This window comes from Lissotriton vulgaris, chromosome 2_1 (genome assembly GCF_964263255.1).
Source record: "Lissotriton vulgaris chromosome 2_1, aLisVul1.2, whole genome shotgun sequence".
Lineage (NCBI taxonomy): Eukaryota > Metazoa > Chordata > Amphibia > Caudata > Salamandridae > Lissotriton > Lissotriton vulgaris.
The window spans coordinates 740,294,757-740,366,845 of NC_141687.1; positions in this window are offsets into that span (position 1 = coordinate 740,294,757).

Sequence of the window (72,089 nt, forward strand, 5' to 3'; positions counted from 1 at the left end):
TTTTCTTTTTAATCAAGCACATTCCAGGTGGGAAGACTTCCCATGCAGATTTTCTATCTGGGTCTCCTCCTGAAAGAATTCAGAGTAATCTAGAGGAAGAGAAGGTGGACCGGTTGATAGGGTGGTAGTGTTGGAGGGAGCTGTTGGTAGGCGGAATGGCAGGAGTGTTCTGAATGTGATGAACGTCTAAAAGAAATGAAAGAGCTTATTTTTAAAGGTTGGCCTGAGGAGCGAAATGTAAGTAATGGTCTTCAGTACTTTCACAAAGTCAAGGATGAGTTGGATGATGCCATCCTGAAGGGAAATCTATTAGCTCCCCACTGGAGCTGAGATTAAGACTTATTCCTCTTGCCAATCAAGGACATCTTAGGATGACTGGCATGAAAAAATGTCTGTGGCTGTACTATTGGTGGCCAGAAATGGACACTGAAATGGAGATGCATGTGGGCAGATGTGTAAATTGTCAACAAGAGGAACAAAACTGTGAGGGTGCATAACATTCCCCTTTACCCAGTGAGATTTTCCAAATGGCCTCGGCTGGAATTGGGAATGGATTTTGTTGGTCCCATGTATAATCTCAATGCTGAGAGAAATGAAAGAGCTTATTTTTAAAGGTTGGCCTGAGGAGCGAAATGTAAGTAATGGTCTTCAGTACTTTCACAAAGTCAAGGATGAGTTAACCATCGAGGATGATGCCATCCTGAGGGGAAATCTATTAGCTCCCCACTGGAGCTGAGATGAGTGGAGAAGTGTGGCTCACTGGTTAGAGCAGGCAGACCCTGAAGCAGAGGTCAGACCCGGGACCAGGGTTCAATTCCCGACGCGGCAGGGTCTTGAGCTCAAATGTCCATGGACTTGATAATTCTCGCTTCGGTGCCTGACCTAATCATGGGTTCACACTTTGCAACTCTGGGCATTAAGCTTGCTTAATCTCCACAACGGCCCCCGCGGCGGGATGCCTGGCTCTCACCTTGGGGATGCCCTGTAGGGGCTATCTCACAGGGAAAAGCCAGGACGGGTTCCCAAGGCAAGTGCGGAGATACCCCTTCGGGGGTCGATTCTGGCGCTATATAAGAAACATAATAATATTAATAATAAAGAGGAGGTATGTACTGATATTAGTAGATTATTACTCACAATGGGTGGAGTGCATACTTTGGAGTGACCCAGCTACATCTACAGTAATAGGAATGTTGAGAGACAAGGTTCATCGAGAGGGAGTCTTTAAGGTTCTGGTTACAGACAATGGAGTCCAGTTCAAATCACATGCAATTCAATCATTTTTTAAGTCATTTGAAGGTAAGCACTTATTGGTGGCTGTAAATAGTCCACATGGCAACAGAATGGTTGAGAGGGTGAACAGAATGCTAAAGGAGAATATTCACCACAGGTGAGGATGTAGCTTAAGCCGTGCAAGAGAGATTATGGGGTTATCACTATACTCCACACTCTCTCACAGAGGATTCTCCTTTTATGCTACTGAAGGGCAGGTATGAATCATGCAATCCTAGTTTGGTGTTGGAAAACACGCAAAGCAAGGACATAATGCCTGATTTAAGATATGTGGGAGGTAATGTGGAAAGTGCACAGCTGAAAACCAAACTTAGCTATAACAACAATTAAAGGATGAGAAATGTACATTTTTAAGTGGAAGATGTGGTTAAGGTAAAAAGACCATTGGGTACCAAGAAGAGCAATGCAGCACAGGTGGAAAATTGAATGGGGTGAGCAAAAGAAGTGTGGCTCAAGTTGACCATCAGGATCATGTGAGTGTATTGAGTGATGATATGGAGGGTTTCCAAACAAAGGGGTGATGGTTAGTTGAGCAGAATGTTCCCAAACATGTGGGGAAGGTTTGGTCAGAGGAAGGCTGTTTGGGAGAAAAGGTGGCATCTCTGGGGAAGCAATAGTAAGGGTGTGAAAAAGCCATCCTTTGTTTAATGCAGTGGAATGTTCCATCTCCTCAAGAAAAAGTAGATGACAAGTGTGATGCCTACCTATTTGATAGATTATGTATTGGAGTGAGATGTTGGTGCTATAGTTCCATCTATGTCTCCATTTATATGCTATATGTGGTCTCTGTGGTTGTGTAGTAGGTTTTGGGGTTTTGTCTTGTTGTTTAATTGGTTTGCAGATTTTTTGTTCATACATTGTTGTGTGCACTGCAATTGGTCCATTTTGTGGTCATAGTGTTGTCTGTTTGGGTTATCAATCATGTTCGCAAAAGGGGAAGATGTGTTGTCATTACTATGGTGTGCAATGCTAATAATGGAATGTGGGGAGGTGTTAGAAAGGGGATTTCTGGTTGGCTGTAGCTCGTGCCAAAGCCAGGCAGAAACCACCAATCTAGTCAGGGTAAGAGAGAAACACACTCTGATGATAACCCCTGCTCACCCCCTTGGTAGCTTGGCACGAGCAGACAGGCTTATCCCCAAGGCAATGTGTGAAGTATTTTCACTAACACGCACAGTAATACAGTGAAACACCACAAATTGACACCACACAGGTATTTATAAAAATATAAATATCTTTATCTAGTTTAGGCAAGATCAAAACGACATAAAATGCACATACATGAATTACTCCTTCTTCGTAATGCTCTCTATTAGTTTCTAACGTCAATAAACTTGTGGGTTATCTTGGAGGCTGAAGTTCACTTTAGGAATGCTCTTTGTTGTCAACACAGTTCACGTTTCAATGGAAGGAAATGCAGTAATCCTCAGTACTGCTTTTGAAAGTGTGGTCAAAATGTCACTTCCTAGTTCTTTTAGGGAATAGATCAACATCCCTGCAGCAGTAACAAGACTATGGACTCAGTTTACAAGCGGGAAAAACACTGTCACAATGTATTTCCCAATCCAAAATGCCCCCGCTGAACTTGGACTTAAATGTGTTGCACGGGTGAGAAAGAACATGGTCCTTCACTGACGAAAATATGCCCGCTGCCCTTCGTAGTACCGAAGGCTACACTTAACTGGTTGCATCACAAGATGTCCCCTATGCCCTCAGTAGCAAAATGCTACATTACTGGACCAGCACGTTATCTGGCAAAGTTGGGCGTTAATAATGTCCTAACCGAACTTGAAATCAACCCTTCTTACCTGCGCCAGGCAGGCAGACTTCCCAGTCTTTCTAAGCACCCTTGCATGCAGTTGCCCTCTATGCACACTCCGATTTACCTTTCTGCATGTGGTGGGGGCTCGCCAGTCCACGCTGATCCTCCGACGGGGCAGCTCTCTTCTTGACGGCACTCCTGGCTTCCAGTCTGGCTCCTTCTTCAATACGGAACGTGAGGGAGCCCCGGTTGCTAGGCGACGCCTATGCTGTCCTTCTTCCTGATGCGGCGTCACAGGGATAAGCCTCCTGGCTGCTAGGCAACTCGCGACACTGGGGCCAAACCCAGCGCGGCCTACCCTTGACGAAGGAGGGTGAAGGAGCAGAATGCCTACGAAGCTTCCCGGGCTAGCGGCGGTGATATTTCTTTGCACAGAGTTTCCTCTCAGTACGGGGCTGACGGCGGTGATATCGGCCCCTTGTGGTGACTGCCTTAGGTAGTGCACATACATTCAATCTCGAGCGCCTGGGCAGCTCTTCAGGTGATACGCGTTGGGGGCACAGGAGGCCCCATGCTGAACCCCACTGTGTGCCGACAAGCACACCAGTCCAAACCACACGGCTGGCAGGGCAAAGGTCACGAGGCCACCCTCAATGTGCAGTTTTTAAAAAACAAGGGAACCCTTACGGTAATCAAGGACATGGGGTAGTAGTTTGAACAAGCAACAATGGTCCTTAACATATTACAATGCTTATAGACAAAATTGAATTATAGACAACGATCTGTACTATAAGAAAGCATGTGTCCAGCCGGACACTAATTTAATCAATGTAGTAGCAAACATAAAATAAGGTGAACAATTATACAGTGGGATACAGTCCTGTATCCAGTACACATAACACATAAGAAACAAAACATAGGGTAGGAATTTTCAGGCAATTGGGAAGAAAGGGAGGCGCTAGTACCAGTTTAAAGTTTGTCGAGCTGACCTCATGTAGTATACACAATTAAAGTAACAAAATGGGAATGGTTGTGTCAATACATTAACTGTCGACGGAGTTTCAATCCTACAAACAATAAGGGATCATCATCAGGACTAACAATGAATTGCCTGAATGTGCAAGCCTAATGATGGCTTGGGGGCAAGTGTCTTAGAGTAGAAGACACGGGGACTGAGAAGACGTCTGGCGAGCAGTGTTCCTGCGTCTGGGATTATCAATCAATCCACAGCAGGATGTGGAGTTATGGTGGATGAGGCTGGTCTTGCGTAGTCACACCAATGGGGCACCAGGCGGGTTGGCAATAATTAAATTGTAGCAAACAGATATGTGGTCTGGATAGTAGCGGGGCGAATCCCATCAGTCACGGGTATTTTCGCCTAGTAATATAGGTGTCCAGTATGGGCCATCCTACAACCCTGCCTGGCTCGATGGCGCCATTGACAGTTAATGTAGTGACACAACCATTCCCATTTTGTTACTTTAATTGTGTATACTACATGAGGTCAGCTAGACAAACTTTAAACTGGTACTAGCGCCTCCCTTTCTTCCCAATTGCCTGGAAATTCCTACCCTATGTTTTGTTTCCTATGTCTTATGTGTACTGGATACAGGACTGTATCCCACTGTATAATTGTTCACCTTATTTTATGTATGCTTCTACATTCATTAAATTAGTGTCCGGCTGGACACATGCTTCTTTATAGTACAGATCGTTGTCTATAATTCAATTTTGTCTTTAATCATTGTAATATATTAAGGACCATTGTTGCTTGATTATACCCTCAATGTGCAGTCACACGCGCTCACTGCCAGAAAGATGGTTTCCTCTGTAAACTTTTGTGTCCCTGAGTTTTAACAGGAGGCCAGCTCTCTTCTGGCCCTTGGAAACTCTCAGGACACAGCACACAGCAAAGTCATTGGTTTTCAAGCAAGAGGGGGACACAGTACACAGCAAAGTCCCTTGCCCTCACCCTTAGTAGATTCAGCAAACTGCAGGTAGGCCCCAGAACACACAGCAAGGGCAGTCTTCCTTTTCCAGTCTCTTCAGTTGATCTCCTTGGGTAGAGGTTCCCCTTGATTACAGAAGTAGTCTAGTTTGCAGCGGTTTCAGGTCTTACTCTTATACCCCAAAAGTCTTTGTTCTTCATGTGTGAGGGGGTCTAGGATCCAGTCCCAACCAGTTCTGAGTGCCCTCTGCAGGGCAGGTCTTCTTCCTTTGTGAGTGTGGGCCAGGGCTATTAGACGCACCGCAGGAGGTGAAGCCAGCATAGTGTAAGGCAGGCAAAGTCCTATTCAGGCCCAGGTGCAACTTCTCCCACCACTCTGAGTGTAGATAGATTATTCAGCTTAGGGCTGACCACCCAGCCTCCTGCAGCCACCCCCAGCCCCTGTCACTCACAAACCAGACAGTCAATACACAAACAGGCAGAGGCACACAGAAAGTTTGAATCGAAAAATAGCCACTTTCTAAAAGTGATATTTTCAAACACAGAATTTAAAAACCATCTTTCTTAAAGATGTGTTATCAAATTCTGAGTTCAGGGATACCAGATTTCTGCTTCCATCTTGCTCCTATGGGTAGATATGCAGGTAAAGATGGGACACAGCATTCCCCATTCTATCCTATGGACAAGATGGCCGTTCAATAGTGAAAAACAAAATTGGCCGTATTTCACTATCAGGACAGGTCACCCACACTAGAACATGTCCTACCTTTCACATACACTGCACCCTGCCCAGGAGGGATACCTTGGGCCTACCATAGGGGTATCCAATGTGTAAGAAAAGGGAAGGTTCAGGCCTGGTCAGTGTGGACACTGGCCAGGACAACATAGCAGTACATAGACTGCGCATAGGCACTGCGGTGGCAGGCCTGAGACATCATTTTAGGGCTAATCATGAGGGTGGCACAATCAGTGCTGCAGGCCCACTAGTAGCATTTGAATTACCAGCCCTTGCTTACTCAGTGCCCTTTACTAGGGACTTTACAGGTAAAACAAATATGCCAATCATGGATAACCAATCACAGTACTAATTTACAGGGAGAGCATATGCACTTTAGCACTGATCATCAGTGGTAAAGGGCTCAGATTCCTATTGCCAACAACCACAGGTCAGGAAAAACAAGGGGGAAAGAAGCAAAAAGTTTAGGGATAACCCCACAAAAAGGGGGACATTTCCAACAGGAGGTGTAATATTAGTGTAGCATTTCATGGCAGTCAGTCGGTGACTGACGCTAGGAACTGTTGGTGGGGATTGTAGTTGTGCTGTCTGTCAACAGAACAGTAAATATGCTTTGCCAATATATTACCCTCTGCTTTGTATATGCCGCTCAGAAGAACGCATCACAGTTATAGTACCTAGTGTATGCCGCTCAGAAGAACGCATCACAGTTATAGTACCTTGTGTATCTTAATTTGTCAAACAGAGCAGCAATAAAATCTAATGGGTGTGCAGTCAAAGTCTGTTGCAATTCTGTAGTGATGCCTCATGATTCTCTTATGTTGGGGCATCAGTGTCTAGGTGCAGGCAAAACATAATTTAAGGGTGAAACTGTAATCCCTGGCTGACCTCAGGATCGGGTTCTGGCCATAGAACCAAGACCTACAACATACGATAGCAGTAAGGCACCAACAGACCAGAAGTAGTTATAAGGCTTAATTGGATAACAATAATGCTCCTGTTAAAGCACTCCAAATATCATGAACTACTGAGAAATGGGTTCTAAACACCTTATCAACCCACATATACTTACACCGTCGTCCGCATGAATGCCGGTCCTGGCACTCCCCAACGGAGGGCACCGTTCTAAGTAATGGCCGACAATGCCACTCGAGCTTTGTCTGTCTGTCAATGGTTGTGACCGGTAAGTACCTGGTCTAACCATCCCCCGCAAGAATTCCGGTCCCGACAATCGCCAACGAGGGGTACAGTGATACTTAGTAGCTTGTAATGCCACTCTAGTGCAAGGTTCCTAACTCTTGGGGTGAAGCAAGTGAACTTTGCTCCCCAACAATGTCTGGCTGTGGGAACTATGTAGTCACGTGGTTATCAGCATTCAAGAACTACACTGGAGGCTTCCTCTTAAGTCTGCCGTCAAAGTTTGCGGTATTGGAAGCCCTCAGGTGGTCTTGCCCTTCTGACGGGACGTGCAGGAACAGCCGCTCGACTCGCGCTATAATCCCGTAAAGTCTGACAAATGGAAGTACGCTGCCCCAGCACAAGCAACAACTAAGTCCCCATCGTACTCCCGCACAGTACAGGTCGCGTAGAAGCAGCCGCTCTAATCGCGTGAATAACCCGCACTACAGCACGCTCAGACGAGATGTAGAAAGGAACGCTGTTCCTTACCTCACGGTGATGCCCAGAAATGTCGGCTCCGGTACTGCAATATCCAACGCAGTTTCAGGCGGCCGCCATCATTTTATTCCCTTCCGAGCTTGCGCAAGCACAGCGCACGGCGTCTCGGGATTTGTAGTTCTTCCGCTACCGCTTCTGGGGATTGTAGTTCGGGTTTCGACCGCTATCGCTGTACTGGTTGTTTGTCGTCCCGCTTGCTGCTCCGTACTCCTACGACCCTTGACAGAAACAATAGAAGTACACATGACTACCCTCGGATGCTATTACACAAATCAAGATTCGCCTCCCAACATGAACATGGCAAAAAAGCACAATTAAAAAACACACAACAGTGGAGACCCACCAGCGCAAATGGCAGTAACATCCTGTGAGGGGGGTAGTGCCTGGATTACATCAATGACTTCTGAGCCAGCATCAACCCCTACCTGCCAACAGCTGTGGGAAATGACCTGAAGAAACAGAGGAAGGACAAGTCTGGCTTGGGATCACTCTGCAATCTAAACCAGTAGATAAACAAGTAACTAAATGCCCAAATGCAAAAGGAACAATCAGAGGAAATATAAGTAATTGTATAAAACAGACATGTTTTTAATACACATAATAAAAATCATATAGAGAACTGAGAGCGATCAGACTATATGACCAAACAATTAAAAAGATACACATATATTTAATACATTGTCATAACATATATTGTAATTTAAAAACCAAAAGACACCAAAAGTTACTAAAAGGGTGTCCAACACAGGGGTGACAAAAAGGTACTCGACGCGAGTTTCGGCGAAAACGCCTTCTTCTTGAGCCACAAGTAACAATCTGAAATTATACATAAGGAATAAATAAGGTACAGTTCTTAAGTGGCATACAATCACAAGTCAAATACAGTACTAGTTGATTTGTGGCTGCGTTTTCCTTTGTAGATTGCCACAATTATCGAAACGGCACCTATACCGAAATATATGCCCGAGGAGTAGCTCTCAATTTAAGACACCTCGGAACCATCTACTTTACAGAAGGTAATGGTTATTAACCCTTTCCAAAGTCAGCTTGCTAACCCTTAGTAAGTTCGGCGAGAATTTGCAGCTCTTTTACCATTCTAATGTGGGCGTTTTTCTATTCACAGCTGCATAGCCCGTAAGATACTTATACACAGCCTCACCTGTCTACACGCTTCATAAGTTCCCTTTTGATATCAACGCACATTTTGGGCGAATTTTCTACTTTACCCAGGTATATAGCCAGCCATCTGGTCTTATACACAATTACTTATGTTTTGAAGACTACTAGACTAGCCACTCGACAAATATATGTACAATTTTTTCAGGTAGCAATTTTTAAAGCATATCAGTTGACCGCCAAGACGCTTAGAACCTATACCTAGAAGTTGCCACCATCGAGACGCTTTGGAATCAAAGTTTCAGGTAACAGTGCATATGCCATCTGCCATATTACGACTACGATTAATGTATTACGAGTACACTGTTTATTCTTAAAGACCTGTTGGGGGTATCTCTGTATCTCTTTATCTCACAGCAAATAGCTGGAATACGGCCAGCCAGCATTGTTTGTCTGCCATTCCTAGCCCTGTGCTTTTTCTATCTAAGTGGAACTCTTACCCATCTGCAGGTAATTTTACAGACTATGAATCACATAGCTCCGTAATTACTCAGCATGTCAGGCATCTTATATACGATACTCGTCCTAAACATGTACCCGTCTGGTCTTTTTAGGTAAAGTGTATGCCCAATTATCAAACGTTACACGATCTCCTTATCACGAGACGACATTAGAGTTCACCTTCTTTGTGGGATATTATTCCCTAAGGTAATTTGGTTACTCGTATTATTTGGATCATGGCATTATAACAGGACGATTGCACGAGAGGAAAATGGTGACAATCTTTCCCACCTTTCTTTCAGACTTTCTGGTTTTTTTCGTTGCACACTTGGCAACCTTCCTGTCTCATGGACGCCTGAGTCCCAATAAGGACGCAATTCACTTTTCTAGCAGGTAGAATTGAATACAACGTTATTTTAACCCTCATCGAGCCCTGCATGCCCAGCATTGTCATGATATCGATAACATATCTTAATATCATAATGATCCTTAATCATGCAATAAAGATCACCTGTTGTTTGCATCTACCCTATACCACGTGCTCATTTGATCTCTACTAATTTTTGCACTACGAATATTACAAATAGTTATGACATATTTGTCCCCCATGCCCAGATACATCGTTGACCTGCAATTCATACAAAGATATCAACCCTGTGTTTTTTCCTGTCTCCCTATGTAAGTTGACATCAATACATACATTGGGGTTGTGATTGAATGTTTAATTTTGCATGAATAGAGTACGATGTCGATGATAAAACCGAGAATCTGGAGTTCCAACATATGTGCTAAGTACTACACAATCTCGTTCTTAAATATGTTTATCTTATGACATGAGAGAAACAAAGTAACAAATCTTAGACCCAGGAGCACTAGGCAATATATAATATGTACTATGTACTGTAATAATATGTGTTAGTTACTGTTTATGTTAATAATTATTTTAATGTATTTGACTTGTGATTTTATGCCACTTAAGAACTGTACCTTATTTATTCCTTATGTATAATTTCAGATTGTTACTTGTGGCTCCTAAAGAAGGCGTTTTCGCCGAAACGCGCGTCGAGTGCCTTTTTGTCACCCCTGTGTTGGACACCCTTTTAGTAACTTTTGGTGTCTTTTGGTTTTTAAATTACAATATATGTTATGACAATGTATTAAATATATGTATATCTTTTTAATTGTTTGGTCATATAGTCTGATCGCTCTCAGTTCTCTATATGATTTTTATTATGTGTATTAAAAACATGTCTGTTTTATACAATTACTTATATTTCCTCTGATTGTTCCTTTTGCATTTGGGTCTAGTTACTTGTTTATCTACTGGTTTAGATTGCCTAGGATTTTTTTGCATACACTTTGTCTACCCTGCCTTAGGAGTCTGCTGTAGCCACTACCCAGGGGGTCCTTGTTGTTCTCATATTGGGATCACTCTGGCCAGGGATTGTCAACCTGCTTTAGTGGCAGGGTGTGATCGGCAGCAACAATAAGGTCAGACAGCACTTGATTTTTTAGAAAGGGTCATAGAAGTGACGCAGTGAAATCTATAAGATTTCACTGCACCACTCCTGGGACACAAATGCGTCAATTTCATATGCCTGCCTCACAGCAGGCGCAAGACTGACGTAGGCCCTTTCACATGGGGCTTTGCCCATGTGAAAGGACACATTGCTGGAGATGCGTCAATTTTGTGGCACACTCCAGCAATGCGTCACTTTTGCGCCATACAGATACGTCAGAAATACTGACGTATCTGTAACTCCTTGTGCCACGATGCGTCATACTGTAAATATGACGCATCATTGGAGTTGCAAGGAGGGTGCAATGAAAAGTGACACATTGCTGTTTTCACGCAGGGATGCGTCACTTTTCATAAATGAGGCCCTCCATCTTCTGACTGCTATGCTCTGTCCCTTTTTACTAGCAACAGTCATCTCATAACAGTGAATTCTCTAACCAGGTCATGAAAAGAAAAAAGGTGATGGATGAAGTACTTAACGTAATCACAGTCCTGGTAATTACTTATTGGAGCATCCAATTGATTTTGTTAATTTCATTGTACCATTAAAGAAAGTGATTAACGTTATATAAATCATTCTTGGCCCGCCCAAAAAGGGATTATTCATACCATCTATCCAGCAACCAGGGCAATCAAACGGATGTGTTTGCATTGATGGACTTCCTCAGTGTGGTACAGCGTCTGTCTTATGGCAACAGGAGGTACTGGTTCACATCTGGGTTTCCATATTGCGATAAGGGTGTTACATTTAGAAAAACAAAAGTGACGTAAAGAATGCTTGAATTATTATCAGACAAGAATGGACATGGGTGTGGGGCAGCTTCAGTTGTGCCCATGCATTACTATGCGCATTTTGTGCAGCCTTGTACTGGCAAAACCAGGCACTGGACATTTACCAGGGAGGCTGGAAGGGTGGAGGGGCGGTTTTGTGATGGGTACTGGCTTTGAACTCAGTGGGGGCTGAATTTAAAGCAGGCCTGCTGCTGGACCAGTGTCCAACACCACTCACTTTCAGTCTCACAGGGCGTAGAGGGAGTTGGCCAAATTATGCGCTGCAGTGTTGTTCCACGACAGCGACAACGTAATTCAACATGCAAATAAAAGACAGACAACAGCGCTCTGTGTTCACAAAGGGTCATGTGACTCAGCCGAAGAATTCACAAGGTGTGCCGTGCACACACTGACATAATTGCATCACAAGACTCCTTCCACTGTTGACTTGTTCGACATGACATGACCGCACAATACAATTCTGCCACCCAGTATCACATTCACAGGGCGTCCAGCGCCCTGCTATGCTGCGCAGTGCGCACATTAACGAGGTTAGTTCCGAAGCATTTGTTTTGAAATTTGAATGACAATGTGCAAGCTTAGAGTCTATAGAGGGGAGGTTTAATGGTCATGATCAATGTGTTTTTGTTACTATAGAGTTAATATGCAGCGTATAATTGTAAGGTGCTTCTGCATGACGCTTGAGGTCAGAAAAGCAAATGGCTTTCATTTACCTCTTAATTCAAGTTAATTGAGTGAATGCAAGAATATTTTTTTCCACAAAAGTTGACAAATCCATTAGCATATCTATGAACGGCTTTACTGTTCCTACATTGTTAGGATCTATCTTAGCTGATGTTGGATTTTTGTAGGTTTGACCCCAAACGTTTTACCTTCTTCATCCAGTTTTTTTCTGACCTGTTTTTGGGCACTTTACCACTGATGGCACTTTACCACTGCTGATCATACTAAAGTGCAAGTGCTTTTCATGTAAATTGCGATTGTTTATTCATGATTCATGATTCAAGATTGGCATATTTGATTTACTGGTAAGACTCTATTAAAGCCCACTGCGTGTGCCCAGCGCCTGGCATTAAAATGCTACTAGTGGACCTGCAGCACTGATTGTGACACCCACATGAGTAGCCCTATAACCATGTCTCAGACCTGCCACTGCCGCGTCTGTGTGTGCAGCTTGCTTTAAAACTGCCATGTTGACCTGGCAAGTGTACCCACTTACAGGCCCACATCTTACCATTTACTACATGTAAGGCACCCCTAAGGTAGGCCCAAGGTAGCCACATAGTCAGGGTGCAGTGTATGTGTAAGGTAGGACATGTGTGGTGTGTTTTACATGTCCAGATAGTGAAATACTGCTAATTTCGTTTTTCACATTTGCAAGGACTATCTCTCCAATAGGTTGTCATTGAACTGCCTTGTAACCTTTTACAAGTGTAACTTCCAATTGGGAAACAATAGAGAATTTTAGTGTTTTGCTCCCTGACCACACAATTTAAAAGTACATCTTTTAGTGAAGTTGGTTTTTAAATTGTGTGTTTGAAAATGCCACTTTTAGAAAGTGGACATTTTCTTGCTTTAACATTCTGTGCCTCTGCCTGTGGAATCCAAGTCTGGTTTAGACTGACAGTTGGGCTGTTTGTGCATTCACTCTAGACAGTCACACAAAGGGAGCTGAGGTGTGCCCTGCATATCCTGATGGGTCTTCCTCAGCTAGAGTGGTGGGACGAGTTGTCACTGACACCTGAATAGGGCTGTGCCTGTCCTCACACAAAGCTGTCTCCACCCACTGTAGTGTGTCTGGAGTCAGGTCAGGAAAAGACAAGGTCTTGTGCACTTCAAAAACTTTCCTTTGCAGGTTTGCCTACTTCAAAGGCAGATACTGGTATAGTACTGGAGCTGTGACACCGTAACTTCAGAACACTTCTGGACTTAGAGGAGATTCTGCCAAGAAGAAGAGCTGCAGAAGCTGTAGGAGGGGAACTGTCACTCTGCTTGTTGCTGTGTCGGGCTGGCCTGCTGCTTGCAGCTTCTGTCTTTAGCAGTGAAAGGACCGTACTTTATTTTCTTCATGATGCTCGCCTAAGTTCTCCAAGGGATTCTGTGTGCTTGCCTCCTGTTAAGAAGTCTCAGGGGCATCTGCAGCTCTTGAACTCCTCTGTTGTGAGTTCTGATCTTCCAAGTGATGCCAATTGCCGTTCTGGGCCCTTGGAGGTGGCTATTGCTGCAATGAAGTCCAAAAATTGATGCATCACCTGTTTCGCACCTGTTGCACCACCATGGCATGGACCCAGCACATCCAGATTTTTGACGCTTCGCACCTGTGTGCCAAGTTCTTCATCGACGAAGCCCTGTAGTTTGGAACCGATGCCGTGTGGCCGGAAACCAACACATCACCTCCCCTCACAGTAAAGAATCAACTCATCAACTCCCCTGGCAGTACAGAATGGATGCATCACCTCCTTTGGGTGGAAGGTATTGTTGCATCGCTTTGTTTTCTGGTGCCTCATCTACCCTACACCTATTTTTGTCTCTGATTTTGAAGCATGCCGTGTACTCTGTAATAAAAGTAACATTAACATATTTTCCTATGGACTGAACTATTTGAACCTTTTAAAAGTGATATCTTTGCTAGTGTATGTTGTTTTTTTGTTGTTTTGGTCTTGTTTGATTCAAATAAACATTGGTTGTTTTTTTAAACTGGTGGGGTGTCCTTTGTAGTGTTTTCACTGTATTGCTATGTGTTTATGTAATAATGCTTTACACATTGTCTTTGAGATAAGCCTGACAAGGGTGTGAGCAGTGATTATCTTAGTAGTGCAATCCCCTTACAGGGACTAGGCTAAGGGTCCCTAATTGATCAAGGTGCAAGCCACTGACAACTAGAGACCACAATTTGTATCAGCTTGCATTTGTGCCCTGCCATTCATTAATGTCATAGTACATTTTTTCTAAAATGATGATAATACGAAGTATTTAATGAGGAAAAATTGTTTTATGGAAATTGTTAGAAAGTTTTTAGCCAATTTTAAACATGGTCCTCCCTTTTTGTAATATGTTTTTATCACTGTAATTGCTTTTATGGTTGTTTATACAGACTGAATAAAGCTTGTTTTGATTGAATGACATCCTGTTACTGTTTCGAGACTATTGTTAAGTAGACACATGCTAAATAAAAAACTAAATTATAATTTACTGTCTTACAATTGCATATCTTATCACCTTCTGTCAGACTATTTGCTTGACTTTTTTGTGTTCTCTGTAAGAATGTCATGTGGTGTCGCAGGGTTTCCGTTCTCCCACAGAACTGTGCATAGAGATCTAGAACCTGGGTGAGTAAGGGTGACCCAAAACTCACCTTTGTTTCAGAAATCCCCTTACCAAGCTAGCTACAGTGTCTCATCGGTAGTAATTACTTCCCAATGACTTAGACAATCCAGAACATGAACTTAGGGTACCTCAGGTATCGTGGAACACATGAACACTCTTTCGTTATATAATCATTACAAACCGAAACTGGGAGGCAAAGAACACACGTGCAAGTTTGAAATGTTTATTTTTCAATGCAAAGTCCTCAAACGCAGTATCTTATATAATACCAACATACATATTATAAAGAGCAGAGTTAGCAGCATAGTCACTAATCCATAATAAGCAAAAGGTGATAGCATGTTATGATGCAAAAATCTATAGAATTCTGTATCACCTATATTTCGCGCACCCTAATTAGCATATTATATTATATCTAAGAAGGTCTCGTTTGGGTTCTAGCAGGGCGGGCCCATACCTCTAATTCTCAGTAGGAGTAGATCACATCAACAGCTACCAGCTCTCTGCATGCGAAGCATCAAGTGTGTTGATTCATTCCCTGTAACTCTATCTTAAACCCGCGTAGAGCCCAATGTTGGCAGCAACATTATTTGTGTTATGTCTAATGTAGTGCGAGGATCAGGCTTTCAGCAACCTTGTGTTAGGTTATTCTTAGAGGGTGCAGTTCTCAGTGTGCAGACAGTTGTACCAAGCACGACTGATATCAGAGCAATAACATATTATTCTCAAATAAATCACATCTTTCGTCTAGGTTGAAAGCTACAATAACAATTAGGTGTTGTGTGCAAACTGAAGCCGAAGGAAAATATGTCGTTTAAACATTTAATAAACTCATGCTAACTTAACACAATATATAGAAACGCAGTAACCATATGACACCCCCCCAATGATCAGAGGACGGTTAAAAAAGGAAGAAAATATAAGCCAATGCTATATGAGAGGCAAAACATGAAAGCAGAGTTCAACAGTATTGAGCCAAGCTAAATGTATGTAAATGTATATATGTTTTTAATAATAAAAAAAGTGTATGAATGCCTATAGTGGCCACACAAAATATAAAAATTCGAACCTAAGGCCAACTACAAGTCCACAGGCCTAGAACAAATGAAAGTCGAATGTTCGTAATAAAAAAGGCACCATTCAGAATTACTAAAAAGTCACGTGCCATAATAATGAAAGTCATCAAAGTCACTCATGGGTTGAATGAATATGCAAAATAGGTAGCGACAGCTTCCAACATGAAATCACTGTCATCATCCGAAAACAGTTCAGCCATCCAATTAAGCAATGGGAAAGAACATACGTGCTCCTCCAGCACTGAATCCTCTAGCAACATCAGAGGACAACTCAGTGGGTTCTCGAGAATGCTATGTGCCAGAAAGTCATGCGCTGCTGCGGATATGTCCCACTGACCCATTAGTCCATGCATCACTGCCACGGCCATAACCCTTTCGCCAGAGCAAACCATTTCGTGAGCAACTACGGGGCTCATTAGCTGATCAAAATCGACGTCAGGAGAAGTCGGTAAGCAGAGACACAAATCAATGGCCCAGTCGAAATCACAGCTCAGGCAATGAAACACAGGCTGGACACATGTGAAATAGGAAAATCGGAACGATAATCCAAAAGCCGTGCTTAAAGTCGCAAGCGGCAAGGAGCCATAGTAATCGAGCATCCGGTTGCGAAACTGCATCAGTAGGGGCTGAGCGTTTCCTTGCGCAGGATGGGCATCCATGTTTTAGAAAGCAAAATATCACCAGAACGCCTGCAGCCAAAGCCAGCAAAACAGGAAATCCGCCAAACAGGCTTGCGAATATAGAATGAAAGAACGCAGGGATAATACCAAATACTTTTTCAAATGTAGTCACGAGGCCACTGCTAACCAATTTAAAAAAATGTGCTAGGCCGGTTGTGGAGGAGGCATTGAAGATTTGATGAACCAGCTCGGAGAAATGAAACAGCAAATCAGTATTTAAAAGTGCCTGCACCTCTGTGCGTGTGTTAGCTATGTGAAGGACATACGTTTCGCGGGCAGAGCTCAGGGCCACTTCTTTTTGAGACAAAAGCGCTCTTATTCGGCTCAAACCATTGAACTCCGTTCTCAAGATTGGTATTCTTGGCCAAATGGAAACATTTGAATTCCCATGCGTGGGTGGATATAACACGTTCTTGCAACACACCACCCTTTCTGATACAGTAACCACATATGCGATACCGACCACTAACCCACAACACAGTTCGTTATTCAAAAGTAAATAACTACCGTTGGACAATAATGTGAAGGTGGGAACTATTGCAGGAACCGGTGTTCCCTTCAAAACACAGGCCAAATTAGGCTTATCCTGATTACAAGAACCATGCAACTGGATGTGTCTGCATATTAGTGAGCGGTCAGGCGACTGTGTACATTCTTCACCATTCAGATTCACTTCATTCCCCTCCTTTAGGCATCTGTATGTGTATGGTAAAGACCATGTCTCATGGAGGAAAGCACTGCCTAATGGTTCATATCGCCCTATAGCTATATATTTCATACAGTTTGTAAACTTATACAGAGCAAAAGGTAAGGTAATAATACCATGGATAAGCCATGTAGCAGCAGTCACCTCAGCCACAGAAAAGGGCAAGGATTCTAATTTTTCAATGTATAACATAGAAAATGATGCATCTCTCATTGAAAGCATGCGCTGTTTTTCAGTCAAATTAAATGGGGCAAATAATAATGAGACATTCATATAACTCCAAGGCACTCGACCAGACTTCAGAGTCTGTAGTGTCCAAGCAAACTGCATCACAGAACACAATTGATTTTGACCATGATATAACACAGACACTTCATCATGTACAATGTCAACAACAGAAGACATAATATTGTTCAACGTGTAAATTCGGGAAGAAAGCGTGTTAATACTGTTATCGACAACTGCAAGCACTTTTTCTAAATTAGCTTGATCAATAGCTCTCAGGCGCTTAGCAGCCTCAATTTGAGAGACTTTCCAAATTTCATTGTAAATCGCATAATGCCACCGTTTAGATCTACCTTTAGCTGGGCCTTTTATAAAATCGTTCAAATCCACATTATCATTTAATTGAGACAGATGTAGTTTAACTGCAGCTAATGTGGAATGTTGCAACCAATTCTGACACAGCTTCCCCACAGAATAAGTTGTGACAGTATAATCTTCTTCAAAACGGGGATCAGGTCTGACCTCTGTGAACCCTTCAGCCAAACCCAGAAAACGACGTTGGCAAGAATCAGTACTCCTATGCCACATCAGCCAACCCTTGGAATCCAAACTGGAAACGTTAAAGGATGAATTGTGCAATAGAGCTTGCAACTCATGAATGGACAATTCAGTAAAATTACCCCAACCTGAATATTCCTCTAAATCTGGGATGGTCGGTGTATTTAATTTTTTAGAAGTAGCCAATCTAAAGCATATTGTTTGGAAAATGGATGAATTTAAAAACAACATGTGATTCGAGATGAGACATGCATGGTGCAAAGCCTCAGTGCCTTGTACCTGCCAATCTTTGGTACCCCAAACCGATTTAAGGTCAATTGTTCCTTTCCAAAACTCGTAGCCATCTACAGCCAACCTGTCTAGAAAGGACTTCGAATACAGCAATTTTGTATCGGTAAGTCTAACTTTGGACATGGACTTTTGTGTCATTTTAAAATAAAATGACTCAGGATTCGATTGATTAAAGTCTGTGAAATAAGTGTATTTTTTCAGAAACGTATTGGAGCTGCCACCTAATGGAGCAGGGCAATGTTCCCATTGTGTATAATTTACAGCAACTCTCCTTGAATTTGTCTTATGCAAAAAATGATTACCATAATGTTGAAAACAAAACAAATCACCATAATTAATAGAATCTAAATACAGATCCTCAGCATCGAAGGCTGCATAGTATTTCAAATCAGAGAATAATGCTTCTACGGCCTGAATATCCCAAGCATCAGAACGTATATTTTGTTTAATCACATCTCCCATGTTTACTCTAAGCACATTTGGAACATTAATCACTTCAGTGGGCCCATGTATCTGAAACCTAACCGCATACCACACAATCCCATCAAGGACAGGCCAAGCAGTAATGTTAACTGTATTTAAGTTTCGTTTCAGTCTGTGCGCTGAATGTGAAGAGGAAAGAGGGGCCAATGTTCCATTAAGGTACTGAATTCCTGTTCTTTCTTTAACGTAGTGACCATCGATCAGGCGGAAAAAATAAAACACAAAACCAATTGACACAAAAAGATAAAATGAAAATAGGATCAACCAAATGTATGTCCAAGGGGGAATTAAAAAATGCTTTTTTAAACAACGTGGCATACTTTGCAATAGTTGAGGGTTTCTTTGAAGGTTCCGAAACAGAGTCAAAAGATAATCTGGACTGGTCGGCCAAACGAGTCTGCAAATCAGGCATCGATAAATCAGCAGGATAGGTGTAGTTCAACTCATCAATGTTAGTTACAGGAATAGTATTTAATAAAGGACTGGATATGGCAGGCATCTCGAGGGACACCTCCTGTTCTGCACCAGATGTAATAGCCAGCACAGAGTGCCTCACCATGGAAGGACAGGATACAGCCGGTGTCATGCTATGAAGAATCGGCCACCCTGTGTGTCTTGACATTGTCAATATAAATAAATCTGTTTTCCTTACGACCTGGAAGTTGTGGTAAAATGACTGTTCTTGTGCCCTTCACTCCAAGAACTCGAACTGGTGCACGATATGAGGGACCAAACTCTTTCTTGTTATCGATCTTCTCTCCAACCAGTTCTCCAACTTGGGGTAGCCAGCCAACTACCGGGATCTGCAGCGCATCATCCGATGTGGAGGGCAAATGTTCCTTTGCAAGACTGTCTCTGGTCTTTTGTAGATTCTGTAAAACATTGCAATGTTCATCTACGTCAAAGGCCGTGACCTGGGCCTTGCAGTCTAGCCCATCGAGGTCAGGGACATACATCTTGATACCAAAGAGCATTTCGTACGGGGTCCGCCCACCCAGAGACCTTCTAGGGAGATTATTAAGCGCACGCTGCACGCCCATGAGGTGGGCTAACCAGTTTCTGCCAGTGCCTATAACTCGAGCTGTCAAAGATTGCTTTAAGTGGCGGTTCATTCGTTCAACTACACTATTGCCCTCGGGCCTGTAGGGACTTGAAAACTTGACTTGGACCCCCAACGAAACCATAGCATCCTTATACGCCTTAGAGGCGAAAGCCGGACCCTGATCCGAATGGAAGGTACCACAGGCAAAAATTCCCACAAAGACTCGCAAATCCTTAATGACAGTCCGTGAATCAGCGCTCCGATGTGGCCATACCCACACAAAGCGTGTGCATGAATCAACTGCTACTAAGATGTATTTGTATGCAGTATCAGAAGAAAATGGACCGCAGTGATCCAAATAAACGCATCCAAGTGGTTTATTCGAGATGTACAACTGTGTCTGAGGCGGACGCGCAGCAGACGAAGGTTTAATCTGCTGGCAAATGTCACATTGAAGGACATAATCGCGCGTCTGTTTGTACAGTCCCCGCCACCAGAACCTTTGTTGTAGCTGAGTTACAGTGGCTGAGACGCCCGCATGCGCAGACGCCACACCTTCATGAGCCGCTGTAATCAAAGTAGCCCTGCGATCCGAGTTGGGAACTAGACGTTCGCCAACATCAGGAATTTTCACATAAGGAACCTTATCGGGACTTAAGTGGTATGTGTATTTAGAAGGGAACCCCGCAGGATATTTACCTCCCTTCTCTGTTGCAGCAACAGCTGCCAAGATGTCATCATCTATTTTGCTTTTGGACCTCATGACTGCTGCAACTAAGTATTTTGATACCGCTGACTTCGCTGCTTCATCAGCAAGCGAATTGCCAACAGCGTGGACCCCCACGCGCTGATGGCCGAGAGTATGAATCACAAACACGAGTGGCAACTTCTCTTTAAGTTCCGGCCCTCGGACCCAGATCATTTTATGTTTTATTGTGCTACCTTCGGAATCACGAAACTCATTCTGAATCCAAAAGAACAAGTTCTCATTGTAAGACTGGACACAGTAGTAAGAGTCACTTACGATCAAAGTCGTCACACTTGGATCTGCGTACTCCAATGCAAGCATCAGAGCACGAAGCTCAGCTAATTGTGCGGTGCAGTCCCCAAGCGTCTGCGTGTGCACAACACTGGACTTGAACTTGTCGTTCACCATGGCACCGACCACAATGGCGCATGCGGACACGTAGGCATGTTTAGAGCCATGCGCAACCTGCGCCGAACCATCAGTGTAAATGATGCAATGGAAATCCTCCAACGGCCGCATTGCTAAAGGAGCAGGATGAACAAATTCATACTGTAAATACTCCTGCGACCGTAAAGTGGCGTAAAAAATAAACGTGACATCCTGTGACGTCAAGGATGTAGCCCATTGAATCCACCGAGGGTGCAAAGCTTTGGAATTAGGTACACTGGCTTTCGTAACCGCCTCCAAGGCAGGACACGGGGTAACAACCAACATGCATTTTCCTTGTGACAGGGCACGTTCCTTAAGAATTGCCATCTGTACTGCAGTCAGAACTTTCTCCACAGTGGAAAAACGCAACTCAGCCGAAGTGTACAAGTGCGACTTGTAAGCAATAGGTACTGTATCTCCTTCATTAAAAGTCAGGTACGAGAAACCCACCGCCCCAGGGATAATTCTTATCACCAGGTTGGTCTGGTTATCACGAGTCTGTAAGTATTCAGAAGCGAGCAAATCAGCCTGCAAGGATTGCAGAATGGCTGAATGCTCAGGCAGCCAGCATGATATGGAAAAAGATGGTTGTATCAAAGCATACAAAGGCTTGATACGCTGGGCATATTCCGGAATGTAAGTTCTCCCGAAATTCAAAAAGCCCAGTAAAGATTGTAATTTTTTCAGTGTTGTCGGAGAGCGCAATTGTGCGCATTTCTCCCGGAAGTGAGGTGCTAACCCCTTTCCCTCGTTGTTAAGCTCGTACCTGAGAAACAACACTGTGCACTCTGCAATGTGCGACTTTGCAAAGTTAAACTTGTAACCAATGTCAGCAAAGTTACAAATTATGCTATTTACTCGACACAGATACTCCCAAAGATCGTCGTCTGTGAGATAAATGTCATCCACATACGAACAATCAATCGGGTCGATGCCCTCCAGAAGAGAGACAATGCGGGCGGAGAATACTCCAGGACTGTTCTTATAGCCCATTGGGAGACGCCGAAACATTTTTTGCACACCGCCGCATGTAAAACTGGTCCATTGGGAGCTTAGACCGTCTAATCTATGTGCATAAAAACCATTGGAAATGTCGAGCGTGGTTTTGAACCGTTTACGCTCAAGACTATTCACTAAAGCAGAGCCATGAGTATTCTGTACTGCGCAGTTACGGCAATGCGAGTTTAAATGCCTATAATCCAAAACCAAAAGTAAAAAGGGGGTTATTCATCGGTGACACACACATTTCAATTACACCTTGATATTCCAATTGTTCAAGGATAGCTGCGACTGAAGCTTTGGCTTCACGCCGTATGGGATATTGAGGTTGAGGCTGCGGCTGAGACCGTAAAGGAATCTCGTGGCTTGGTGACAATTTATCCCAGCCACACTAATTGCGGTACACAGCCGGCGCAAGCGCCAGAGCCCACTCTTCTGCAAAATGCAGCGCTTCCACTCTCGGTACAGTGTGCGCGAAACTGGGTAGGATTACCTCCTCCCCTCGCGGAGCTGCGAGAACAAAAGGTGGGGGCCAATCAGCCTCCGAAAGCAAAATGTCATACGTAGACGAAAGATTTTCCCAAAATACCCCTTTTACAGTTCGCTGCATGTCACCTTCAATTAACAGGACAATTTCAAAAAGACGTTTAGGGGGAGCAACATGCGTATCAGCAGTTTCAATCACAACATAAGTATCAGTCGCTGTCACCTTCAACAGTGGACGGAGGGCCTCTCTCACTATGGTAAATTCTGCCGCGCTGTCCAGCAAGGTCAGAGCCCACGTCAGATTCCGAAGCCGCATTCTCACTATCTGGGGCATAACGATGCGCTGTCAGGGCGGCGACTTTCTTTGTAGCAAACTGTGGTCTCTTGGGCGTAGCCCCTTCCTGCTGCTCTCCGCCGTTACGCGGGCGGGGCTGACCACGTCCTTGCTGGCCACCCCGGCCCCTGCCGCCCCCTCCACCACCGGTTGACGGAGCCGATGAGTCCTGAAAGGAACGAGGAGAGCGTTGGTCAGAAGCCTGAAACCTCTCAGGCGATTTAATCATCGCGCGGTCGCGCAAATCATAAACACGATCCGACTGCGCAGGCAACGGAGACGCAGGAGCAGAAACCTGTGTTTGTTGTTGTTGTTGCTTACCCTGATTCTGCTTTTTAGGCCAATTCTGTTTTTTGGACTTAGGTTGACCACTAGTTTCCGAAGACTGACCCTGGGGCTGCTTTTTCTCTTTATCAGGAAAAGCCTTAAGCCCCTTTGCATTGCGGCCAACCGTTTTATAAGCAGCCGCAATAATCCTTGCCAACTGACGGGGTCTCTCAGCCTCGGGAATTAACGCCAAGGCGTTAGCAACTTGAAAGTTCACTGCATCTCCCTTGACATTTGCAAGGATCAGATAGCAAACTACATCAAAGGAGCCACACAGGCGCATACCCAATTCGACCGCCGACTCCGGTCCGTGTTCATCCTGAACCCGTTTAAGGACCGCACCCAGATTGGTCACAGACGGGGTGCCGTAGCACCTCGGATAGACCGCTGCAAAAGTCTTACCCCAGGTCTCACAGTCAACAAGCTCAGGTGCCAAATCTTTCGGTAAACTTAGTGTAAGAATCCGGTGCTTATCACTGGGATTCGTGTTAGGAAACACAGCTTCCAGCTGGCCGAATTTCTCTGCAAGCCAGAACGGAAAATCATCCTTGTCCTGCGGCTTTTTGCCCAACACGGAATTCACCATGACAGGATTGATTTTCAAACCAGCCTGTTCTGCACGAAGCTGTGCGCCCCTAGGGGCTACGTCCTGAACATTACGGCTAGTGTAATGAACAAGCGCTCTAATCACTTCCACTGCGACTTCATGAAGTTGCCGCAGATCAGCTACGTTGCAAGTGGCGCGATTAGGGTGAGGAGTGAATCCAGCCAAAGCGGGCCAAGGTGTGCCCGGAATGGACAAAGGACCCAACCTCCGAGCCGTTAAAGCGTGTGGTAGGGCGCCACCAAACCAAACTCCATTCTGCCAAGCATCAATAGGAACCTCCAGTGCTCTGTACGGAGCATACGCAGCCGGTACAGCCGTAGCAGTGTAGGTGTGGAAAACACCAGAATTAGCGTTCACCGCCGGAAATGTCACCCACGAATGAAACAGTTCGTACGGGTAAGCATGTTCCGCACTCACTACTAGAACAACAGCCAAGCCTTCCATAGGGACATTATAAGCCCGCAAATGGTCACGCACCGCAATGCGACTATGCTGCGGGATGTCCACGGCTTGTGCCATAATAGCACAGGAAGATGGAAAAACAAAGATTACTTTGTAGCACAACTGGGTAGTAATTCAAAGAAACCGTTTTAGATTAAATCAAGCTTGAAAAGACCTATTTCAAAATAGGCAGGTTTCCAACACCACCGTTTTCCGGAAACGGGAATGAAGGGGTTAAGGTTTGAATGATATACTACTCGAGTGTCATGATATAAGGCCAACAACGTATGGGTGCCATGTCGCAGGGTTTCCGTTCTCCCACAGAACGGTGCATAGAGATCTAGAACCTGGGTGAGTTAGGGTGACCCAAAACTCACCTTTGTTTCAGAAATCCCCTTAACAAGCTAGCTACAGTGTCTCATCGGTAGTAATTACTTCCCAATGACTTAGACAATCCAGAACATGAACTTAGGGTACCTCAGGTATCGTGGAACACATGAACACTCTTTCATTATATAATCATTACAAACCGAAACTGGGAGGCAAAGAACACACGTGCAAGTTTGAAATGTTTATTTTTCAATGCAAAGTTCTCAAACGCAGTATCTTATATAATACCAACATACATATTATAAAGAGCAGAGTTAGCAGCAAAGTCACTAATCCATAATAAGCAAAAGGTGATAGCATGTTATGATGCAAAAATCTATAGAATTCTGTATCACCTATATTTCGCGCACCCTAATTAGCATATTATATTATATCTAAGAAGGTCTCGTTTGGGTTCTAGCAGGGCGGGCCCATACCTCTAATTCTCAGTAGGAGTAGATCACATCAATAGCTACCAGCTCTCTGCATGCGAAGCATCAAGTGTGTTGATTCATTCCCTGTAACTCTATCTTAAACCCGCGTAGAGCCCAATGTTGGCAGCAACATTATTTGTGTTATGTCTAATGTAGTGCGAGGATCAGGCTTTCAGCAACCTTGTGTTAGGTTATTCTTAGAGGGTGCAGTTCTCAGTGTGCAGACAGTTGTACCAAGCACGACTGATATCAGAGCAATAACATATTATTCTCAAATAAATCACATCTTTGGTCTAGGTTGAAAGCTACAATAACAATTAGGTGTCGTGTGCAAACTGAAGCCGAAGGAAAATATGTCGTTTAAACATTTAATAAACTCATGCTAACTTAACACAATATATAGAAACGCAGTAACCATATGACAGTGGGCATGACTGGGTATCCTGGTGAACGTAACATCATCATTTACTATGCTCTGGAAGTTTATATATTTGAATATTTAACGAAAATGTTTTTTTAAATGCATCATTTTTGCCATTTAAAAATAATTGAAGGAGAAACGCCCCATCTCCCCTTGTAATGGTCATGCACACTCGCTGCTACACACTGTTGTAGTATGTGTTATTTTTTGTGTTCTCTGTAACAATGTCTGTGTGTATAACTGGATATATAGCCTGGTGCACTGTAAGGTTATCATTTACTATGTTTTAAAAGTTAATGCATTTTAAAACATTAATAAAAATGTGTCATAAATTAACAATTGTTGCAATATGTTTAAATGTTTGTTGAGGAGAAGTCCTCAAAGTCCCCCTTGTAGTGGTTAGGCTCGCTTCCTGAGCTTGCTCACTACTACCATATGGGGACTGCACTGACAAAATTTGCCAGGTCTGGTTTGGGTTCCAAGTCGAGCCCTGCTTTTTTGAGTTAATCTACTTGTCTTGTCTGCCATTTGAAAGGTTGATTGACACTTTTGAACTTACTAAAGTTCTCTGATAAAGCTTAATGTAATCAGCAGTGATAAGCCTACACGTCTACTAAGCAAACAAAGCACCAAATAAAAACAGGTACTGACAACATAGAAAAGATAATGGCCCTTCATATGCGGACTCACCTTTGCCATCTGACTTTCTAGCAATGTACTCCACTCATATTCTGTTTTTAGTCACAGCAATGAACTCACTTTTGGTGTATGATTAATTTATAAAACAATATGAAATAGCACGACTAAAGAAGTAGGACAACATAATGATTCTAAGAAAAGTATAATCATTTTGATTGCTCAGAATGCCAGACACATTGGTGTAACCTTTTCAAAAAAACATTAAGTTAAAGTTCTGTGTGTTGTATTTTGGCTAACGGACCACGTATTCAAGTGGTTTAGCACATTACAAATACAAATAAAATCAGTGGTCAAGTTACACAGTGAACTAATCCGTAATATTACATGTTACATATATTAACATCTTTATTTGCATGTTATTATAACTCAACAATACAATCATGTCATCATTGTGTGAAAAAAAGTATTTTCCTTAAAAGACAATCCAGTTTAATGTCTGAAAGCTGTGCACACTAAAGCAGGCTACGAACAAGTGAGTCATTGATCAGGTACTGCTTGAACAGAGAAGACATTTACTTGTTGGGTAAGTAGTCACTTTATTACACCCTCATCTATAACCGTAGTCATATATCATGCTGCATTTTGTTTGCTGTGCAATAATATTATTGTTCACAGTTCCTTCTAGGAAGAGTAGTTCAGTAGGTTGGGATGCTCGTAATATTGCTGTTTTAGCCATGAGGAGAACGGCCAACTAGGAACTACAAACCCCAGCTGTCCTTAAAGCAGACGCCGCTACTGAGGCCGCATCACACGCCGGGAGGCGAGATAATAGCACTTGCAGGCTCCCGCAGCCACAGGAGGCCTGTCTGCGCCCGTCAGAGCCCGAAAGAGGTTGGGCTGGGCCCACCCTCCGACATCTCCGCAGTGGAACAGGATTCAAACATTGAAAGGTACTGGTCATCTATGTCCAACCTTGTTCCTTCAGCTGTTACAATGACTAAAAGGATGGGGAAGCGTAAGGACATACATATGCCTGCAGGGGGTGGAATCGTAGGGACCCTAGATTCTTTTCTAACAAGGGCTGAGTCGGTGCTGACACATGAAATACAGCTTACAGAAAAAAGACTTTCCTTGGACATTCTTGACACCCAAAAAAATCTTCTATAGGATGCATAAGTATGGCCAAATTCCCCGTAGCCTTCCAAACACTCAAAAAGTACCATCATGATGAGCCTGTAAGAATGGGTAAACCCGGGAGGTCAGCGGATTCAACACCAATGCCAATAGGCACCTTATCTGTCCTGACAGAAGATTCTATCTGTATGGTCCCTGCTCCAAAGGGGAGTGATATCTCGCCAGTGCAAGTGGAATCTTCATCTTCAGTGAGCTTGTCCTTTGTGCCCACTGAATAGCCAGCCCCTACTATAATACTAACAGCACTGGATCTTGGTACTAGTGAGGTTTTTACCAGATCCCAAAAACATTTAAGGGGTAGCCAAAGGGGTAGTTTGGCAAGATCAACATCAGTAGCTAACAACAAACCACCAGCCAAAAGGAGCACGGGAGGTGCCTTTCAAAAGCAAAGGCAGAAGCCCAAATTAGAGCAACAACCAGCTAAAATATTTAATTGTGACCCGGCGGCCACATCCCAATGGTTTTTTATCGTAACATTGACCAGTGGAAAAGACTTGAGACATTGGTTCTGTGCTATTGAATCCTTTATTATGTAAATTACAGCTAATTGAGGAGAAATGGTCGCTGATTGATCGTTAACTAGCACATCAACTACATTGTTATTATTATTATTATTATTAAATTAGTTTTGTTAGGCGCGCAGATACATTGTTATTATTATTATTATTATTAAATTCGTTTTCTAACGCGCGCAGCTACCCAAAAAGGGTTTCCCGGCACCTAGCACACAAATTGCTAGAAAGGGAGCAGTAAAGAACCATTTGCTACTAAAAGAGCCAAGTTTTAAGATTTCTTCGAAAACTGAAATAGGGCGGGTCATTCTTCATGGACACCGGAAGAGAATTCCAGATTTTGGGGCCAAGACAAGAAAAGGAGCGGCCTCCTATTCTTGCAAGTTTAAATCTGGGAATCACGAAAACTCTGTGGGCTGTAGAGTGCAGGGGACGAGAAAGAATGTAAGGATGGATGAGCTCTTGCAGATACGCTGCTCCCCCACCTTGTTTGATTTTAAAAATGTACCACAGGGTTTTAAATTTAATTCTTTGATCAATTTGAAGCCAGTGAAGGTCACCTAAATACGGCGAGATGGAAGCCTGTCTAGGAACTTGACAAACAAGGCGTACTGCAGAGTTCTGAACTTCCTGTAGCTTTCACAGTACAGTTTGGCTGCTACCGAGATAGAGAACATTGCCGTAATCGAGGCGAGAGGTGATGAGTGCCTGGACTACCGTGCGTTGGGTTGAGGCAGAAAACATCCAAATGATCTTACGAAGCCACCTCAAGATCGTGAAACAGATGGCACCTGTTGTCTCTTAGAGAGACTATCATCAATAATGATGCCCAGATTACGGACGTGGGTGACAGGTAGGGAAAAGGAACCCATTTCCTGAGGCCAATGGTGAGGGCCCCATAGGTCCTTGTGCTTGACCAGGATAAAGACCTCAGTCTTATCCCCATTTACCTACAAAATGTTATGGCGCATCCACTCTGTCACTTGCTGTAGGTCGCACTGAAAGGCAGATGTCGTAGCGTCTTTAGTTGTGGAAAGCGAAAAGACAATCTGCGTATCATCCGCATACTAATATAGGGAAAGACCTGCCTCTTCCACAATTTCTGCCAGAGATCTGACATAGATGTTGAAGAGCAGGGGGCTTAAAATGGATACCTGTAGGACTCCATGTGCTGATACGCAGATCTTGGATGATGCCTTAGCAGAAAAGACTTGAAAAGTGCGACCATCAAGGAATTAAGCAAACAAGGATAGGGCAGTGTCGTTCAGCCCAAGAGACCTAAGGGCGTTAAGCAAGATGTTATGCGACACAGTGTCGAATACGGCACTCAAATCTAATAGAATGAGTGCCGCACTTTCCCCTTGATCTAAATGCTTGTGCAGTTTCTCATTAACCCCAAGCAGAGCGGTTTCAGTTGAAAAGTTGGCTCTGAACCCGGATTGGCAATAATGAAGAAAGCCAACTTTGTCTATGTGTTGTGTCAGTAGAGTATTGATAAGTTTCTCCAAAACTTTGGAGAAAACCGGAAGCAGAGATATAGGTCTAATGTTAGATAGTACAGAAGACTCTGTTCCGGCCTTTTTCAACAAAGGTATGACCATGGCTCGCTTGCACTCGGGGGTACCAAGGCCTCCCGCATAGAGGCGTTAAGAACTAACCTTCTGAATACAGGGGTATGTTGTTGCAACTGTCTAAGTCAACCACCACCTGTGGCCCCGAAGGCCCCAAATGCCCCTGAGGTGAGAGGGCCCTTGTTAGGGACATCATCGTCATTAACAGGCTCAGATCAGATAGCCGCATCGATACGGTAACTCATACCCCCCTGATTCAACCCTATGACAACACACGGCGAGGCTCAGTTTATGATGTTGGGGGAAGGGAAGCTAAGACAGTGGCACGGGGACCGATAAGGTGCAACAGGAGGGTTATCAAAAGGCCCCAAGGGAGCATAGTGCCCATCAATACCAAATGAGCGGGGAACCCATTGTAGCGGCCTACAATAGTAGTGATTTATCAGTAATAGACCCCCTACCAGTATGATGCCCTTACACAGTGGTCCGGACAGGTGTGCCAGGACATAATAATACACATGAGGAATCCACTGCACAGTTAATCAATAAAGTGGCACGAAGATGGAAAACTAGGTACCTCGCTTTACCGCAAACCTACGGAAAGGAACACTCTGGTACAATACTCCAGCTACCACCCATGTGGCCTGACTGATGACCTCTCATACGGACAGTTTTTGCACATATGGCGCAATTGCAAATGGCGCAGGGATTATTTCCGCTAAGCAGACATCCTTACCAACAAATTAATCCAGAGAGGCTAACCTCATCGCCTGGTCACCAGAGCACGCAAAAGGGCATGGTATTGCCACAGAGGTCACTTCTTAACTCCCCAAGCAAAGAAGTCCATGGCGCGGATACCATTTGTGTCCAAATTCAGCCCTGACAGCAACAACACATTGAAGATCATTAAAACAAATTAGCCACTGCTACGTTCTCACAAACAATTCCAAGACCGCCACTTTTTTCCTACCAGCGTGGCAATAATCTAGCAAGCCATTTGGTTCATGCCATCACGTGGCCCGAACAACCAGCCGACACACATACCATCATAGCATCTTGGGTATTAGAACCCATTGCGGGCCACTACAGATGCCAGAACTGTAGTGTATGCGATCTCACTACCAATACCAAGGAATTCAATTATAGTGGCAAAACACACAAATTGAAGAACCATACCAACTGCAGATCCCAGAACTTTTGTTAACAGACTACTTGAGATCAGGCGTGATCCCTGTTGGCCTACAAATTCGCAATACACCTGCCATCTTCACTCAGGACCCTAAATTCCGAGCCAGTTTCAGCCACCTAGCGATAACCTGTTCCCGTCATTGGATGGTCCTCGGAATAGACACAGCAATTGAGCATAGCCTTCTGGAACTAGAGGAGACAGCAGAACTTGAAAAGCTCATTCTGGCAGACCCCTCACTCACGGACGCTAAAAATCTCCTGGATAAAAACAACACCACTATTTCTACTTTCAATACATTTGAACTCAACAAGAAGATCACCAAGATACAAAAAGAAGTCAAGTATTACAAAGTGGAACAGACCTACCCCTACCTCAGTGACGAGTTCTACAACACTCCATACATCCCACCCAGGACACGCAACTGGGGCAGCTACCGCAATAACCAAAGAATCACCTTCTCGGACTCCTCCAACACCTCAATAGAAGACTCTCATTCAGGCAACAGCCCAAGTACCTCAGGAGCCACCAACAGACCACCACACCTACTCCCTCCCAGTTTTTTAGGACAGGGCCGCGGCTGCGGCCAGCCTCAAAGTCGGCCGACAAGAGGTCGTCAATACCAGTCACAATTTGCAGGCGAACAACAAACACGCAACCAATACTATCAATGGGGGCCCCCTCAGTAAACGACAACAACACAGACTTGCCATCTGACCAATTAATACCTATATTCAAACTATCAGACCACATACTAAGCCATGACGAGACTACACTCCTATCCCGAGGCTTAATCTTTGTCCCTGCTGAACGTACCAACTACCTGGAACTTCAATCTAATCCCCTTAGATTTTTCAGAGGAATACCACTTAAGCTTTTCTTCGCCAACAAACCCGACTCTGCCATTTCAACCAAATCACCCTTTCATCCACCTTCCACCTTCAATCCTCCGTCCCACTCTATGCCACCAGAGATTCTAGCATTTGAACGCTTGGTGATGCAAGATGTGATGGATCTCAAGTCCCAATTCCACTTCATCCCTTACAACCTACCCATTGTTGAAAAACAAGCCTTACTTTCGTTAATAAACAACTCCAAAATCATTATCAAACCGGCGGATAAAGGGGGAGGAATAGTGGTCATGGGAATTAACAAATGTGATCAAGAGATGAAACGCCAAATCTCCAATCCGGATCAATATCACCCTCTCTCCAAGGATCCCCTGAATGATATTAGATCCAAAATCTTAGATGTTACCAACCACGCAAGAGACCTGAACATCATCAGCATGAAGGAGTACGATTTCTTGAACAACCCTCATCCACTTACACCTGTCTTATATGTCCTCCCAAAGGTCCACAAAGACAGGAACAATCCCCGTGGCCGACCCATAGTCTCCGGGTGTGGGTCCATTCTCGAACCTTTGGGTAAATACATAGACGCAATCATTAAAGAATTTGTGCCCATCTCGGACACCTTTATCCGTGACACCATGGATCTTATCAACACCATCGAAGATAAACCCTTTGATACCACCACACAATTGATGGTCGGAATGGACATAGAATCACTATATACGAACATTCCCCACAGCGAAGGACTACAAGTCATTAAATCACTCCTTCTGTCAAGACCCCAACCCACACAGATCCCAACGGAATTCATAATGGGCCTTCTACGTATCGCCCTACAGAATAACTATTTTCTATACCTTGACACATATTACTTACATATAAAGGGCGTCTCCATGGGTGCATGTTTTGCTCCAAACTTTGCCCTCTTGTTTGCACACAACATGGAAAAAACCCTCATTCTCACCCCCACCAATCCCTTCATCACAAACATCAACCTCTGGCATCGATACATTGACGATGTCCTGCTCATCTGAAATGGTACAACTGAAACACTGAACCCCTTTATTGATTGGCTCAACCATTCACAAGATCACCTCAGATTCACAAGCCACTGCAAAAACAACGACCTACCATTCCTGGATGTGACGATTCATGCCGAAGATGGAAAACTAGGTACCTCGCTTTACTGCAAACCTACGGAAAGGAACACTCTGTTACAATACTCCAGCTACCACCCACGTGGCCTGCGGGATGGCCTCCCAAAGTGACAGTTTTTGCGCATCAGGCGCAATTGCAAAGGGCGCATGGATTATTTCCTTACCAAAAATTAATCCACAGAGGCTACCCGCGTCACCTAGTCACCAGAGCATGCAAAAAGGCATGGTATTGCCACAGAGACCACCTCCTAACTCCCCAAGCAAAGAAGTCCATGGCGCGGATACCATTTGTGTCAAAATTCAGCCCTGACCCCAACAACATATCAAAGATCATAAAAAGTAATTGGCCACTCCTAAGTTCTCACAAACAATTACAAGACCCAGCACTTTTTTCCTACCAGCGTGGCAATAATCTAGCAAGCCATTTGATTCATGCCATCACCTGGCCCGAACAACCAGCCAACAAACATACCATCACAGCATCTTGGGGATTGGAACCAATTGTGGGCCAATACAGATGCCAGAACTGTAGTGTATGCGATCTCACTACCAATACTACGGAACTCAATTATAGTGGCAAAACACACAAATTGAAGAACCATACCAACTGCAGATCCCAGAATGTAGTCTATGCTATCCGGTATCCATTTGACCTTACCTACATAGGACAGACTACCCAGATGATAAAACAACGCATTATTCAACACAAGAGGAGAATCAATTGCAAAGTATTCACAGCCCCCTTGGTCGCACACTTCCTTGAGCTGAAACACCAAGACACGGACATCAGGTGCCAAGTAATTGAGAAACGCACTTTACCCACTCGAGGCAGTGACATCAAAATCCTTCTGAGTAGGGCAGAATGTAAATGGATGACCTTATGTAACTCCGTAAATCAGGGCCTGAACACCATTGACAAGTGGAACATCACTGTTTCAGTATAACCTGACATTAGTTCCTAGACCCTTGAATCAGTCCATCCTCCCGCTCATGCTCTACACCCTGTATTCATACACTTCCTGTTTCCCATTGGTACTTCCTTCCCTATGTCCTTGTATACAATGCCCTTTTCAGTTCCCCTTCAGAATAATCCTCTCTCTGTCAAATATTGATATATGTGCAGGCAATTCACTATGACTTGTACTGGATAACTGTGCTGCTGTGTTAATAACGGTACATACACATATAGACATGCATTGCCTTGTACCTTCCCTACTGTACCAGGCTGTACCCACTAGCTCCACTCACGGGAATTGGTATTTTTATTGTTATATTTACGTACAAGATTAGACCATGTGTTTCCATGCACCCTTCCCACGCTGTAATCATGCTCTGACACATCAATTGTTTCTCTTTATATAACTTGCCCTACATGGCTACCACTGGTAACCAGCTACATCAATTGTACATTTACATTGCCCTAGTGCCATGGGCCAAGAATTTGTCATGTTGCAAAAGTTTTATATTCAAGTTTTGACTACCGCTTTAAATCCTTCCTCGGCAACATGAGGCCATGCCCCACAGACGCTGCGCTAGGTGTTCCTCCCACAAGTCACACATCAAATGACCGGCCACTTCCTTGTTATCCATTGAAGCCGGTTTACGATCCAGCTAGCCGCCTAACTTGGTACGGCCGCAGGATTCAGTCCCAGGCAGAAACCGTGATCTATTCAGGTATTGAGCCCTTCTCCTGCACCGCCACCCGCCTTCACTCTGATCTAGGCTATCTCCCTCACGGTAGCCAAATTATCACTTAATTGCCGTTTACCCCTACAGGATCTGCTTCCTTGACTCCGTGGACGCCCCAGATCCCACAAACAGGAGACGTCCTACGCCGGTGCTCTACTCACTGACTCCAGTTGCCTAAAAGTCAGTATCTGCGGCTCGCTTCCCCTTCCCCAACTTCAGCTCCCAGTGTGCATCTCGATACTTATGCCGCCCTTCGTTTTTTCTAGATTTATCAGAAGACGCCCCTCCATCTCGTGATTTACATAATCAGACTATGCAATCCATTCAGGTAGGCCCTAACGTGTCTGACCGCGCTACTTTCCGCATTTGGCTTTAGGCTCCCCCGGTCACGCCCTAATGATTACGACCCAATTTAACTACCCGCCTCATATACCGGTAACACCACCTTCCTCCTGGTGCCCAGCCAGTGCACCTAACTTAAACACCCATATAACGCCAGTCATATGAAACGTGAATTTTATTGATCAACACACGTGCGCCTACTGACCTCAGTGTCCTTAGCTAGTGCGGGTGCCTCCTCATCTGTACTAATGTTACCACCCTCACCTCACTACCACTGGTCTAGCTGTCCAGTTGTTGTCCCAGCCGTCTGGCCATAACCAATCATCTTCATTGCGCGCCCACCTTCATTGGCCATCATCGTATACCATCACTACCACCCCCCTCTCTGGGCCCAGCCAGTGCGCTTAACCTATACCCGATTTCGATACCTCCAGCCTTAACATACGTGTGCCTGCACTACTGGACTATTAATACCACCCTCCCCTCACCGCCGTCGGTCCAGATATCCTGTTTCCGTCCCAGCTGGTTAGCCATACCTAACATTTGGCTACTTGCCAGCCGCCAACATCAGCTAATTTCTAGAGTTCTCACCCCCTCTATCCGCCCATCTTCTTTGGCCATCTCCCTTATCTCTCCGTTTAGCGCCTCGCGCTTTATCCCAACTTGTTGTTCCCCCCTGAACTGTCCTTTCCATCCCGCAGCACCTTATTAAACAGACGACCCCGTCCTGAAGACGATCCTGATTGATGAGGATCAAAACGCTATCGACAACACAGCTCAATACATGGTGCATCCTCTACAAATGGCTCATTGTGAATTGCTAACTACCCTATACAGTCACTATCGTAATTGATACTAGCCTTTAGGCACTCACTGTATATTACTCAGACAATTGGTCACCTTGCGCCGTTCACGCTGTCCACTTTTTAACTTGCGTCGCCACCTATGTCATTTGCACATACCTTAGCACCAAGTGTAATCGGGTTGTTATTGATTTCTCTCATACAGTGCTGCAATAACTGTATAACCTTTCCTTTACGTTATTTTTGTATAAATATATGATGAATAACAACCAATACTTAAGTCAATTGAAGTCTCCTTATTTCTGAACTTGTAATGCTTCTAGCATACACACTTAATTGCCTCTAGAATAATACCTGTTGGGATACTGTTTGTTCTACGCTAGATGTGCAAGCATGCTGGATTTAATATCATTGAGCATCAGCACATTCTGATGGCCTGGAGGGTCTCATGGATTTGCAAGTTTTTCCAGGAGATAGCAGAATTGTTACATTTAGATACCCTGAACTTGCGCAAATAATCTTTTCAAACTCAGCTGGGTTATTTGCACAGAGTCCGACATTAAATCACTGCAGTTGGATTTTTTTTATAGTCCGCCGCCCAGTTTCAATTTTCCACAATGTTATGCAGGGCAGGAGGAGGGAACCATGTGGATTGGTAGTCATTTGGCTATACGCAATTAATTTGCCCATTTGAGGGATCTGAACTACATTGACTGACTACATCAGTGGGATGGTGTGGCCAGCGGTAGTGATATCCCTTTGGTTAACATTGGCATAGTAGGTAAGAGCAAGGTGCTCCACCCAAGAACAACATCACAAATTCTATTTGAGTGTAGGGAATCTAGTAACCCGGCGATAGATAATATAGACAGGGCTGTCACCACGCCTAGCAGCACCGTGCTTGCTGAGACCAGCGAAGCGAGTGCCGGGGGATATAAAAATTATTTAATGGAATATAGCAGGCTTGTCTAGTAAACTTATGGATGAGCAATGGCTCATCTATGTTAGGAGGTTCCATATAATATGCCTTCAGGAAATGTGGGAGCCAGGGAATCATTTTTGTATTGCACAATATAAAAGCTTCTTTTGCCCAGCAGTGAGATCGGCCTCCGACCGAGCAAAGGGGGGTTGGGTTATATTTATAGATTTGAGAATTCAGGGCAACTGGAAGGACCTAGTATGGGTCTATGATTGTTACCTAAGGTCTCAAGTTCTCGAATAACACCTAAAGGTTAGTTTTAGTACATTTTTATAACACATTGACAAATGTGCAGGGTCTGAACAGTCTCCAAGAATTAAATATACGGCTGGAGCACACACATGAGAGAGGGCTGGCACAATCACAACTGACTCTAGTTGGTGACTTTAATTGCCATCTGTGCCCATATTTGAAGGCTGCCATGGGTGACTGGTCATCTTGTTCACTAAGAAAGGGACCACACTCAGGAGGGACAGGAATTGAATTGGTGTATTACGCACTTATGGGTTGACCCACACAATGGATTTGATCATTAACAATAAGGGTATTGCAGCCCAGTCAACTTTTAAAGGGAGAGGATGTCGTTCGTATATTGATTTTACTTTTGTGTCCTTTATATTGAAAAGGTGTATCTCAACTATTAATATTTAATATAGCGTGTTTAGTGATCACAACCCACTTACTTTATCTCTTGCTGTCCCGCACCACCCCCAGCATTAAATTGATTTGTTGGGCGTTTGACGATTGCTGTAACGGACCAAGGCGGGAGGTGACGTTGGGCCCAGGTTGACACGTGTTTTTAATACTTCCCTGTTTAACAGAGGTAAGCAGGATATTCTGAAATGTTTAAGGGTTGAACTAGTAGATGTTTTCAGGAACATTGCGAAGGTAGTGGATAGTTAATTGAAATCATCCACACATGCGCCCAGCCTGGGCGCCCCCGGATGGTTCAATAGCCAATGCTCACGGACCCTAAGAGAGCTAAAAGTGGCACTCAAGTAGGCCCAGAGAGACAGGGAACGTGTGGTGGCTTGCAGTTTAAGCTATAGTAAGCCCTCATGGGACAAAAGGGCCATTTACAGTGGAAAGCCTGGGAGGAGCACACAGAGGCTCTGGAGTTGAAGGACTCTACCCGTTTCTAGAGAATAATTAATAACCCTTGCTTTAAAGATTTGAATAAAGCAATGATATATTACCAGAGCAATAGCAGCAGCATGTACCAGGGTTTGTATAATCACTCACATGGATTGGTAGAGCTGCTGACCCCAAATCCATTTCTAAACCCCAACTTCTTTGCCTTTACCTTGGATGAGGTGAGAATAGGAATTAAGGGTCTCTCGAGGACTAAAGCACTGGGACCTGATGGGATCCCACAAGACCTCTTCTGCTGTAATACAGAGGTCTGGGCCCCGCTTTTAACAAGGGTATTAAATGTGGCAATAAATTCAGTAATACCAGCATCCTGGTCCTCTGCCATCATTGTGCCCATCTTTAACCCCTTCCATGCGGCCGCGATTCCCCTGGTGTGCTGTAAACAACACGAACAGGGGCGGGCTGTGACGAACCCCAGCCATCATCAGCACACGAGCACCGTAGTGCATGACGGCTGGGGTTCGTCATCAGCATGGAAGGGGTTAAGAAAGGTTATAGGGATAGTCCACACTGTTATCGCCCCATATCGCTTACTGATGTCTCAGAGAAGGTTTTGGGGCTGGTGATTTTAAACAGTTTGTAGGAATAGGCAGAGGCTAAACAAGTCATCACAGACGTCCAATATGGCTTCCGCCCGGGGAAATAAATCAACCACAAATCAATGCCTGAATTTGTACCTTATTACTGCTAAATATATAGTAGCTAAGTCTGGGGCATTGTATTTAGCATTCATGGATCTTACTGCGGCTTTCGACCGTGTGTAAATCGCTGTAAATTGTGGTTAATTGCGGGCAAGCTTGGGGTGGACCTGGTAATAATTAATATTCTAAAATTGTTACATTTTAATACCTCAGCAGCTGTTAGATATACACAGGATGGGAAGGTAACTGATTATTTTACGTGCTCAAGTGGGGTCAGACAGGGATGCATATTAGCGCCGATCCTGTTCACCTTATATATTAATGGCCTAGATTCCACCCTGAGTGCTGTTAATGCAGATACCCCGAAGATAGGCTCAAGAGTGGTCCTGGTTCTGCTTTATGCAGATGATGCGGTGCTCCTTGCCCACACTCCAAATGGTTTGCAGCTTTTAATTTATGGCTTTGTGACTTTTAAGGAAAAACTGGATATGGCCCCCTATCTCACAAAATCATATATCATGGATATGGGGAAGAAGCCAAGTAAATCCTACAATTATACAATACGCTCACATAACTTACGGAAAGTCCCAGCCTTTTCCTATTTGGGCATTTTTTTCAATGGACATTTGTACTTTAAACATCTAGTAGAAGTGCCTGGCCCTGACTAGGTCCACAGGTCTATTGCTAAGTCTGAACAGAGACTAGGTCGCTGGACGCAGGGAATGATTTTAAAGTTTTAAAATTCAATTTGTTGTTCTAAGGTTTTATACGGAAGCGAGGTTTGGTAATTTATTTAGGCTAATAATCTGCTAAAATGAGGAGAATAAATATCTCAGGCGTTTATTGAAAGTTCCTCATAGTACCCAGCATTCAGTGTCCATAAAGAACTGGGGCTCCAATACATCTCTGACCTGATGACAGTTAAACTCCTACTCTGCTGGGTGAAGGTGTGGTTAAATACAGAGGCTGGTTTGACTAGGCTGATAATCCAGGATTGTCTCTACTTAGATCACACGCTCAAAATTACCTGGTTAAAATATGTCAGGGATTCTTTTTTTAATCTAGGGTGTGTAGATCTGTTCACTAAACCTGCTATAATGAGCACCCAGGATAAGGCAATTACTAAAAACCTGTACCTTAAGTACGGCATGGTGCAACATGAAGCCAGAGAACTTTCTAAACATACAGTGAGAGAACACATATTAGTTAAATCATCCAAGAGTATATAACCATACCTAATACTAATGATCAGTGCACATGACAGATTTTTAATTACCCGTTTTAGATTAAAAAATCTTATTCATCATTTACAGGCAGCACCTGCAGGTTTTAATATGATTTTAGAAGAGAGAGGGCCCTGTGGCTGCAACAATAGGTCTGCACAGGACACTCTACATCTAGTTTTACTTTGCCCGTTTTATGCCTATCCTAGAAAAATGTTCCTGAAGGGCCTTTTAAGAAGAGTCAGTTTCAGGCAGGCATGCGTAGCCTTGTTTTTAAAATTGTCATCAGATTTTTTACACTCTTCTGTGTTTCCAATGTTTTAAGAGCTGCTTTAAAGTTAAGAGCCACAAGGGGTGTTTGAAGTCTAGAGGAATCCCTGTCATTCTGCTCCACTACAGGTTGTACTAGTGTTATAGCAATCGATCTTACGGTTTATTTTACAACTGTTAACTTGTATTAATGTGGGATGGACAGATATTGACATCAGGTGACTTAGGAGGGTGAATGATAGAATATACAACCAATATCAATTATGTATGTGGTAACCCTTTTTAATGATGGTTTTTTGTGTGATGTTGATATTGTTTATAAATAATGTATCTTTTAAGGTAATATTTTTTATAAGTAATATTTTTTTATATGCTGAATAAAGATTAATATAATAATTCTTTTTAAAAGCTTGGTTTAGCTTCAATGCTTGTCTTTAGATGTATCAAATATGTACTGTAGCATGGATAGAATGGAAATGGTACCATCATGAGACCAAAACGCTCAAGAATGGCAGTGCTCTACCATTAACCCGCCAAACAATGCCAACCACTGCCCCCTGTGGATATAATCTTTGTTAGATCATCTATCTGCACCTTATCACCTCCTACAGCATTCCATCTGTCAGAAGCACTTTGCAACACGCTAACCAGCTTACTAATGACTAAGCACTTTATAGTTCTGTATATATGTGATTCACTCCTGCTACATTTATTAGGCTTTCTTTGCATATATTGAAATTTTATTCTATGTCAACATATTTGCCTGGTCGTGATCATATGTATTTGCTCCTTTACGATTTGCACATTGCAAAGATTTTAATTAATCACACTTGCTACCAGCACTCTATCTGCTAGAAGCCCTTTCCAATATTGAAGCCTAACATCTTTCTAATGGCTAAGCACTCTATGGTTTTGCTTGTATATGATTGATTTGCAGATGCTACATTTTACTAAAATGCTTATTTGAACATATTGATGATTTATCCCATTTAAATATATTTGTCTGCTTGTTGTCATAGGTATTTGTTTCTTCATGATCCGAACATTGTAAAGATTTTAATTAATCATACAATAAACTTTAACTAGATGTACTTTTTATATTAACTCTCGTTTATGCAATTTTAATCAATAAGAACAGTCAATATTAACAGACACCATGCACAAAAATAACTCCTTTGAGTAATATCAATAGTACACATTTTTTCAAAACGCTTTTTTGAAGATTTTACAGAAAGGTATTGATTGTAATAAATTCAGCAGTAGAAATGACACTGTCCACAATAAAGCGAACTGCTAGTCTATAAGATCTAGACCATATGCCTTCTGAGAATTTCATCTTTTGCAAAGCATTGGAATCAGCAACTTCAATACTTAGGTAAAGAAAAAAGCAAACTATGCCTTGTATGTCCGTAGACATTTTAGGTCGGTGTTCAATAAATTCCTTTGCCACCTACAACTAATCCTGAACACTTTATTTTCCTTGGCATGGCATTACAGTGATAAAAAAGTATTCAATCTTTAATGGGGGTAAGGTAGTGTTGTGTAATATTAAAGGAAACTCAAAAAGGGCAGTTGAAAATCTTTCTTTCAACTATTTTTTATTTACTGTTTATTTGACTGTATGTTTGAAATTCTACAGGACCCCGGGAAGCATAGCTTGCAGTAACCTAGGCAGCTGGCAAACAGGACATTGCCATAGGTAAAGTAGGAAGTGAAAAGAGGGTGCTCTAACCCCTAAAACTTGTTGGACTTATCTAATCAGCGCTTGGCTTATTACACTTTCCATAGGGCCAGAGAAAATGATCCAGAAATACACCCATAACATGGAAAGTTAAATCACACCTGTTGACCACAGCACCTTTAGTGACATATAATAAGTCACAAAGGAAAGAATGGCTTCAGGCCTAGCTTCAGGTCTTGGTAGTCTGACTGCTGCAACGTAATCCTATTGTGCAACCTGTTAACATGTTTTTTAAAGGTAAAAAAAAGTCCTTTTTAAGTATTAGTAAGTCTCCCTTGTGTTGTGGAAGTAGCTCATAAGGTAGGTAGAATTAATTAACATTCCATATCTACAGTGGCAAGGGTCTAAAAGCTGTTTTTGCTGTGTTAGGCCTAGCTGTCCTAGTAAAGTGTCCAGTAAATTGAATGCTAGGAGTGGACCTGCAGCACTGTTTGTGCCACTCAATTAGGTCACATTTTAAACTTATCTCAGGCCTGCCATTGCAGCCTGTGTGGATGCAGTTTTAAGCTTCCATTTTGACCTTGTATAGTAAACCTTTTTCCAGGCCCAAACCTTCATTTTAATACATAATAGTCAAACCTGGGAAACACACTGGACAGCCAAGAGGGAAGGGTTGAATGGATTCGAAAAGTAGGACATGTATGTTTATGTTTTAGGTGTCCTCGTAGTGGAAACCCCTTCTTTTCACCACTGCAGGGACTACCTCTCCCGCTGAATAACATTGGAATTAACTTATTACATTCTCTAAGTGTAATTTCCAAATGGGAACAGGTAATCTCTTCATGTTTGGTGTCTCTGAAATCACAGTGTAAAAACTTAACTTATTGTGAAGTCAGATTCTAAACTGCAATTCTGAAAATGCAATTTACAGAAAGTTGATATTTTCTTGCCTCAGCCATTTGTTGCCTGTAGACTGTCTATGGGTCCCATGACTGGATGTGGGTGACATTTGGGCTTTGTGTATTCCTCCCAGACAGCCACATATAATAGTGAGCTTAGGTGTGTCTAAATGGGCCATCACTGGCAGTATGGGAGGGCGGAGCTAGGCACAGCACTACTTACACTTGAATAGGCTGTGTCCTGCCTCCACACAAATGGCTATATATCCCCCTGCATTATATTAGACCTGTCGCAAAGACCTGCATCGCCATCACAGCCCACATATCCATGGTTGGTACTTTGTGCTTTTGGGCACTGTTTTGTCTACAATATTTAAAATTGAATATCTCCGATTCTACTCATTGAATTTCTGTCATTTTGGTCTTAAATTATTTATTACATTTCACTCTATTTCTCTAAATTGGTGTGGGAGTTTGTATTATGTTTTCACTTTCTTACTCTTTGAAGTGCTGCATAAATCCTTTACCTATTGCACACCTCCCTCAACCAGTAACCCATTTGCTTACAATTAGGAATTATAATAATATCTTACTTTATCATTCAAAAATCATTGGAAAGTCACCGAAAAACACAAAGGTCAGAAGGATGGTATAATTAGGTGAGGATGTCAGTTAAAACACACTATTTTAAATGAACAAAACCACAGAAAGTAACTAGTTACAGTTATCTCAAGTAACTATAACTCATGCCCTCAAGTAGCTATATCTTGTGCCCTTTCCATGCACTTCTAGGTATCTCACATATTATATGAAATCATTGGTAACATCCCTGCATCATCAGAAATTACATAATTGATGACAGCACTGTGCATGTCAGGGCTTCAAGTTATAGTTATTTTAGCTATTTTCTAATACTTGCACTTTTTCTGTTTCTATATAATGTGTGTCTTTGTTTCTTTTCCCCTATCTTTCTTTGAAAGTGTAAAAACACAATTAAAGGGAAAGAATGTATTTTGATTTGTTTCATAAAATTAGCTAGTACTTTCACTTATTTTATTTACAGTGCAGCTTTTATTATTGATAGCCCTTTAATCCATCAGCATCCCCTCAGGTTTGAAAGTGATCTTATGCTCCTAAAGGGTGAAATCACAATATTTTAGAACAGGGGTGGTTAGTGAAGGTCAAGGAAGGCCAGATGAACATCAGATTTTGAGGATTTCTCCATATGATGCATTCACCTAAATTGAGCTTAATTATGTGCATGCTGGCATGGATCCTGCCCTCTTGAATTTATGTTGAATACTCCTGCTTCAGGGGACATCATCTTTCTTCTGAGAATCAGCTTTGGCAAGTATTTTGTGGCAGCTCAGATTCATCACATATAAATGGCTTTAGCCACACTCATGCCATGTGCTGTCAGATTTAATACTTCTGTCACCTGTTAAAATAAGCATTGGCAAAGCCTCTAGTTCTGGCCTTGGGAGATGCATACCATGAATGTTTTTTGTTTTTCTTATTGCAAAAATTTGCAGCAAAAAGAAACAGAAAAAAGAACAAGCCACCACTTAAACATTTTGACTGTATTCGTGCAATAGAAATTTACCAAAAGAAAATATTCACTGATCTGATTCTTTTACTTGAGATGTTTTTTAAATAACAAGTCTTATAGTTGTGCGAGCATTTTATTATCATTAGTTTTGCAGGAGACAAGAATAAATGACCAACAAACCAGCCACTCGATTTGTAAATAGTTTCAATGTTAAAATGCCACTTCAACACTTGATTCCATAACTTTAAAAAGGAGTGCAGGCAAAATAAACAGTTGGCATTTAAAGTAATAAAAATGCAGCGGCGGCTGCTACAAATAAAGGGTGGTGAGGCAGGTGGAGGGAGCGCAGGAAGAGGGTGGTTGCGCAGGGAGTGGAGGGGTAGAAATATTAGATTTAAATGTAAAAAAAACCATTATCGTTACCCGGCCGCCTCTAGCGCCGCGTCGCATTTGCCATATCTCCTCTTCCTGGGTTCCAGCAGCATCTGGTGCAGACTCCCATCCAATCTCTGTGCTGCAGAGCAGTGCAGGAATAGGCATGAGCAGGCTGAAGAGAAACCCTGCTCAGGCCAGGGAGTCTGTGGGGTTTCTCCAGCCCAGCTGCTCATTGCAGCTGGGGTGGAGGAAACCTAAGTGTGCATGTGTCGGCCGGCCACACACACTTAGGGAGTGGAGTGCACATAACACTTCTCCACCCCTCTCCCATGTCCTAGGCCCCAACCTTCCCTACAGTGCTGGCTAAGATCCGACAATTGCAAAATAAACAATGCAAGATTATCGTTTTATTTTACATTTGTTGACTCTGAGTCAGGCATTGGCGCAATGCTCCTCTGTCATTGCGGATGAGCCGCTACTCTAAAAATGCACATGTTTAATCGGCTTTAAGCATTTAAGCAGATGTGAACAATATGCACAGACTTTGTGCAGTCACTCAAGGTAAAGGTAGCTAATGGGTAAGTGGGGCTGACATACAGCCCAATGCCTTATGCTGTGGTGGGCAGAAGCTAATTATGAATGACAATTTTGGAGACTCTTGAATAACACCCTCTGAACAAAAGCCCACCTTGCAAGTATATTATACGGGAATGTTTTTGAAAAACAGTAGTTTGGCTAGACCCTGTAAATGTATGTAAATGTAAATGTAATTGAGCTTATATAGCGCACAGCTACCCGCAGTGGGTGTCCCGGCGCTTGCTTAGGGAACCCGTCCTGATATTCCCTTGTGTGATAGCCCCAGCGGGTATCCACAAGGTGAAAGTCAGGCATCCCGCCGCGAGGGGCCGTTGTGGAGATTAAGCAAGCTATTGCCCAGAGTCGCAGAGTGTGAACCCGTGTGTCAAGAAGGCACCGGAGCGAGAATTATCGAGTCCGTGGAATTTTTAGCCCAGGACCCACTGAGGCGGGGAATTGAACCCTGGTCCAGGACCGATCTCAGATTTCGGGTCTGCCGCCTTTAACCCCTGAGCCACACTTCTCCACCCTCTGATAGGCTAGATCTATTGAGTCCACACTTGATAGTTGCAGTTGTTTATATGTCACAGCATTTTGTATCGTAGGAGGTTGGGTGAGGACTGGGTTTCAACCAGTGCATATGATGCTGTCAAAGATGACATGAAGAAATAAAATACATGTATGTGTATTTAAACATCAATTTAACAATTATATATAAATTGTAAATTTGTATAACAAAACTCTGCATGGCCTACTCCGTAAAATAATTCCATGCTTACCTCTTACATTGCACACTCCCACTTTATACATTTGTTTAGAACTGAAGATCAAAAGGAAGTGAAAAATTCAACTTTGCGAAGGGTGTTGAAGTATTTCGGGGTTCCCAAGGCCTACACGCTCCGGAGATAACCCACTCACACTCAAGAACTGTTGGCACGGAAACTGTAAAAGGCAAAGAACAAGTTGATTAAGACCCCATGGGGTGGTGGTACACTCAAACAGCACCCTTCGGTAATGCAAGAGGTATCACCCCGAACATCGGTGCAACCTCATATTATATACAGTTTTGGGGCAATAAAAGATAGGCGGCACAAGTTAAGACACATTTTCGAGACATATATGGTCATGTTTTGGAATACTGCCAGCTCATTGGAGGGGGGCACAACTCCGCTGGTCAGTTTGGTGCACATTCCTGAAGATCTACGGGTCAGTGGAAGCTGCGCATGTGCGGCTTGACCAGTACTAAAAATAGCCTGTTGCTGGGCAGACAAGAGTGGTCAGTGGAACGGACAACGGACTAAAGGGCACGTCGGCCACGAGGCCGCTCATGATCTAAGATGGCCGCCGCAACATACAAAATGGCGTTTATCATATATAGCCAAGTTAAGGAGGACAACGTGTAGGTTCAGCTAATCGCTAATGCGAACGGGCCAATTACGACAGACGACCCTTTTAGCGTTTAGCTGAATCTACCTCATAATGAACATAGTCAGGATGTTCGTCCTCGATGTCTATTAACATAATTTGTGTCACCTCTTTGTGTAGCATTATTTTGTCGTGGGCAAGAGCTAGCCTCGATGGTAAGCAAGCTGATAGACACATTGAACATAAGGCGGGGCCACATTGAATACATAAGCATATAAAGAACATTGCTCCCACAAGTATACAGAGAATTGTCAACAGTTTCCAGCCCCAAGTTGCAATCATGGACCAGAACCATCCTGAAAGTGTCCAAGTCCCATTGTCCGGGTGTATCTCAGCAGCTATTTTATGCAGCTTGGAAATAGCATCATACACAGATGGAGAATTGTCCGGGACGTATACGCAACAGCTGCTTCCGATAATTCTACATGCCCCCCGCGATCAGCCAAAACAACGTCCAACACCATACGATTTTGGAGGGTGACAATTCTGGAAATCTGTAGTTCCTCGGTAATATTCCCCAGGGCAACGGCAGTGTCATTCACAACAGCTTCGACAACGCGTGTCAGTCGTCTGATTTTCCGGCTGTTCAATGCAGCCCCCACAAAGGAGAATAGTCCCAGATTAAAATCCACATACTGTTGTAATGCAGTGTCCGTTTGATCAATGTCCTCTAGGGCAACAGTTCGTTTAACCCTGTTCAAAACGAAATCGTGGTACAATGTGTAATCGTTGTGGTACATTGGAGGGGCAATGAATACAGGAGGTAGCACAAACGATACGTAGCACGTGCCCAACCACCCCACTGGAAGCTGATGGTACCCCTTCGTTCCACAGATAAAGTATGTGTTTCGAGATGCAACAAATGAAATGCCATTCGGGCTATCAAACGTGAGAGTAATGTTACATTCACTTTTCCCCACTGCAATCGTGCCCTTGTTTCTAATACATAAATCGGCTTTTGTAGCAATGACATTTATGACATGAGCACTAGATACATTCACATTTCGCTGATTGCTATATACACGTGGAGCAGATACATTGTCAGGCCTGTACTCTTCCCATTCGAAACGTGTGCCCTCAGCCCGGGGAAACCCATCCTTGTCATGGGAACATACTTTATTCAAACGGAAAAGCACCCCCCCTTTAGTTGGCCATCTCAGAGTAAAAAGGAGGGTGTACCAGGCGTTGCATGACCCATTGTGTGAAAACGGGAGTGGAATAAGTGGGGTGCCCCCTCTCTTCTGGTGCCCAGGCAACATTCCACACACCCAACAATTAGAGGTATTGGTCATATTATGCGTGTGGTGAAGAATCTGAATGAAGCTGTTATTTAAATACGTTTGGCGATGGCGCTCTTCATGGAAAGGCAATGTAAAATGAAAATGTTCAGACGGTGCCGGGGTAGTCGACAGCAAATGTTCACGTACAGGTACCACAAGTTCGACTACCCAGGCTATAACAGCTATCACCACAATGGTCAAGACAAAGAGAAAGGCACCCAATATTTTCTTGTCACGAGATGCCGTTGGTGCCATAGTTCAAGAAAGTTTGTGCAAAGTCTCAAGTGGCACAAATTGTTCACAAATTGTTCACAAATTGTCCCAGATACACGTGCGTGTATACCTAAAAAAGAAAAATGCGGTGCTGAACTCCGAGGTAGCCGTTGTTTTCTTCTCCGGGCCAAGACGGGTGTCGCTACTCTGGCAGAACTGATCCCCCCCCTTGGAATTCCCGGTTTCCGTTTCACAAACCTGGAGCGGTAACCAACCAGTCATTAAAAAGGAACAAAAATCTTTTTATCGGGACGTAGATCGTAGCGCTCTCTTCCGGTAGCAGATTGGTCCGGGAAGGCTCCCTCCACTTCGGCCGACGTCACAGCTGGGCTCTTTTCTTTCTCCAAGATCTCCTTATAATCAGTCAACACAGCAGGAGTCACCAGATCCGGAGAGACACGGCGACAGTGTGTCGAATGCACCCACCGCTTCCTGTTCGTCACTCGTACTGCGGTGCGGGTCGCCAGGAGGACCTGCTCGGGGCCCTTCCACCTGGGCTCCAGACTGCTTGCTCTCTCAAACGAGCGGACCATTACATGGTCACCAGGACGAAGATCGTGGCCCTCTCCAGTAGAGTTATCAGGGAGCGCTTCTCGAACCTGTTGATGAATAGAGAGCAAATCATTTGTTAATCGTGCCAAATAATCATTCATCATAACACAAGGCACATCATGTATTAATCGCGGCTTGGGCACCCCCCAGATATTCATAGGGTGGCCAAACACCACCTCATAGGGCGTAAGGCCAGTTCGTGAGTGGGGTACTGATCTAAGAGATAGTAGTGCTAGCGGCAACGCATCTGGCCACTTCAACGATGTAGACGCCACAATTTTGGCCAGCTTAAGCTTCAACGTGGCATTGTACCGCTCGACCAAACCTGCTGACTGAGGGTGGAATACAGCGTGGAACTTTTGCTGAATCCCTAACCCCTTCAGTACATATTCCACAATCTTTCCAACAAAATGGGGCCCATTATCGCTCCACAAAAATTTGCAAACTCCAAAGCGAGGAAAGAATTCCTTAAGCAACACCTTAGCTGTTGTCAAAGCCGTATTGTCTTTCGTGGGGTAGGCCTCAACCCATTTGCTAAAAGCGCACACCACCACTAGGACGTACTTCAGGTTATTGCAGCGCTCGTGTTGGATGTAATCCATTTGAAGCACTTCAAACGGTGCAGAAGGTGGAACGAACCCTCCTTTCGGAGTATGGGTCCCCTTTCCAGGATTGTGTTGCAAGCATACCAGGCAGGTCTGCACTACTCTCTTTGCAGTATTCGCAATCTCGGGATGTTCCCAAACTCGTGTTAAAAGCCGAGTGATTGCAAGACCTCCGACATGGGCCAGTCCATGAGTCATCTGGACCATCGCCTGTAAGTAAGCCGCAGGCAATTTCCACTTCTCCATGTCTTTGCTTCTCCAACAGCCCTCGTCATCTAGTACCCCATCTGCTGCCCAAGCCGCAAGTTCAGATTCTGTGGCTGATTTTTGAATATCCCGTATCTCTGCTCTAGCATCACTCCATCTCTCAGCCTGTGATTGTACCACGTACATAGGGGAGCTAGTTCGGGACATAGCCGTCTGCCTTGCTATGCTGTCTGCAAAGGCATTTCCTTGACCCACTTTATCCGTAATCTTCTTATGGGCACTGCACTTCACTATCGCTACTTTTTTAGGGCTAAGCAACGCATTTAGGAGATCACGCACTAGCTCTCCGTGCATAATGTGCTCCCCGTGTGATGCCAGAAACCCACGTTCCCTCCAAAGAAGCCCGAAGTCATGGGCCACTCCAAAGGCATACCGGCTATCCGTGTAGATGTTCACACATAAGCCAGCACTCAATTCACAGGCTCTTGTTAAAGCTATCAGCTCTGCTGCCTGAGCCGATTTTTGTGGTATTCTAGCTGTTTCTACCACCGTCTTAAGAGTCGTGATCGCATATGCTGCGGAAGTCGTACCATCTGGCAGCCTTAAACACGATCCATCAACCCACAGTTCCCCATCCACATCAGGAAGTGGCACATCCTGTAAATCAACACGACCCTTTGTCTGTTCCTCAGTCAGGAAAACACAGTCGTGATGTTTTTCTTCCTGACCCTTCTCGGCCGGATAGGGCAATAAGGTGGCAGGGTTCAAAGTAGCGCATCTTTTCAATGTTATGTGTGGCGCTAAGAGTGTCAGCTCGTATCCTGTAAGTCGTGCACTCGTGAGGTATTGGGTCTTTGTTTGATTTAACAGGGCATCTACTGCGTGAGGTACTAACACCAACAATTTGTGTGATAACACTATGCCCTCACTCTGTCGTATGGCTACTGCTGTTGCCGCTACCGCTCGAAAACACCCAGGCAACCCTCGTGCTACAGGATCCAAAATGGCAGAGAAGTATGCACATGGTCTCTGCTTATCCCCGTGCAACTGCACTAACACTGACAACGCGCACCCGTCATTCTCGTGCACGTACAATGTGAAAAGTTTCGTGTAGTCTGGTGTTCCTAACACGGGTGCGGAACAAAGGGCCTGTCTCAACTGTTCGAAAGCTTTCCGACATTCATCTGTCCACTCAAGAGGCATCGGTGTAGCTTTGGACAGTAATGCTAGCAAAGGTTTTATGATATGTGAAAAACCCATGATCCATTGCCTACAAAAGGACGTTAACCCTATGAAGGCACGCACATCTCTCTGCGTGCGGGGGACTGGTGTGTCTAAAATTGCTTGAATTCGATCAGATGTTAATGCCCGCCCCTCCTTAGACAACAGATGACCGAGGTAGGTCACCTGGGGTCTACAGTATTGAAGCTTTTTCTTGGAAACCTTGTGATTGTTTTGTGCCAAAAAGGAAAGTAATGCAAGCGTACTCTGTTCACATTGTGCATAGGAGTCGGCGGCAAGCAAAAGGTCATCCACATACTGGATGAGCGCAACGCCAGACTGCAATTTAAAGGAATCTAGTTGTCGATTCAAAGCCTGGCTATAGATGCTAGGGCTTTCGGTATATCCTTGGGGAACACGACAAAATCTATACGATTTATTATTGAGCGTAAAACCAAACAGATATCTGCTATCTGGGTGCACAGGGATGGAAAAGAACGCATTCTTCAAGTCAATAACGCTAAAGGTGGTGGCCGTCGGTGGAACCAGAGTAAGCAAAGTCGTGATATCAGACACCACCGGGTATTGGGGAATGACAATTTTGTTGATCTCACGCAAATCAATAATAAATCGATAGATCTTGCCGTCTGAGTCTCTCTTAAGAATCGGTAGAATAGGGCTGTTACAAACATTATAAGGGACCTCCTCCACCACCCCTGCTGAAATTAAGTCCTGCACAATATGTGTCAGTGCAATTTCACCTTCTTTCGAAATCTTATACTGGGGCACTCGTGGTAGAGGGGCCCCCTCCTTAACAGTAATGCGTATTGGTGGAATGCGCATCTCTCCCACATCTGTGTCTGAAATCGCCCACAACGTGTGCGGCAGGGAAGCCAAAGCAGGGATGTCTAAAATGGCATAAAATCTGTCAGGGTCAGGGCAATCATCAGGGTCAGGATAATTATCGTTCAGAATAACCCGCACTCCCTCTGGAGCGCAGCGTATTGTTGCTCGAAAATATTTAAGCAAATCAATCCCCAGGATATTGTCCGGGGTATGAGGTGATAACAAAAATTGGCCAAAGCTAAAGTATTTGTCAATGCATAAGGCAAGGGGCTTGGACAATGGGCTGGGGGAGGGTTTGCCATCAAACCCTACACACGTAATCATTTCGCCAGACAGGGGAGCCCTCGGAACCAAATTTTTCGACAGAGCGCTACGAGTAGCTCCTGTGTCGACTAGAAACTGATCAGTAGAACCCAAAATACCCGCTGTTACATATGGACCTTGCTGATCTACCGGCACTTCAACTGATTCCTTACCCCATCCTACGCAATCCTATGCATGCACATAATCCTGATGTTCCACATTCTCTCCTTCCGAAATCTGATATTGATTCCGTCTGTCAAACGTATTTCGTTCGTCCTGGCCACGGCCCCTCTCCTCAACCTGTCTACGATCACCTCCGCCACCTCTCGTTTCAGTATAACCTCCTCTGGACCTTCCACTTCCTCGACCACGCTGACTACGCTGCTCCCGAAGTACCGGACAATCTTCGGCCCAATGCCCAAACTCCTTACAATAAGCACACTGATCCTCCGCAATGTCCGTACGACCATACAATGCGTTTCCTCCACCTCGTCTACCTCTATCATTCCCTCTACCCTGTGTTCCCCGAACCTGCGCCAACATCACCTTCGTTTTCAATTCCTTCGCCTTTTTCTCTACACTTTCCTTAGCCTCCACTTCCTGCCGCTCATAATACTGAGCCATAGTTAACAAGGACGCAGGGGTCGCCGTGGCCCTGGAACTCTCACTCGACTTCAATCGCTTTGCGATCTCCGGTAGGAGATTGGCTACATACTTATCTACAAACAAATGCCGACCCGTATCATCAGTTAAAGATTGACCACTGTAATCATGAAACGCCTCCTCGAAGCGTGTAAAGAAATCTGAGACCGTTTCATCGGGTTTCTGCTTGCACGACGTTAACATGGTCCAATCAATCTTTTTGGGGGGGACAAGCGTTTTTAATTTATTCAAGATAGCTGCCGGAAGGTCTAGAATTAACTGACAAGGCTTACATGCTGGTTCTCTGTCCAAATCTGCAGCATTTATGTCTTTCCATGTCCCCCCCAATATCGTTTCATCATTATTTTTACGAATTTGTCTCCACATATCAGGCGGTAAAATTAGTCCAAAAAACAAATCTATATCCACAAGAGTCATCACACAAGACGATATAGCCCCCTCCACCCCCTCATAAAATGCCGCCGGATTCTTTCGACGATCAGGTAAAGAATTTTTCAATGCCATGACATCTGCTCTATTCCATGGCGTATATACCCAATTATACACAAAATACCCTTTCGCATCCTTGGACAATTTATCATCATCCGTACCTTCCCCTTTTGGTGGAACATACAAAGGCGCGGCTTCACGCATAGGCATAACATGCAACGCAGAATTCTTATCTGAACCACGGAGAGAACACTCCTTAGCCTGCCCGTTATTTCCCAAGTCGGACTCCTTTTGCCTCCTCTTTCGTTCCTCCCGCAATTGGGTTGTCTCATCCCGCAGCTTGATCAATTGCTTGAACAGGTCGTCAACATCTGAAAGATCAAAATCACCTTTAGCTAAATTCTCCCGATACACTGACAACACTTTAGGCTCTAACGTATCAGAAAGTTCACGATATGCGTTTACAACTTCATCCGCCAGACTGGACAGAAAATACATTAATTCAAGATCCGACCACCCTTTCTTTTCTGTTAATAACTGTTCCTGAGTAACACAATGCTTATTCACTTTACGAGCCCAACTGCGTAAATGAGCGGACCTCTCCGCAGTAAACCTGAGAGCCGATACCCCCTTCTGACTCGACTGATCCTGTCCATCATCCTCGGAATCCGCAGCCGGAGCCGTCGGTGAAACGTACGGAGGCGGTGACCGATCTAACAAAGAAAAATCATCAATTTCATTATTAAGGACAGGATAAAGTGGTCGGCGAATAGGAAACTGACCAGTCGTTTGCAAATTACGTTCCCGTTCCTCCCTTTCTTTCTTCTCCTGAGCCTCTTTTTCCTCAAGCTGTAAAGCCTTATTCCGAGCAGCCTTGCGCTGCTCTTTGTCCGCCAAGGCAACCTCACGCTTCATTCGCTCACGCGCCGCTTTCTCCCACATTCGCACGCAATCAAACATGTTTTGTCTAGACCTGCGTTGAAACATACATTGCTCTACAAATTGTATTTTACTCAAATCATACGACCCGTGTAGAGGCCATTGCAATTCAGGATCGGCCTTGGTGTATTTATGCCATAATTTACTGTACATAATAGGGGGAAGGCCAAGCTTTATGTACATGTCCCTATTTGGAGTTCCCTCTGGGGGAGCCGGCTGTGATTCCGCTAACCTAATTGAGGTACCTTCTCCAAGACAACACATTCCTCGGAGTGTGCTGAAAACAGGCATGTTCAAAAAGTATCACGAAAGCGTGACACCGGACAAAATGGCACTTACAGTTCTTCACACGATTGTGCCGCTCAAAGGAAAAAAACAAAGTTAGAGAAACATCTCTACATGCCTGCCTATGTGAAGTGCACTACACATATAAGTTCAAAGATCACAAATTCACAATGTTAGCTAACTCAAATCAAAGTTCATAGGACTCGGCAAGCGTCCGAAGACTACCTCACCGATCACAAAGCACAGATTGTCAGTAAGCGTCCGAAGACTACCTTACCGAACACAAATCGTAGAACTTCAGTAAGCGTCCGAAGACTACCTTACCGAACACAAATCTTACCAAATTCCCAACTGTCCAGATTCCAACTGCCAAGGTCTTGTAAGCCAAATCAGCCAAACGGCACTTTCTCAATAATGCAGACACTTCGAAGACTCAGTCGGAGACCGGCGCCACCTGGAAGGTCAGATCGGAAGGAAAGGAAAAAACACAGTGGCAGCCAAGACTCGGGTCACTCGTGGCAGCGCGCGCCCATGGCGGGTTTCCAAACCTTCGTCACGACCTCTCCTTCGGGCATCCGAGTCGCCGATGAGTCCCTTCGTGGTCGCCAATTGAAGTATTTCGGGGTTCCCAAGGCCTACACGCTCCGGAGATAACCCACTCACACTCAAGAACTGTTGGCACGGAAACTGTAAAAGGCAAAGAACAAGTTTATTAAGACCCCATGGGGTGGTGGTACACTCAAACAGCACCCTTCGGTAATGCAAGAGGTATCACCCCGAACATCGGTGCAACCTCATATTATATACAGTTTTGGGGCAATAAAAGATAGGCGGCACAAGTTAAGACACATTTTCGAGACATATATGGTCATGTTTTGGAATACTGCCAGCTCATTGGAGGGGGGCACAACTCCGCTGGTCAGTTTGGTGCACATTCCTGAAGATCTACGGGTCAGTGGAAGCTGCGCATGTGCGGCTTGACCAGTACTAAAAATAGCCTGTTGCTGGGCAGACAAGAGTGGTCAGTGGAACGGACAACGGACTAAAGGGCACGTCGGCCACGAGGCCGCTCATGATCTAAGATGGCCGCCGCAACATACAAAATGGCGTTTATCATATATAGCCAAGTTAAGGAGGACAACGTGTAGGTTCAGCTAATCGCTAATGCGAACGGGCCAATTACGACAGTGTGGGGGGAGAGAATGTCAAAAAAACCTTACTTGTTTTAGGAACATTTTCACCAAAACATATTTCAAGGGGAACGTGGGCGACATTTTTCAAAAACAAGAAAACCTCTATTAGAGCTAAAATGAATTTAGGACTAAAAGTAGCCAGGTACGCTTTTCTTCCTCTACTTTTTTAGTTTCCTCACTTATTATTGGCAGTAACAACCTTGAATAAACAATGAATATATCAAGGTTTAATATATGGAGCACTTCTGCATGACATTAGGGTGAATGTATCACCTTATACCAGGATAGTTATCAATCTGGCTTTACCTACCTCCGTTTTTTTCAGTCTTTTCAACCCATATTTGTTTGAGGCAATGACCGATTATTCATTTCCACCTTCATTCCCTGCTGATTAGATAATGTGTCATTTCCCCCTTTTTAATACATACCTGTACATGTATTGAATTTCTGAATAATCATTTGTCAAATAAACTGCGGTATAATTTTCCCTTCCTTCTTTTCCAAGAAATTATTGTAGTGTGATGGAACAAATTGTCCTTAAACGATAAATTAAATCATGCAAGATTCTGGTCCTTAAAACAGCACAAAATATTAAATGCTATCATCTGAATTAATATTTACCCTCTCATAGGACCTCCTCATCCCAGTCATAACTATATGAGACAGTCCACCTCCAGACAGGCACATTAACATGCTAGTAGTTTCTTTTTTTACTGAATAAACCCCCTCCTACCCACTTCCATACCTGCTTGTTTTCCTGTCTGAAGACAGGTAAGAGAACGTGCTAGTTTATTGGTGCTTGCAGAGTTGCTTTGTTGCTTTAAAATGTAATATTTACATTCTGTTTAGGCTTTCATACACTTCCTGATGGTTGTATATATTTTAATGCATCTCCCGCAGATATGCTCCATGTGCATGTGCTTGGCTGGGTCGGAGAGTGTTAAAAGCAGTCCACGGGCAGACCAACTGAGCGCTTGGTGGTTGCTTGCAGTACTTAGACCTGGGGTTGTGTTTCGTGAGTGTGCAGCTGCGCAGCAGCACATGTTTTGAGTATTCCAAGGCTTGTGGGGTGAGACTGAGGGGCATATTCTCAAGAACGTGTGATTACCATCTCAAAAGTTACTTAACGCAACGTCCAACATCGCAGTATATCATGGGAAAATTACGCTGTGTTAACCAAGCATTCTCAACACGGCGGTATCATGCGATAGTCTCCAGATAACGCACTAACTGACCACATTAAAATCAACGCCATGCTGCAAAAATGTGAAACGCGAACGCAAAATAAGCTCTGATGAGGCCAATTGCGATACTAAATCAGCAAAAAACAGCTACAGGCCTGCAAGTAACACGCACAAGGCAATAAAAATCACCATTAAAGTAGAAAATAAAACTGACAAACAAATGCCAAACAACAGCGAAGCACAATGGACGTTGCCGGAGCAAGGACGAGAAGAACCAGACACCACAAGCTCCCGGAGGACCTGCCTGGGACATTGGGGTCAGGGAAGGCCAAGGAGATGAAGGGTAGGAAGAAGCACTTCAGTCCCCAGGAACACAGGATCCTGATAAAGGAGGTGGTCAAATACCATAAACAACTGTTCGTCACCTCCACTGTGTCATTGGCTATAAAAAATGGACTAAGGCAGTCCATCGTGGACAAGGTGGATGCAGTGGGAGTGCTGAAGAGGACAATGGAAGAGGTCAAGAGGCGCTGGAATGACGTCAAGCGCAAAACAAAGCTAAAACTCGCCAACAACCGGAAGGCAGCAATGCAGACTGGTTGTGGGAGTCCTGCGCCACAGGAGGAGCTGGATGACATGGAGGAAATGGTGTCCACAGTCATCAGTGGGGCGACGGTGACTGGAGTTGGTGGACCTGACACTGCTCAACATGAACGGATACAACAGCACCAGGGTGAATAACAACCATAGACTGGGGAGACGGGGGGAGATGGCCACAATGGCACACATGCCCAATTAAGTAGAGCACATCTGCAGACAAACAATGCCCCAGATCCCCAACACCTACCAAGAGACCAATGTACCCAAGTATAACACATCTCAGTACAGTATAAGCACAGAAGGCAAAGGCACATCACAGGATAGGGATAAGGGGCAGCAAAACAGAGCAGCAGCTCCACACCCCCGAAATACAGCACACACACATAACATGCAGAGCACAGCAACCCTGACAACAATGTGGCATAAACCGCAAAACATCCACAACAGAGAACAGGACACAACTAGTGCCGACTGGTGTAGACACTGGCCAAGCACAAGTGGCATTGCAGGGAAATGTGAGACGACAATGTACACGTACGAACACACACACATCTGTTGTCAAAATGCCCACTGCCCCCCATCAAATGGGAAGCTCCTCCCAAACAGTCACGGTGTATACAGTCATGCAGTCTGTATGTAAACATGTACAATGCGACAACAGACAGGTGAACACATTGTTAAACTGAATCTCCTCTTCACATTGCAGAGGGACAATCAACATCTCCTTCCGAGCAGCCCGACCCTCTCTTCTCTGATGACGAAGAGGACCACCACAGCTTTGTCTCCGACGCCGTCCAAGAGTTCATTGACAGCTACGTCAAACCACCTTTAGGAGCAGGGCAGCCCAGCTGCAATGAGGACACCCCACCCCCTGCACCGACCACACACCGTGAGGTGGGAAACATGAGGCGGCTCATGGAGACCATGGAGTGGGCCAATGTTGAAAGAGTGGCTGCCATGGTTGCACACCAGTGAGTCCATCAATAGTTCTTTTTGCATTTGTCACCCCGATTGGGATGGGTATGCTCAGATGTCAGTCCTGTGCTATCCATGCCACTGGAATTAAGCATCACGATCTATAATGATAAACCCAAATTTGCTGTATATGGTATCTAGCTAGATAGATAAATGCGATCTATTTCTCAAGTGGACCTAATTCTAGGCACTTTAGAAATTAAATACCAATTCAAAAGCTTAGTAACATGCCAATGACTTTAGTAATATTAATTTACAACCATATACAGCAAATTTGGGTTTATAATTATAGATCGTGACGCGAGATACAGATCCCTGCACGAAATAAAAGAGACGAGATACTGCTTTTTGCAACATTCTAACTTGGTCAAAATTTACTCATCTTCAGATCGTAAATAACAATCAGGTAATGCCATATTTTAAAAGTATCCATTATTTAATAGGAATGCAGACTCCCAATACATACGCTTAAACATATACTAATTGTTGTAGGTCATCTCTACTAGATTGACACATACGGAGCCATTACGAAACACGAAGTATAGAAAAGGAATAGGTACTCCAACCACTGCACCAGTATCCGTACCATGTAGGATCCGCTTTTAAAACAGGTAATATTCCTGTATGCCCAATACTTCTACACTGCTGTTAGTAAAGACAATTTCTCACTTTTGTTAATGGTCTTTTACTATAGGAATAAATGATCATCGTGAGTCTAAGCCTTTCAGTACGCAAACAAGTTATGGATTGAGCTCTCCCTGAAGTAAAATAGAGGTACTTTTTCAGTACTAGGTTACTATCAATTGAATCATTGGTGATAGGACCAGCAAACTTAAATCTGAACTTAACACACATGGTGAGGAGGTGATGTCTCTAACTACCATGCCTCTAACTTTTTCCCTCTGGATGAAATTCTGATTTCAAAGCCTTATCACATATTTTTCCTTTTCTTTTCTTATATATTCTTGACACTCTAGAAGACACTGGGTGTTGCTAATTCAGCCACTGGTTATCTGAAAATGGTCCGTGTTCCGGGCTTTTGGCCTGTATACTATACTATAGCATGCAAATAATTTAAATTTAAAAAAGCATTGAATGAATTGCCATGTGAAATTCCATAAAAGGATTGTAACTAACTCTGAATATAATATGTTCTTATTTCAGAGACTCAAGAACCCCCTGTTTTTAACACAGAGTATATATATTTGTTTGTTGTTTAGTGTTTTTCTTTTGGCCCTTAAGAAGGTGAACTAATTATTACTAATCACCGAAACATACGTAGGCCGTACGCATCTGAGACCCCTACATAGAAAGTCACTATATATATAAAAAAGAGAAAGAAGAAAAGAATCGCAGCAAATGGAGAATGTATAGACTAAAAAAGTAAAGCTTCTGAACATTTGACTTTGTAAAACCTATAGGGGACCCTCATCAGTATTTTTGTATGTCTATTGATTTATGTTTCACATGTCAGTTCAGTTTTGTTATAGGTTGGGTAGTGAGTGAAGTAGTATGTATGATGGAATGAATGGTATGAATTTATGGTGATTTTATGGTGTTCTTTCTCTTGAAAAGTTCTTTTTCAAAATATATATCACATAGATTGGTCTATATAAAGTGTTGATAAAATCTTTTTATACAAACAAATGAATGTGTACTAAATATGACAAAAACAGTTCAAATGAAAAAATAATAAAAAAATAAAAATAAAATGTTTAAATAAATCAAAAGTCTTTTTCATATATACTGCATCCTCTGTGAAATATGTTGTGATTTAATCACTGGATGAAATCATATAGGTCTGACTAGAGGTACTTTTGCGTAGTGGCACAAAGGTCTCCATAAATTACCAGTAGAAGGTTATAAATAATTTTAGGACTATTTGAACACTATGATTCAGAGAGCGGCTGAAGAAAGGAATATATTAAAACCCTTTCATTCAGTCCAAAAGAAGAAAGCTTTCTTTCATAACATAACATGTGTATAGGTAGAGCGCACGTTCATCCAAGGGTGTCTTTGCACTGAATAACTAATGTTTATTGTTATCCAACTCAATGATACTTATTTTATCGACCTCAGAAGGATGATAGGCTAAGAGGGCTTGCTGGGATTTGAACCTGTTACCATGTGGTTAAACACAGACCCCTACAGTGGATGCATTAGTCCACTAAGACACATGACCCAGCTAAAAAATACAAATTCCAGAATATGTTGACCTCTTCACATTCCTTTCGTGGCTGGGCTTGGGATCGGGGAGCCAGGTTTGCCAATAAATCCCAAGCCCAGAATTAACAGACCCAGGGAGCAAGTCAAAAGTGACTATCCCAAAGCTTTGGCCAGACTTCAGTTTTTCCTGTATCAGTGGCTCCAGGTGATATGGAACCAGTGGGTTCTCTCAATCATCAGCTAGGGTTATCAGATTCCTTTTGTAGGATTTTTCCAATGAGCAATGGGCCAGTTTAGCGCTACTTCATTGTCAACAAACCCTACAAAATTAGAATCAATATAGTCAGGGGTGAAGAAACTTTTATTCAAGAAGGCAATTGTCTGAGTGACACTTTCAGAAGTGGGACTGGGGTTTTACTCCATTATTTTCTTAGTCCGCAAGCCAGATCTTTCCATTCAGCCAATCCTGGGTTTAAAAAATCTCAACAAGTTGGTGAAGGTAGAGCTGTTTCAAATGAACACTTTGCAGTTTCTTATTCCTCTCATCCAGAAGGGTGATTTTCTAGCAACCTTGGACTTAGAGGATGCATATTTTTACATCATGATCCATACAGCAATCCAGAAGTTTCTAAGATTTGTGGTGAATATTGTTAATGTCTTGTTACTTAATGGTAGTCTTCAATACCTCATTTAGGGTCCTCCTCGTCCCAGTCCTTACAAAGTGAGGCAGTCCTGCCTCCAGCAAGCCAATCAAAACACTTCAAAACTAACAGCCAAAGGTCATAAAACCTGTCCCACCCACTGCCATACCTGTTATCAACAAGTCCCAGACACAAACACAGTAGGAGGGAAGGAGGGAATAGGACTGGGATGAGGAGGACCCTAATCGGGGTAATGAAGATTACGGGTAAGTAACAAGACATGACCCCCCTCCTCATCCCTGTCCTTACAAAGTGAGGAACCCACAAGCAGAGAACCAGGAATAAAAAATGTAAGACACCAGGGATCCATGCAAAAACTACAAAACTTTAATCAAACAAATGATCAACGAGCAGCAGCATTCAGAATGCCAACAGCAAAACTGTCAAACCATGCATGGAAAACATCAAGGCGATAATGCTGAACATACATGTGATGAGACTGTCAGGTGGCCTCCCTGCAAATCTCTTGGACAGAGACCCCCACCGCCTCAGCCCAGGAAGCGGACACAGAATGTGTCGAACAACCCTGCACAAGAGACGGAGGAGGCTGAACTACAGACTTAAAGACCCCTAAACACACCCGTTGACTGATCGTAGAAGTGGAAACTTTCATTCCTTTAGCCACACCCCCACAGGAGACAAACAGGGCAGGAGAAAGCTGAAACACCAGCTGAAACACCAGGGAAGGCTGGAGGTAAATCCGAAGAGCCCTCCATACAGCCAAAGTAGAGGGAACAAGGGAATCTCCCTCCGTAGCTTAATAGCTTAACCGATTAACTGTTCAATCTCTCAAGGTCCTAATCCTACAACATAACATTGCACGACTGCGTGTCCAAATCCGAAAAGAAAAGACGGATGCAGGCGGCGCCTTTATCATACGCGGCTTGGGCAGCTTGGAAAATATCTTGAGGCCGCACTGGATTACTGTCCACAATTGGGGGTGCTTTGAGCAGGGCACGTCATTTTCCCATTATTCCCAGGTGTTCTAAATATCCAGCGGCTGCTGTAACAATTGCCTTTATTTTTCCAGTGCAACCTAAGCATAAACACAAAAAAAAGGAGAGGCAGTGGTTCAATCAAGTGTTTATTATGGCAACCACTGGCACGCTACAAGGCGATGGGTCGAACAGCGGATCTGGTCCGAGTAAACAGAATCAATATAATGAATTTAATGCTAATGATAAAAATACAACTAGTTTACAGCAGGAAGTAAACACTCAGGAGATTCTGGAGGAGGCCGAAATACTTGGCCAGGGAAATATGGTAGGGCGGGTTGAGACCAGGGGGGCAAAAAGTAAAGAAGAAAAAGACAAAAACAGGGAAAAAATAAAGGAGAAAGAGAAAGAGCAAGACCGACCGAAAGACAGACCGAAAGATAAAGAAAAGGAAAAATAAAAAGCCAGTGAAAGAGGCAAAGAAAAAGAAAAAGGCAAAAATAAAGACGACGAGCAAGAAAATGGTCTGGAAATCCAACTGACGCAGGTCAAACTAGAATTACAGGCAAAAAAAGCAAAGCGATTGCAGGCAATTAAAAACCTGAAAACGGCTGCGAAGTCAAGTGAGCTGTCACAGGATTCCCAGCCGCGGATTTCAACAATCTTCTGTCCCGTTTCCAAAGAGCCTGGCTATCAACAGAACCCGGTAGAAATAGATATCAACGAAAGCATTATACCTAAAACTCAGAGGAAAATAGACATTTTGAGCGAGCATCATGGCACTTCAGAAGCGGGTATCAAGAATGGATCTCTGTGCACCCCAAATTGTACTACGAGCGTCAGTCTCTCAGATCCTAAAGACAAGGCAGAAACCTTTGAAGAGGGCAAACAAATCGACAAAGAAGGTGACTCGTCTGCCGATTATTGCGCCTCCGACGCATTATCATTGATAAATGCGAGCAGTATAGTGACAAATATCTTAGCACATATAGAAGATGAAAGTGATTCAAACCTAAATCCCAAGCCAAACCCAAACCCAAACATCTCTAATATAAATAAGCCGGGAACGGACCCGGAAACGGAGCCTGAATCAATATCAGAGTCTGAAATCTATGAGACAGGGATATCAACTTCAAGTGAACCTCCAGGATTAAGATACGAAGAAATCCACACAGACTCTATCGATCTATCTGATTCCAACTCTAGCTCCAAAAAAAACAACAACTCTCCTAAAATTAATAGTGCTAAAAAAAAACAAAAAAGAAAAAAAAGAAGACAAAGGAGACAAAACAAATTGTTGGACGAAGATACTACAGACCAGGGAAGTAACGTACAACTATTTTATCGGCTTGATCAAAAACATAGGAACACCTCCCCACACGCTACGACTAAGTTGCCTCCAAAAACAAAAACAAAATCAATAGGCGATGACATAGTGGTTAGTGAACCATCCCTGGTAGACGTATTTAATTCAATAAAGAAGTTTCAACTGGATGTTAAAGCTGACAACAAGAAACTCCAAGGGGCAATCAGTAAAGTAGGCCAAACATGTTTCACAATTTCAGATAGAATGGCCTCGGTCGAACAACGCACCGAGAATCTTGAAACCGACGTCCTGGCTCTCCAGAAACAAGGTCAATCACAAGAAGGGATTATTCGTGATCTAACGATGAAGGTAGAGGATCATGAAAACCGGGCTCGCCGCAATAATCGACGCATACTGGGGATCCCCGAGGGAGTGGAGGGGAACGATCCAAGGAGTTATATGCTATCCATGTTTAAAGACTCATTCCCCGAGCTTGCTTCATGGGATTGGGAGAAGGATATCCAGCGAGTCCATCGCTTTCCCTTTACCATCAACAGAAAGTCACAAGGATCAGAGCAATATCCCAGAGCAATGCTTGTCAATGTCGGAAACTTTCTGTTACGGGAAGCAATCTTTGACTTGGTAAGACCAACCAAAAAAAGAAAATACAAAGGATATGCTTTCTTTAGCAGACCCGATTTTGCCCATGCAACGGTCGAGAGAAGATGGCGACTACGGCAACTCTTTTCTCCATTTGAAAAGATCGGCGCAACAGTCTTCTTACTTAATCCAGCTAGACTAAAAGTTATATTTAACGGCACAACGAGAAGCTTCTCCAGCAAAATTCAAGCGCAATCCTATTTGGAAGAGATCTCGGACTACAGTAAAGCCAAAGCTAATCTTTCCAAAGGGAAAAAACACAACAAATAGAGATCATTCGTTTGCAGTCAATGGGTCTAGATAAAGGTAGAGAGGGTGAGCTGAGAATCTCTTCGAAAAAGTGGGTTGACAGGTAGTATTATAGTGGAATAATTAAACGCCTATAAATGATAGCCGTTGAATAAAATCACCGACTAGGATCATCAGCTCCCCAGAAATTATAGGGGTCAGGGCCTAGAGCCACCAACTTCCAAAGGATCTGCGAGATGCCCACAACCTGGGCCCATGGGCAACAGGTAGCCTCATTAGATGGAGGGGGAAGGGGGGATGGGGTGGGTTTTAGCTGTTGTGGGGAAGACGGGGGAGGGGGAAGGGGGCAGCGGTACAGGCAAATTGAAAGGGTGGAATTTATGATCAGGCTTAGTTATAGGACAAGAAGAGCATTCTGTCCAATGACTAAAAAAAGATTTAATTTTTGAAGTACACCAAATCTACAAAATAAATGGCTAAATTGAGAATACTAACTATGAATATCTGTGGGCTCAATGACATCAAAAAAAGGCAAAGATTAGCAAAAGGTTTACAATCAATAGGAGCAGAAATAATATGTCTTCAAGAAACACATATAGAGGGGTCACAAAGACATCTGCTTAAAGACCTGGGATATAGAGTTGTTGTTGCCACCACCCAATCAAACAAAACTCGTGGGGTAGCTATTTAAGCGCGAGGTGGGGTTTGAGTTTTTTAAGATCAGCTTCAGACCCATCTGGTAGATGGGCTATTAAAGAGTGTCAATGTATAAGTGGGAAAAAATGTACTGTCTCTTCAATCTATGGCAGGGGTACTCATAGTACGGCCCGCGGGCCAGGGGCGGCCCGGCAAGCCTTCCCTGGCGGCCCGCGGACCTTTCAGACATCATACCTGAGTTTTTTTTTTTTTTTATTAAAGGCTGTCTGCAACCAGAGTTCGAATCAGAGACTCTGCTGCCTGTGGGGGCCGGGCGATTGCCGCCGTAGTCAGAGTGGGGCTGCAGGGGCGCTGAGAGGTGAAAATAGCCTCATTAACATGCCAATGGTCTTCTAAAGACCTGTGAAATGCTTTGATGCGGCTGTGTGAGCGTGCCTGGAAGCTGTCACAGCCCGGGAGGGGAGGGGAGGGCACACAGGCAGGGTCACCCTTTTGGCCATGTCAGAGCAGTGGAGCACTGCGCAGTTCTTGACGCGTTTGGCCCCGTCAGTGCTCAGATTACCTAATCGGACAGAATCCCTCAGCGAATTAAACACTCACGATTGAGACATGCAGTGATCTGCAGGTCACAAATTCGAATCCTCGCAAGGCTGGCTGGGACTTCTAGCCTTCTGGTGTCGTTCAATGCAGTTCTGTGACTTTAAGTAATAGAAACATCTTTTAATCACGGCACTTACAAAGAATAGCTGTTTGGCTTGATGTGCTGTATACAGGTCTTTCAAATACCATTTGCATGTTAATGAGGCTGTTTTCACCTCTCAGGCCCCTGCAGCCCCACTCTGACTACGGCGGAAATCGCCCGGCCCCCACAGGTAGCAGAGTCTCGGAATCAGCTCTGGTTGCAGACAGCCTTTAAAAAACAAGCATTTGCAATGCAATGGTCTCGGCATTATTACAGTTAGAGCTATTGGCATTGCTCATGACATTTGTTCTCATTTTCTTTTTTTAAAAACATAAATAAATGGTATTGTCATTTACAATGGCAATAGGTGAGCATTAGACAGTAGTAGAGAGTATTCCCGGACACAGAGACACACACAGACAGAGCCTCTGTGTGTGTGTACGTGGCTCTGTCTGTGTGTGCGTGGCTCTGTCTGTGTGTGTGTGCGCGGCTCTGGGTGTGTTTGTGTGTGTGGCTCTGTGTCCGCGAATACGCTCTACTACTCTCTAATGCTCACCTATTGCCATTGTCAATGACAATACCATTTATTTATGTTTTAAAAATAAAAAAAAATGAAAAAAAATGTCATGAGCAATGCCAATAGCTCTAACTTTAATAATGCTGAGCTTGGGAGGAGGGGTCCCTGATCTGAGAGCTCTGGACTGTCCCCGAACCATGGAGGGGGCTCCCTGCATGTACTTTGCAGGGGGGCCCCTCAAGTTTCATTACACCACTGGCATAACGTTACTCTTTGATGGTAGTGACGGGTGTGGAAAGGAGCTTTATGGATTCTGTGGTTTGAAAATAAAACGCTGCCTGTGGTGAATGGACAAAGCGGGCAGGAAAGATGAGACAGTGACAACGGGGTGACAGAGTGACGAGTAGGGACCAGACTGTAATGAGTGCACGTCTAGCTGTGGTGCGCTGCAGCAATGGCGGGCATTCCATCGACAGGCGCCCAGGTGACAGGCGGAACAGCACATGAGCACAGATGCATGCAGACGTCCTGACACACACAGAGACGCAGAAGACAGTAACACCACCCTGTGATTAAAAGGCACTACCCAGAAGTCTCTGTCCTATATAGTCCGTGCACAGAAGGTTGCACACAGTAATAAGGGCAGAGACACCTCAGCCACATCAGAGCACAGGCAGCAGCTTCAAAAGCATATGCGACGGTGTGATCCTAATAAAAGAACCCTGTGTATTTATTTCATTTACTTCTGTAAAATGCTCCTGTGTACTGTTCTGATACATGGGTGACACTATGTCTTGCTGGGGCACGGAATGACTAGGACTGCACAGAGGGCCCTGTCCTGACTTTGAATGAAAATGGAGAAACGAAGAGGAGGGTGGTGAGTCAGGAACATCCGCAGTGCCGCGCGGCGAGGAATGAGGGAGCCAGCCCAATAAGGACACAGGCGCAAACAGGGCAGAGGCTGGTACAGTGCCCAGGACAGCACTGCATGCAAACATAACAGAAGGGGGGTTTAAACTGAAAACACAATGTACAAAGCAATGATCCTTTGAAGCACTGATACCTTGTGGGATTGTTCATTTCTGATATGTGCCATTCTTGATAACTATGTGTGCCACTTCGGACAGGACGACTGGACAGACCTCACCTCATGTGCACGTCTGACAGCTTGATCTTTTATGAGGTGCCGTTCCGTGTTTCTGCTTTGGTGCTCAGCCTTGCGCCAGTGAGGAACTGTGTAGCCGAGACCTGGGCTTTGGTTTTCAAGCAGCTCCCGCCCCTGCTGTATACATTTGGAAGCGTGAAGAGCATTTCTAATTACCTCCCCCTCTTCAGTGTGCCTCCAGCCTCCATGACTCCGCACTCGGGGCAGCTGTGCCCTCTCTGGGGCAGGGACGTTCTTCCGCCTCCACCTGTTATCAGACATCGCTCTGCGATGCAGAGAGAGCCCCACTCCTGCATCCCACGGACAAGTCACAACCAGCTCCCACATGCGAGAATAACAAGACGTACCCCATTGCTCACGTACAGATGAGAGGACTGTCACCCTGAATCCCAGATTCTGCCCGACCAGAGCCAATGTCCACAATGCGGCCAGCCGTTCAGGCCTCACTGAGAATGTGTTTATTTGCCGAGTATTTTTGACTCTTGACACCCAAGAGAAGCAAATCTAGGCGGGTTCGAACATGCTCTCCTCACAGACCAGGTGCGAAGCAAAAACACGAGGCTGCCAGAGGCCTGCAAGATGAACGTGAGGTGCGAACACGCACAGGGGCTGCTGGAAGCTTCTCACCTGCACTTTCAACAAGCTTGGGTTTGCTGCTGCTAGTAACCTCTACCCCTCCCCCACACACAAACACCTTGGCTGGCCCCCGGCACTAACGAGAGGTTCACTGGCTATGGTGGCAGTCAATCAGTTAGCACACCGGTTGGACTGAACTCGGTTGTGAACGAGTTTGGGCTTCTGAATACGTATGCCCTATGGAAGAACTACTGAAGAGTCTGCCAGTCAATTGATAAAACCAATGAAACCAATCGAAACCAACTGTCACAGCACACGAACAACTGCACTTGAAAAGGCCACTTTCGCTAGCGCTGTCTGCTACCCATTCCCTGTGGTACACCAGCGGTCTCTATCCTGCTGGCAGTGGCACAACATAGATACCACGTCCACGACTGTTGACCTCCCTGGATGTCTTGTCTGCCCATTCACGGCTGCGGCAGTGCTCTCCCTGCATTCTCCAGCGTGCCCTTTCAATAGGCTGCACTAAAACCATCCCTGCACCAGGCAGCAGCAGCGAAGTGCAACCTAGGGGCCAGCGCGCGCTGCCCTCGCCATTCTTACCTGCCCTTTCACCAGGCTGGCGGCGAACTGCCTCATGACGGGCTCCACGGTGTAGGCCCTGGACCAGCCGCGGGGGGTGAGCAGCTCCATGCAGATGGCGCCCCCGTCCAGCACGTAGCCGTTCTCCAGGCGCGGGCTGAGCACCCGCATGAAGGGCGGCGAGAAGGGGAAGTTGTCCGGGAAGGTGAGGTTGAGCAGGATGAACTCGGTGCCCGTCTCCTTCATGCCCTGCCACAGGGTGGAGTCTTTGTCCAGCTGGTGCAGCTTGACGTTCCAGTCGAAGAGGCTGTCCTCCACCAGCTCCACCGTGATGAAGCGCTCGCTCAGCTTGAAAACTTACCTGGAGTGGCAGCTGCGCTGATCCTCACCACAACAACACACAAAAAAAATGGCTGCCGCTCAGCTCAGAATTTTTTGGAATTGGGGGCGTGGTTTGCTGTCCTGAGTGACGGACGATGTCACAGGGCTAAAGAATGCAAAAAATCACGCCCCCAAATCCGAAAAAGACGGGGCTTCTTTGGAGGAATGGCTCTCTCCTCCAATGGCTGGCCTCTGTTTAGGAAGCCAGCCAATGGAGGAGAGACGGGCGAGGGAGGAGGGTTCCAAATCCCTACTAAGAAACATACGATCTCCTCCCCGAAGCTGGCAAGCCAGCATTTCCGGTCCTCGACCGAAAAAGGGAGGGAGACAGAGGGAGGGAGGGAGGGAGGGAAAGCAAGGGAGAGCGAGGGAGGGAAGGAGAGGGAGGGAGGGAGGGAGGGAGGGAACGCGAGGGAGAGCGAGGGAGGGAAGGAGAGCGAGGGAGGGAAGGAAGGACACCGAGGGAGGGAAGGAGAGCGAGGGAGGGAAGGAGAGCGAGGGAGGGAAGGAGAGCGAGGGAGGGAAGGAAAGCGAGGGAGGGAGGGAGAGCGAGGGAGGGAGGGAGAGCGAGGGAGGGAAGGAGAGCGAGGGAGGGAAGGAGAGCGAGGGAGGGAAGGAGAGGGAGGGAGGGAAGGAGAGCGAGGGAGGGAAGGAGAGCCAGGGAGGGAAGGAGAGCAAGGGAGGGAAGGAGAGAGAGGGGGGAGGGAAAGCGAGGGAGAGCGAGCAAAGGAAGGAGAGCGAGGGAGGGAAGGAAGGAGAGCGAGGGAGGGAAGGAGAGCGAGGGAGGGAAGGAGAGCGAGGGAGGGAGGGAGAGCGAGGGAGGGAGGGAGAGCGAGGGAGGGAAGGAGAGCGAGGGAGTGAAGGAGAGGGAGGGAGGGAAGGAGAGGGAGGGAGGGAAGGAGAGCGAGGGAGAGCGAGGGCGGGAATGAGAGCTAGGGAGGGAAGGAGAGCCAGGGAGGGAAGGAGAGCCAGGGAGGGAAGGAGAGCGAGGGAGGGAAGGAGAGCGAGGGAGGGAAGGAGAGGGAGGGAGGGAAGGAAGGACCGCGAGGGAGGGAAGGAGAGCGAGGGAGGGAAGGAGAGCGAGGGAGGGAAGGAGAGCGAGGGAGGGAAGGAGAGCGAGGGAGGGAGGGAGAGCGAGGGAGGGAAGGAGAGCGAGGGAGGGAAGGAGAGCGAGGGAGGGAAGGAGAGCAAGGGAGGGAAGGAGAGCGAGGGAGGGAAGGAGAGGGAGGGAGGGAAGGAGAGCGAGGGAGAGCCAGGGAGGGAAGGAGAGCCAGGGAGGGAAGGAGAGCGAGGGAGGGAAGGAGAGCGAGGGAGGGAGGGAAGGAGAGCGAGGGAGGGAAGGAGAGCGAGGGAGGGAGGGAGAGCCAGGGAGAGCCAGGGAGGGAAGGAGAGCCAGGGAGGGAAGGAGAGCGAGGGAGGGAAGGAGAGCGAGGGAGGGAAGGAGAGCGAGTGAGGGAAGGAGAGGGAGGGAGGGAGGGAGAGCGAGGGAGAGGGAGGGAAGGAGAGCGAGGGAGGGAAGGAGAGCGAGGGAAGGAGGGAAGGAGAGCAAGGGAGGAAAGGAGAGCGAGGGAGGGAGGGAGGGAGAGAGAGGGAGGGAAGGAGAGCGAGGGAGGGAGGGAAAGCGAGGGAGGGAGGGAAAGCGAGAGAGGGAGGGAAAGGAAGGCAGACAGAGGGAGGGAGACAGAGGGAGGAAAAGGGAGGGAGAGAGAGAGGGAGGGAAAGAGAGGGAGAGCGAAAGTGAGGGAGGGAAAGGGAGAGCGAGGGAGGGAAGGAGAGCGAGGGAGGGAAGGAGAGCGAGGGAGGGAAGGAGAGCGAAGGAGGGAGGGAAAGGAAGGCAGACAGAGGGAGGGAAAAGGAAGGGAGGAAAAGGGAGGGAGAGCGAGGGAGGGAGACAGAGAGAGGGAGGGAGACAGAGGGAGGGAGACATAGGGAGGGAGGGAGAGAGTAAGAGTGAGTGAGACAGAGGGAGAGATGGAGAGATGGAGACAGAGGGAGAGGTGGAGAGATGGAGACAGAGGGAGAGATGGAGAGATGGAGACAGAGGGAGAGAGGGAGACAGAGGGAGGGAGTGAGAGAGTAAGAGTGAGTGAGACAGAGGTAGAGATGGAGAGATGGAGACAGAGGGAGAGATGGAGACAGAGGGAGAGATGGAGACAGAGGGAGAGATGGAGACAGAGGGAGTGAGAGGGAGTGAGAGAGTGAGGGAGTGAGAGAGTGAGAGGAAGTGAGAGAGTGAGAGGGAGACAGAGAGTGAGAGGGAGACAGAGAGTCAGAGGGAGACAGAGAGTCAGAGGGCGAGGGAGAGAGAGAGAGAGAGATGTGTGTTTGCCGGGTCTGGTGGCTTAGTGGACGAAGGCATCCGCTGCAGGGAACTATGATCAACCTCATGGTCACAGTTTTTTTGTTGTTCTAGCCCCGCCCCTTCCTCACTGACCCCGCCCCCACCGGTGCGGCCCTCGGACACAAACCACACTGTAAATTTGGCCCCCGAGAGAAAGTTTGTGAGTACCCATGATCTATGGCAACATCACAGACGATCCAACATTGTTACAGTTCCTATCTAACGAATTAGTACACTGGCCTGTTCCTATGATCATGTGTGGGGATATTAACATCAATCTCCCACCAATTTGGCTTTCGGAACCAACATTTAAATATCAAGGCCGGAAACCTAGAACATACAAAGCCTTGGTGGAACTCTATCATGTTCATGGGCTGGTAGATTGTCGGGAGATGAAAACACCACAAAACCATGGATATACTTTTTTTCCCACCCCCATCGCAAACTGGCTAGATTGGATTATATGTTCATCTCCAATGTAATTCTATCCAAATGCTCTATAAATAGGCTGCCGAGGGTTTTTTCAGACCATAATCCTCTGCTTTTAAGTTTTGATATTGACATTATTAAATCTGATCGCAGTAACTGGACCCTTGAAAGAGCCCTGCTAACCAACGATAAATATTGTACCCATATGGATCAATGGATCCCAGAATTTTTAAGTTTCAACATGGGTAGCGCCCCGCTAGAGGTGCTATGGGACTCATTAAAGGCAGGGATAAGGGGAGAAACCCTCAGATTTTCTATCCAAAATAACAAAAAAGCCAAACAAAACTTAAAAGATCTAGAGGAGAATTTGGCCAGGAAAGAAGAAGATCTAATCAGATTACTTCAAGGGGGGAGCACCATTGAAGAGGCAATCAGAGATGTAGCGATAGCAAAAAACTTAATATCTCAAATATTCACTCGTAAAGCAATCCTCAAAGCTACAGCGAATAGAGGAAATATCTATGAATGGAGCGAACAGGTAGGGCACCAATTACCCATTAGTGTAAGAGAACAGAACTCTAAAAATACGATTAAAGCCATAAGAGACCCTGTTCTCGGCCTAATTCATGATACAAACGACATTAGGAATGCCTTTAGGAGATATTATGCAGAGCTATCGGTGACATGCATCAATAAAACGTTTTGCGATTCCTTATTAGCGATTTTTAAGGAATCGCAAATAAGGAATCGCAAAACGGGATGCATGATTTAAATTGCATAATATTTGCGATTCGGCAAAAATCGCAATTTTTACCGATTCGCAAATATGCGAATTTCAATTTGCGATTTCGCAATTCCCATTGATTCCTATGGGCCAAAAGGCCCATAGGAATCAATGGGAATAGCGAATTCGCAAATTGAAATTCGCAAACTGTTGATGCATTCCATGGGTGCAGGGAGGGGTCCTTTGGACCCCCCCTGCACCCCTGAAATGTATTTTGTAGTGCATGTTTCAAACATACATGTCCTAAGGACATGTGTGTCTGTAACATGACAGTGTTTTTAAATGCAAATTAGAGCATTTTAACACATTTTCGCAAATTACCACGAGGTTCAACCTCGTGGTAATTTGCACCCCCTATT